Source organism: Onychostoma macrolepis, chromosome 08 (genome assembly GCF_012432095.1).
Source record: "Onychostoma macrolepis isolate SWU-2019 chromosome 08, ASM1243209v1, whole genome shotgun sequence".
In the NCBI taxonomy this organism is placed as follows: domain Eukaryota; kingdom Metazoa; phylum Chordata; class Actinopteri; order Cypriniformes; family Cyprinidae; genus Onychostoma; species Onychostoma macrolepis.
In genome coordinates, this window is record NC_081162.1 from 4,075,056 (window position 1) to 4,147,144 (window position 72,089).

The 72,089-nt window shown below is 36.9% G+C and overlaps 3 protein-coding genes and 4 long non-coding RNA genes across 10 annotated transcripts in view; 5 read left to right on the plus strand and 2 right to left on the minus strand.

The window, feature by feature from the left end:
- Positions 1-25,868: 25,868 nt before the first annotated feature.
- Positions 25,869-31,346, plus strand: LOC131545240 (neurotensin receptor type 1-like). Its single transcript, XM_058783881.1, has 4 exons — positions 25,869-26,500; positions 29,587-29,767; positions 30,884-30,968; positions 31,060-31,346. The coding sequence occupies exons 1-4, from the start codon at positions 25,880-25,882 to the stop codon at positions 31,340-31,342; spliced, it is 1,170 nt and encodes a 389-aa protein (XP_058639864.1). The 5' UTR covers positions 25,869-25,879; the 3' UTR covers positions 31,343-31,346.
- Positions 31,347-36,088: 4,742 nt separating this feature from the next.
- Positions 36,089-37,496, plus strand: LOC131545242 (uncharacterized). Its single transcript, XR_009272371.1, has 3 exons — positions 36,089-36,380; positions 36,460-36,628; positions 37,361-37,496. It is a non-coding gene; the product is annotated as an uncharacterized LOC131545242 (long non-coding RNA).
- Positions 37,497-37,715: 219 nt separating this feature from the next.
- LOC131545241 (uncharacterized) lies at positions 37,716-39,528 on the minus strand. The gene is made up of 3 exons (XR_009272370.1): positions 39,223-39,528; positions 38,570-38,675; positions 37,716-37,847 (listed from the first exon to the last, which is right to left on the minus strand). It is a non-coding gene; the product is annotated as an uncharacterized LOC131545241 (long non-coding RNA).
- Positions 39,529-40,032: 504 nt separating this feature from the next.
- On the plus strand, positions 40,033-48,692 carry LOC131545239 (galectin-9-like). 4 transcript variants are annotated; one of them, XM_058783880.1, is made up of 9 exons: positions 40,033-40,095; positions 42,613-42,664; positions 42,742-42,830; positions 43,060-43,252; positions 43,355-43,474; positions 46,412-46,441; positions 47,155-47,243; positions 47,348-47,504; positions 47,621-48,692. In XM_058783880.1, exons 2-9 carry the CDS (start codon positions 42,629-42,631, stop codon positions 47,765-47,767), a joined length of 861 nt encoding a protein of 286 aa, XP_058639863.1. In that variant the 5' UTR covers positions 40,033-40,095; positions 42,613-42,628; the 3' UTR covers positions 47,768-48,692. The 4 variants fall into 4 exon arrangements, with proteins under 4 accessions (XP_058639863.1, XP_058639861.1, XP_058639862.1 ...); XM_058783878.1 differs by lacking the exon at positions 40,033-40,095 and adding an exon at positions 41,396-41,630; XM_058783879.1 differs by lacking the exon at positions 40,033-40,095 and adding an exon at positions 41,396-41,616.
- Positions 48,693-57,197: 8,505 nt separating this feature from the next.
- LOC131545977 (uncharacterized) lies at positions 57,198-60,405 on the plus strand. The gene is made up of 5 exons (XR_009272556.1): positions 57,198-57,511; positions 57,750-57,854; positions 58,127-58,196; positions 58,886-58,979; positions 60,068-60,405. It is a non-coding gene; the product is annotated as an uncharacterized LOC131545977 (long non-coding RNA).
- Positions 60,406-63,739: 3,334 nt separating this feature from the next.
- LOC131546210 (uncharacterized) overlaps positions 63,740-72,089 on the minus strand; it is a 15,074-nt gene continuing 6,724 nt past the window's right edge. The window contains exons 2-3 of the long non-coding RNA XR_009272626.1: positions 64,943-65,050; positions 63,740-63,874 (exon numbers count right to left, since the gene is read on the minus strand). This is a non-coding gene — a long non-coding RNA (uncharacterized LOC131546210). The remainder of the gene's footprint in view (positions 63,875-64,942; positions 65,051-72,089) is intronic.
- Positions 65,939-72,089, plus strand: part of LOC131546207 (taste receptor type 1 member 1-like) — a 9,141-nt gene continuing 2,990 nt past the window's right edge. Inside the window, exons 1-4 of the mRNA XM_058785602.1 lie at positions 65,939-66,120; positions 66,242-66,539; positions 66,654-67,397; positions 67,713-67,925. Of these exons, the coding sequence (XP_058641585.1) occupies positions 65,939-66,120; positions 66,242-66,539; positions 66,654-67,397; positions 67,713-67,925 (1,437 nt within the window). The remainder of the gene's footprint in view (positions 66,121-66,241; positions 66,540-66,653; positions 67,398-67,712; positions 67,926-72,089) is intronic.

Sequence of the window (72,089 nt, forward strand, 5' to 3'; positions counted from 1 at the left end):
GCAATGAAGCTGCAGCCTGATCTGCTGGTGCGTACGCCCTGCCATTCAAACAAGATGCATGTTGAAGGGGTTTGGATGGCAAGGAGGGAGCCTTAAGTGAAGATGTCTCGCCCATAGAGAGATAGCAGGTTAGCGTCTCAATGCCCACTGCCCCCGTGAGACTCTCCATTGGAAATGAGCGACTTTAGGTCTGTAGTCTATCATTTGTTGTAAGAAAAAACATGAAAACATGCTGAGCGACTAATTCGGTACAATTCTCACATGAGTAGATAACAGTAGCGTACCGTGGGGTTTCAGTCAGGGCCTTCAGTAAGCAACTGTAAACTACATGTACACATCTTACACATCTCTGTTACAGCTAACGCAGCCATATGCATATAATGCACATATTATGCCGCACACAGGCTCTCAACAACAATGACAGCTGATCAACAATTTCAACAGTAGGCTAGATTAGAGTGGGTTAAATTTCTCTCCATGGATCAGTAAAAGTAATCCGCCATGCACATTCACGTCACTCTAATGATGACGCGTCCAAAACAGCAAAACTGTACAAACGCTGGACATCCACACACCACACCACAATATTATCAACGCACCACATACACCTCCATAACAATGTGCATGATACAATACTCATCAAATAATAAAGCACTCACCTGTCACTTGTAAATAAAGTGCATGGGTCTGTCATTCCATGTCCCTTTACTCGTATTAAAAAATAACTTGTGCTCGGTGCTAGCTGTTAGCCACTCATAGTTGCAATCTTTGAAATGGCGCATAAAAACTTTGCTGGCCTTTGTTAGCGAATTCAGTTTGGGTGTTTGTCTTCCTTTCTCAGTTATTCTGTTTTGTCTGCAAAAGAGTGCCTTGAAAAAGGCGTTTTTAGTAGATTGGCAACAAAATCTGGTGTAGGTGCCGATGACTGCGGCTGTCATTTTCTCTTCGTTGAATTTCACTTTCGTTCCTTGGAAATCCCTGAAGGGGCGGTCTAACGCTGGGGGTATCACTGGGCACGTCGCTAGACCCAGAGGGCGGGCTGTCATTGAATGTCAAAACTTGTTTGGCTGATGATTCTGTCACTAATGCTTGCAACAAATCAGATGTGACGTCTTTCAACAAAAGGGTAGCACTATCTGCAGTGCTGGCCTCAGACTTTTTTATGTAGGATATTCCAGTTCCAAATGAAAATGATACCTAAATAATCAATAAAAACATTTTTCACACAATTTTATTTTTTTATAGGGCCAGCAGAGAAGGCCCTGCTTCCCCTGACGGCCCACCACTGGTAGATAACTCTTTGGATGTGTTTGTGACAAACACATCATTTTTACTTCAGAAACGTTTTTGAAATGTATGACTGAACTTTTCTCATTTGACAGACCTAAGTTTCAAATTATTTACCCGTGGTTTTCTAATGTTCGTGAAACCTTTATTGATGTAAATTTCTCACCTAGAACACAAAACTTGTACATATTGACTATTTGACTATTTTCTAGGTATGATATCCGTTTAAAAGATTTAGTAAGAGATTAAATACACCAGAATCTGTGCTTTCAACATGAAAGAGATGTACAAGCTAAGGATGTTTCAACTAGTATCATCATTTCTTTTTTGACCCTAATCAACTGGTAATGAATTTTCTATGGCAAGGGATACAATGTACAGTTCTCATACTATGTGTGTAAATACCTGTGCTAAAACATTGTATTTTTGCATGCCAACAGATTTTGTTAGGGATGTGTCACATCTAAGAATCACAATCTTTTGTAAATTAAATCTTTCTTACACCACTAGTTTTAGTCATATTATCAAGATTTCAGATGGCCGTTCACAATTTGTTTGTTGGACAGTGTATTTTTTTAGGTGAAGAAATGAAAATTAAGAAATTAAGTAACAGTCTTTTCTCTTTGAGATATTTCTTTTAGTGCAACTTTGTGTCTGTCCACGATGTGCGAACACATGAAGCATCAACACGAAAATTAAGAACTATTTTACTATTTTACTCTTAAAACTATTACAACGGAAACAAATCAAACTATTGCACTGAAAGCTGCACATTCATTCAAGTTTGAGCATGTTAAAATTTCCACACTCTTGTAAAGAGTATTGATAAATTTCATCCATAACCGTTCGTACATCCATGAGACAAAATGACTAAAGAGAGTATAGCAAGACAAGAAAGTGTTTCTGATGCATATATAATTCAGAAAATCTGTTTTATAAACAATTGTAAAAGTTTATTAAACGCGGATTTGTAAATGTTATTTTTATTACTCTACTGGACTCTGTGCCCAAGATTACTGTTACAAACATGAACCGCATCCAAAAGGTAAAGGGGGAGGTGTTGCTACAATTTATAGAAATATTTTCAGTATCTCTCAGAGGTCGGGTTTCAAGTATAATTCGTTCGAAGTAATGGTGCTTCATATAACGTTATCCAAAGAAACAAGTGTTAATGATAAATCCCCTGTGATGTTTGTACTGGCTACTGTATACAGGCCACCAGGGCACCATACAGACTTTATTAAAGAATTTTCTGATCTTCTATCGGAGTTAGTACTGACTGCAGATAAAGTCCTAATCGTTGGTGATTTTAATATCCATGTTGATAATGACAGAGATTCGTTGGGATCAGCATTTATAGACATTCTAAACTCAACTGGTGTTAAACAACACGTGTCAGGACCTACTCATTGTCAAAATCATACTCTAGATTTAATACTGTCACATGGAATTGATGTCAGTGGCGTTGAAATTTTGCAGCAGAGCGATGATATCTCAGATCATTATCTAGTCTCCTGTATATTCCATATAGCTAAAGCTGTAAAGCCAACTTCTTGTTACAAATATGGTAGAACCATTACCTCTACCACAAAAGACTGCTTTATAAATAATCTTCCTGACTTATCTCAGTTCCTCAGCATATCCAATAGCTCAGAACAACTTGATGATGTAACAGGAACTATGGACTCTCTCTTTTCTAGCACTTTAGATGCGGTTGCTCCTTTACGCTTAAGGAAGATTAAGGATAAGAGTCCAACACCGTGGTATAATGAGCACACTCGCACCCTAAAGAGAGCAGCCCGGAAAATGGAGCGCAGCTGGAGGAAAACTAAATTAGAGGTATTTCGTTTAGCTTGGCGGAAAGTACCCTATCCTACAGAAAAGCATTAAAAACTGCTAGATCTGATTACTTTTCGTCTCTTCTAGAAGAAAACAAACATAACCCCCGGTATTTATTCAATACAGTAACTAAATTAACGAAAAATCAAGCATTTCCCAAGAGCATAGCAGTAATGACTTTATGAACTACTTCACTTCCAAGATCGATACTATCAGAGATAAAATTGTATCCCTGCAGCCGTCAGCTACAGTATCGCATCAGATAGCGCACTATAGACCCCCTGAGGAACAATTCCACTCATTCTCTACTGTGGGAGAGGAAGAATTGTATAAACTTGTTAAATCATCTAAACCAACAACATGTATGTTAGACCCGATTCCATCTAAACTACTAAAAGAGCTGCTTCCAGAAGTCATAGATCCTCTTTTGGCTATTATTAATTCATCATTGTCATTAGGATATGTCCCCAAAACCTTCAAATTGGCTGTTATTAAGCCTCTCATTAAAAAACCACAACTTGACCCCAAAGATCTAGTTAATTACAGACCGATCTCAAATCTCCCTTTTCTGTCAAAGATACTAGAAAAGGTAGTATCCTCACAATTATATTCCTTCCTAGAGAAAAATGATATCTGTGAGGAATTCCAGTCAGGATTTAGATCGTATCATAGTACTGAGACTGCTCTCATTAGAGTTACAAATGACCTGCTTCTATCATCTGATCGTGGTTGTATCTCTTTATTAGTTCTACTGGATCTTAGCGCTGCGTTCGACACTATCGACCACAACATTCTTTTGAATAGACTACAAAACTTTGTTGGCATTAGTGGAAGTGCCTTAGCATGGTTCAAATCGTACTTATCTGACCGCCATCAGTTCGTAGCAATGAATGAAGAGGTATCATATCGATCACAAGTGCAGTATGGAGTACCTCAAGGCTCAGTACTAGGGCCGTTACTTTTCACGCTCTATATGTTACCCTTGGGAGATATTATCAGGAGACATGGTGTTAGCTTTCACTGTTATGCTGATGATACTCAGCTCTATATTTCTTCGCGGCCCGGTGAAACACACCAAATTGAGAAACTAACGGAATGCATAGTCGATATAAAAACTGGATGACGAGTAATTTTTACTGCTAAATTCTGAAAAACAGAGGTGTTAATTATCGGACCTAAAACCCCACATGTAACCTAGAACATTATCTAACACTTGACGGCTGCTCTGTCAATTCTTCTTCATCAGTCAGGAACCTAGGTGTGCTGTTCGATAGCAATCTGTCATTTGAAAGCCATGTTTCTAGCATCTGTAAAACTGCATTTTTCATCTCAAAAGCATATCTAAATTGCGACCAATGCTCTCAACGTCAAATGCAGAAATGTTAATTCATGCGTTTATGACCTCAAGGTTAGACTATTGTAATGCTTTATTGGGTGGTTGTTCTGCACGCTTGATCAACAAACTACAGTTAGTCCAAAATGCAGCAGCTAGAGTCCTTACTAGAACCAGGAAATATGACCATATTAGCCCGGTTCTGTCAAAACTGCACTGGCTCCCTATCAAGCATCGGATAGATTTTAAAATCTTGTTAATTACTTATAAAGCCCTGAATGGTTTAGCTCCTCAGTACTTGAGCGAGCTCTTATCGCATTATAGTCCTCCACGTCCGCTGCGTTCTCAAAACTCCGGCCGTTTGATAATACCTAGAATATCAAAATCGACTGCGGGCGGCAGATCCTATTCCTATTTAGCACCCAAACTCTGGAACAGTCTACCTAACACTGTTCGGGAGGCAGACACACTCTGTCAGTTTAAATCTAGATTAAAGACCCATCTCTTTAGCCTGGCTTACACATAACACATTAATACGCTTCTATTATTCAAATCCGTTAAAGGATTGTTAGGCTGCATTAATTAGATCAACCGGAACCGGGAACACTCCCCATAACACACGATGTACTCGTTACATCGTAAGTTGAATGGCATCTACGCTAATATTTGTCTGTTTCTTTCCTAGTCTGTTTCTCAGTCCGTATCCGATCAGATGGTGGATCAGCACCAAGAGATGATGTCTACAGCCCTGATCGTCAGCGGAGACCAGGACACCCAGATGACCCCCAGAGATATATCCCCAGATATATCAACCAAAAATAACAAAATAACTAAAATATAATAAAATACCTAACTACATAATACTACTATTGTTAGAAATTGCAACAAAATTAAAATAGAAATATAAACTTTTGAACTGCGGGTTTCGTCTGGTCAGAGGAGAACTGGCCCCGACTGAGCCTGGTTTCTCCCAAGGTTTTTCTCCATTCTGTCACAGAGGGAGTTTTGGTTCCTTGCCGCTGTCGCCTCTGGCTTGCTCAGTTGGGGACACTTAATTTCTAGCGATTATCGCCGATTTGATTGCACAGATACTATTTAAACTAAACTGAGCTAGACAATGACATCTCTGAATTCAATAATGAAATGCCTTTAACTGAAAATTGAGTGTTTAATCTTATCATTATACATTACTGACACTCTATCCTCCAATTTGATACTGTTAAGTGCTTTGACACAATCTGTATTGTAAAAGCGCTATATAAATAAAGGTGACTTGACTTGACTTGTCATCTTGCTCAGATAGCAGATGACAATTCACATTTTGTTTGTTTGGCTGTATTTGTTTTAAGACTCCTCCGCAAGTTCATGCTAATCCTTGCATGGGAAAGCGAGCATGACGAGTACATACTTATTAATTTAAGAAAATTATTGAACATTTGACTGAACTTTTTATTATTTTGACAAACCTCCATTTCAAATTATTTCCCTTGAGGTGTTTGTCCACAGAATCTTTTTCAACACAACGACATTAAACATTAAAGAATGTTATCAGTCACTATCGCCATCTTCTTTGACTCAAATAAAGCAACATCTCTGGTGTACGTAAGCATCTACAAACATCTTTGTTTCTCCACTTCTGTCATATTTATTTGATGTAATGCAAACATGTTTTGAGAACTATGATGTTCCACACTTTTGTAAAGGTTATAGAAAGAATTCAAACATAATCTTTACATAGGAATTATCTTTGTGCAAAGCGAATTGACTAAAAATCATTGAATTACGAAATGCAAAAGTGTATACATAATTTAAGAAAAATTGCTATAATGCATACAGAATATAGAAATCCTCCTCTTGATCTATTGTGACTGACATTTTACTAAGTCAGACGATCAGGATTATGGATGACGCGGCTCACATTTTGTTTGTTGGACTGTATATGTCTTTACTATGACTGTACTGTAGGTGAGGCCTTCTCTCTGAGAGCCATCAGCATTCAGTGTTTATAAAAATAAATGAAAATTAAGAGAAATTTCTTGAGAGTGTTTGACTAAGTCGGTATTTACAAGTCGGTAGGTATATTTAGGACAATTATCCATCTATTTGATGTGAGACCCCATTAAGTATCGACACGAAAATTAAGGCGTGCTGTTTTACACTTACAACTGAAACATATCGAACCATTGTGCTCAAAGCTACACATTCAGTAAAGTTTGAGGTTGTACACAGTCTTGAAAAGGCTACAGACACAAAATATCAAGGAATCTTTTTAGTGCTCTCTATGTAACTCAAGAATCCAAGTCACTATGAAAATTATCATATGAATACAGAAAACCCACTCATGATCATCTGGGTATATTTTTGTAAATGTTATTTTAAATTACTTTTTCTTACGCCACTACATCTAGAGCTCTTGTTCAGATGTGCACATTTTATTTGTCGTACTTGTTTCTTTCAACATTTCCGCTTGAGATTAAAGTGTAGGTAATGTGACCGCAATTAAGAACCATAACATTATACTACATTCCCTTTGAAAAGGTTATAGACATAGTCGTTTATACAGGAAATATTTTTGCACAACAGAAATATGTATCAGTATAACACAAACCTAATACTGAAATCTTCTCTTCTAAATATACTGTTAAAGTTTTAATACGATTTACGATTTTGATGACCTACCCCACTAGCTGATACCACTCTATACTTTTTCATTGTTTTTTTAGATGAAGACTATTCTCAGAATCTGGTCAATCATGTCGTGAGTGTTTGCAGGAAAACATGAACAAATACATTAAAAGATAATAAAAGGATAGTCCTTCTATAAGAGATTGTTTAAACTGAGATTGTGACGTACTGTAGAGTTTTTTCTGGTCTGTCTACAAAGCGGCCACGAGACACAAGCCCCCCGATCTTACTGTTTCTCTGTTACATGTACATCTATTTAATTTAGAACACAAAGTTACACATTACAAGTTGAAGATAGTGTGGAAACACTATTTTCTTTGTACTCTAAACATGACTTTAATAAATAAATCACAGATGTCATATAGTTAATTCATTGAAAGGTGCATGTTTTTGACCATTTTAGACGGTCTGCACCAGCACACAGACACATGTTTTAGGTATTCATCTGACCAAAAAGTTTGATCCTGGGGAAACACGCACAACAGCAGCTGTGTGTTGTCATGATTGTCTTCATAATTGATCCACTTTTATTAAAACAATGTGGCATGAAGTTACTGTATTCAAGTCCCTTGAAATATTGTAGTATATCTTTTTTTTCCCTTCTAAATATCTCAGTTTACAGTGCCAACCAAGTAATAATTAAAAAAAAAAATGTAACAGTATGGATTATAAATTCAATATCTCTGTTACCTACTTAGTGGAGAAGAGGAGAGAAGTATCCTCAGCTTAAAAGAGCTGCTCACACTTACATGTGACCAAAAAACTAAAAAGAGAAAACAACATGTTTGTTTGGAAACCAGTTAAAATTTTAATCTTAAATTTGTATTTAAATTTAGGAATGAAATCATTTACCTGTTGAGAGTGTGTTGACAGTCTGTGTAGTTGTATCACTGAACTCCAAAAAAAAATCAGTAATGAGGTGCTTTGACAGTTACAGGTTTGAAAAACAGAAGAACGGGTATAAACTCTATAAACCCTGAACTCTAACACAAAGAACCATTTCAGCATAAAAGGGTTCTTCAGGATGCTATGCTTCTAAATATAACCGTTACTACATGTAAAGAACCTTTAAAGAACCATCTTTTTTTTAGAGTGTAGGGTTGAAACAGGGTAAACAGTCCAGCATCATACACAGAACAAAACCAATAAACAGGAGAAACACTCAGAAATGTCAGCCACAGCAAAACAAGACTTCATAACGAGAGTGTGCTGGTGCTGTTCAAACAGTAAGGGGAATGAGTATGAGGTGTGCGGATAATCAGTGCCAGGCATAGGCTTATGGGAAATGTCCGGGGAAAAGAGTCAGTACTTGGGTGATAGAGCCATAGAGGCTTGATTTGTGACAGCGTGTAATAAAATGTAAAGATGTAACAAGTATTGATGTGATTTTTGAATACTGTGACCTGGTCAGGTCAGATTGCACACCAGAGGAGAACAGGTTTTATCCTGCCATTTGAATTGCAAATTAGAAAGAGAGGCCGCTGACATCATTTTCTGCCTCTTCCTCTTTCTTGTCTGATGTTTTCAGATATGCATATCATATAGCAGCAACAAGTTTAGCAGAAAAAAGCATGTGTTTCTGGCACATTAGGGTAAGCAATTTATGCCTAGCTGTATACGTTCATTCCTTTATTCAACTTAAACTCAGTATTTAACGTCATGAAAGCCTGTAAATTTGATCCTTCCAATTTCAAAATTTCATCCAACTTCACCTTCAGCAAAACAAACTGAAACTTAGTAAGTAGTTTATTGAGTTTTAATTAACCTATTTTTATTTAGTGTTATGGTTTAGTAGACTTGTGAAAAACATTTTCAGTTGTGGGACATTTTACAAATCAAAGATGTAACACAGGTCTCACTAGCGCTCCACAGCCTGTCGTTCTCCGTCTTTCTTCTGACAGTTAGGGAGAGAGAGGACGGGGTTTTGCATGACGTTGACCTGTGAATGCAGACACGATGGCTGGATTGTGTTTACATTACACTGAGATCCGATCACAATGCGTCCTCGACTACCTCTGGACCAGGACACGCTGATCAGATAACATTCCGATCAGAAGTGTGTTTACACTTGTCTTTTCAATGTGTATGTGAACAACATCCGGATACAGGTTGCATGTTAATGCCAAGTGTAAACGCAGTCAGGGTTGTCATAACTCATGTCGTAACTCATTGGTCCTTTTGTTCTCCTGTGTATTTATAGCCTATGTTTTCCTCTTGTGTTGTGTCAGTTGTTAGAAGTAATAGTCTACCACATGCTATTTGTGAGCACAGCACAGCGCAGAGAGTTCAGGACAGTGAGCACAGGCAGCAGTGAAATTATCCTGGGGAATAACAGTTGGAACAGTGGACACTGAAGTGTCAAACTCTGGCTCTACATCCGATGTGAGAGGAAGTGGCAGGTGAGACAAACAATCTGCCATGTGGTTCTCAGATCCAGCACATAACAATATTTAAAAACACAGTCATGTTTTTAAATATGATGGTTTCATTCTAAACACGGTGATTATCTCTAATATGGACACCCAACATAATATATGATATTTACCATCTGAATCTAATCATGTCATGCCAACAATGGAAAAGGCATCGCTATCTACTATAACTGCCTTGTTTGGGCCCTTGCAGATCCACACACATTCAGTTCCTGCCTGTTTTCTTTTGGACCACAACAATCGGCAAAACCCGTAGAGAAGAAGTCAATCTAATTCTGCTGAGACAGCATCTCTGACAGCGAAAGGTACCTGTAAGCAATGCATTGTGTCTAACTGGAGGTACAGAATCAGAAATGTTCACTTTGTGTGTAAAATTAGTTATGCAGCCCAATGCAGCATGCTGTGACCGAGTGGAGAGAGCGCAAACTGAAGCAAAGTGTGCCGGTGGCAGCACAGTGTGTCCATCGAATCTGAGCTGGAGTCCTTTAATTAAATCCATGCCTAGCATAGCTGTACACTGGTCAAGGATGAAGAAGCGTGTAGAGCAAGTATGGCTGTATTTAGACAATGTTGCAGGTAAACATCCTAGTACCGGAAACTGGCCCTTATGATGAATATGTAACTAGATGGACAACAGGAGCTTGTAATGGCCCAGTACGGAAATGCTGTTCATACCATCGTTTTGGAAGTATCGACACTGGATGAACCGGAGGCCACTGTGAGTAATAGAGACACAGGTGACGCAGCAAGTGTAGCATCTTTAGTCACATCACATATCAAGCGGTCAGTCGGTACAAGCAGGTTGAGAACACAGACCTCAGGTAAGTCAACTGAATGTACTGAACAAGTAGGGGCAGAACACCAAACAAAATGTCCAGTCTTATTTAGGGATATGCAACAATGATCGAGTAATCGAGTACTCGGCCATGACTGCGTCGATCGTGAAAACGATGGTCGTGGAATTTTTTTTCCCTTTTCTGATTGATTATAGCAGCATTTTGGGCAGCACCCTGAGTCAAGTCAAGTCACCTTTATTTATATAGCGCTTTTACAATACAGATTGTGTCAAAGCACTTAACAGTATCAAATTGGAGGATAGAGTGTCAGTAATGTATAATGATAAGATTAAACACTCAATTTTCAATTTTCAGTTAAAAGGCATTTCATTATTGAATTCAGAGATGTCATTGTCTAGCTCAGTTTAGTTTAAATAGTATCTGTGCAATCAAATCGGCGATAATCGCTAAAAATTAAGTGTCCCCAACTGAGCAAGCCAGAGGCGACAGCGGCAAGGAACCAAAACTCCTTCTGTGACAGAATGGAGAAACAAAAACCTTGGGAGAAACCAGGCTCAGTCGGGGGGCCAGTTCTCCTCTGACCAGACGAAACCCGCAGTTCAAAAGTTTATATTTCTATTTTAATTTGTTGCAATTTCTAACAATAGTAGTATTATGTAGTTAGGTATTTTATTATATGTAAATATAATATCTACTACTGAGCTTTGATTGTTTAGCTGGCCTCGGCATGCGGTCCAAAGTAGGGTAGACTGAGTACAGTAGAGACACTTTCTGCTTTTTTTCATCAGTACACAAAAACTAGACGCTGAAATGAAGTGATTTTTCACATGATATTTCTTTTGCTTGTGCACTAAAATATCATAAATTGATAATAGCCATAAGTAATTTATATTATCCACAATTAGCTCATAAACATGAGGTGCATTTTTGTCTCAACTGTACCCATATGGTGTACAGTTGAAACATGGTACAGTTGAGACACCCATTCTTAATGCTCTAAAGCTGGCTAACCATTTATAGCAAATGTAATAAATTACAAAATTACAGTTTTAAATAATTACAGTTTATTTAATTCAGATTCAGTTAAACAAAACAGGAACAAATATTTAACACTAAAAAAATATTTGGCAAACAGTACAAATGTAAACATAAAAATAATAAGTAAAAATAATATACATACCTGTATATTCTATAACACAATATCAGAAAATCCCCAAACCATCATAAGACAACACCCAAACAGTCTCCCATCCTTTTTCATAATTTACAATTACTTGTCCTAGAATTAATCAATGCATAACTATATAACACATATATTTAGGTACAAACGAGACTGTATCAACAACATTCACCTTTCAATACAAAAGATATCAATTAGAAACATGAGTTAAAATCAAGTTTTAAATTCAAAACCTTAGGGGAAAGAGATACTCAGCTACTCATCCGCGGATAGCTATCCGATCAGAAAAAATGCATGAAGTGACCAGGTGTATACAGCCCCTAGATGTCCATTAGAGCCACAACGGATATACGTATGTTCGAGCTGACGGAGCAGAAGCAGGAATTTTCGATGAGGTACTTACTTTGACTTTGACTTTAGGACGCTGTTGGCCTGATGCAGGAGTAGATTGCACGGCTTGTACTGGAGCGAAGGTGCTTAAAGCCTCTAGTCCTCTAGCTGTGTGGCGATTGTAATCACAGTTTCCATTGTCAGTTTCGATTCCACTAATAGTCTTTCCCAAATGCGAGGGTTAGCGACATTTTCAACTAGTTGGTCATGCAGCATATCATCTGAGGTATCTGCAAATTCACAAGCTGTAGCCAAGGCTCTCAGTGCTGCAATATTGTACTACTGTTTCATCCGTCCCTCGTACTCATTTCCTGAAAGCATGTCTTTGCACGACAAAATTTCTTTTTGGAATGAAGTGTTCTTCCAGAGCTTTAATAGCATCTGCTAGAGTGCCACCAGTATTGGGCAATGTGTAAAACAGTCTATGGCCTTCTGTTACAAGTGCAATGTAGAAGCAAGGACCATTTTCTGGCTTCTGGTCAGGAATCTCCATTCGCATTAATGACTAGCATAGTTCTGGAACATCTTCAGCCATGTAACTAGTGGTATAGCAGGCTCACCGGGACAAGGTAAAAAAGGACTTGGAAATAGAGCACTGCATGACTCCATCTTCAATAAACCTTTGCGCAAAAAAAAAAACAACAAAAAAAACTCTTCATCGCCAATTTGTTATGTCGTCATGAAGGCAGGAAACATAGCAATGGATTCTTCTCAGGAACTTTTAATAACTCATTAAACTAGCATGGTAACTCACATGCACATACACAGCTGTAGTGAATTTTACTTTCGCCAACCTAGGGAGGTGGTGTAGTGATGGGTACTCATGCCACAGATGACGTTATGATTTTGGATCATGTGTCACTTAAGGTGTGGTTAAGGGTACATCACATAAGAAAGATTGGTGGGATATCTAACTTGTAGAACCTTTACTGCATTATCAACACAAGAAAGACACAAGTGTAATAAAATACATTTTATTAACAAAAGATAGACAAGAGTAATCAACAACTACTAAATGAATACCATGAATGGGAAAGGAATAAAGTGCATAAGATGCATAAAATGCAAGTGATTATGTTGGATGTTGCTATGTCAGAGCTACATTATATGGAAAGATAAACTGTCACTACTCTGAAAGGTGAAGAACCTATATATAACATATGGAGGATGCTGATCTCCTGGAGCACCAAAAGGTACTAAAATCTGGAACACGCAGATGTGACCCTGAAGTAGGTGCAGGAGGTCCTTAGCCTGGAACACGCAAGTTAAGGAACCTTGGAGTGAAGGTTTGCTCACCGGAGCTTAACCTTGTTGCAAATGTCTGTGTGTCTTCTGCCTCTCTGGGCTAGAGACCCAGAATTTGGTCGATCCACTTTGTCTCTCTAAGATGGAGACTTGGGACGTGCTGCATCCCTTGTTGTCTCGCTGGACGAAGACTCTGAAGTCTGAACGTAGATTATCTCTTTCTTTGCAGGCTGGAGACTCAGAACATGGTCGTATCTGTCGCTGCCTCAAAGCTGGAGACTCAGGACTTGGTGTCTGTTATTGCCTCTTCCTTCACAGGCCAGAGGATCAGAACGTGTTGATCTGTTATTGTCTCCTGGACGTGCCAGAGACTCAGAACAGAGGTTGATCTGATGCAGTCTCACCTTCACAGGCCGGAGATTCAGAACTTTGTCTCTCCCTTTCGGGACTCAGAACAGGTTGTTTCTGTTGCTGCCTTCCCGGTAACAGGACTCAGACTTAGAACAAGGAGTGTCTTTTGGAAAAGTACCTTTATCCCTTTCCGATGAGGAGGAGATTGCAATCTGGCACTTCTCCATTTCCAGGCTGTGATTGGCTATTTCCATCAGAGTGGGGGGACACGGTGTGGTCCACCCTTCTTTCCTCCTGTGGAACTTATTTGCATAGTCCAAACACACATTTAGAAAAGTGTCACTAAAGTTTTACCAATGCATCATTCACTTACCAAACCACAACATTAACACACATTAAGAAGATTGAACTGTCATGCATGCATTCATTTGTCCATCAACAGCTGAGTTTGTGTAAGATGTTGCACTACACGTCTCTGTCACTGAGAATACTTATTTCTCTGAATAAGTATGAGATGTGTGTGTTGTAGTTTGCATCAGTTTAAGGTTTGAGAACATAGTTATGAATGGATTTGGATGGAACTTTGTGATCTCTCTTTGTTTCACCCACTGCTGCTGCATCCAGAGGTTCTAAGGAATTTTTATGGCGGTCACAGGCCAAAACCTTAGGAATCAGTCTGTTGGTGGGTGAAGGGCAGAAACTGCATTTTTACCAATGAGAAGTCCTGTCCTTCCCGTGCTTTGTACCAAAGGTCTTCTTCTTGCCTTCTAAGAGGTGTCTGGCTGTTGTCCTGGCATCTTTAGCTGATGGCGTTGGACAGTTTGTTTATGTTAGTCCACCAAGATCCAATCAAAATGTAGCAAACCCTTGTCCACTGTAGTGGTCAGAGAGGGGCCCTGCCATAAACTGGGCCCTGGAATGTGTTGTCCACTACACAACATTCTCCGTAAACAACTCCATCACACTCCATTGCAGTCAAGCGCAGTTGCTCTACCCCAGCTGCACTGTCCAACAGCATGATGGGAAACGACACAGCTTATTGCTCATTGGTTCAAACAACTGTTATGTTGCATTCTCTTCTAAAATGTTTGATTTTTATATCTAATATCATGTGATTATGTGTTTAAATTATGCATGAATATTCCCAAACACTGTGACAGTACGATCTCTGTGTGAGATATGTGATTGTCATATTCCTAAAAAAAACAAATTGTATTACAGTAAAAATTTATGATAAAATTATTTAATTTCTATTAGCAACAGCGCATGTGAATAACATGATATCTGCCTTTGATCTCGTAAGTGTCTGTTCCACTTCGAGAGGTCAGAACTGTCCGACTTGACTGCACTTATTTAACTCCTCTCCTCACTGCAGCCGTCAACTCTCTGTGGGAAGCAGCTTTATTATGTTGGCCAATCAAATTTGATCTGATTGGCAGGGGACTCCACCCCTTAGATTGAGAACATGGAAATGATTTAAGCAGTTCACGCAAGAGTGCAGTTAATGCAACCTGTTAAATAAATGCAACCTGTTGAACGATTATATGGTTTCCTCTCAATACACTCTCATCTAAATTTCAGGCAAGGCTATGTGCATCTCAAACGAGCATAATGTGAGAAACCATTTTGAAAGGCATTACTTTTCTCTCAGTGTGTAACGGAAGAGGACTAGACACAACAGGTTAGTAAAAGCAGGGATGTTTATTTGCAGCACAGAGAGTTCGTGAGAGGAATCCGGGTGACTTTATGGTGAGTGGTGATGGTGAGTAGAAGTACTTCAGCTAAGATGAGTGGTAACTGTAATCTCCGTATGATACAGGAGCTGGAACGAACAATGGAGGAAGCAGACACCACAGCCTTCTTGCGTCTGGGAGAGACGGGAGAACTGGAGACACAGGAGGGACGAGGAGACACTAGGAGGAACACAGGAGGTAAGTATAGCAGGTAAGCTTTTCAAAGTACGTATAGCAATACAGAGAGTCCTCAACGTGTGAACGAGATCGGACAGTGAAGGTGTCTGAGGTGTGTGCTTATATGCCGCTGGTTATGAGGTGCTTGATTGAAGACAGGTGCTCAGCATTCAGGTGATAGTGATCGTTGTGATTGGGTGGTGATGTAGCCTGGCTGATCCGTTACACAGTGTGAACACTACTGCCTCCTTTTAAAATGATAACAGATTAGAACTAAACAAAGTTAATTATTTGTTTTTATAATGTGATTACACTGTGCTAATAAGCTTTGAAAGTAACTGTAACATCAAATCATCCCTGAATTTGTTCAGATACATATGCAATTGTAATTGAAACATTTTGTCTGCATTGCAATTTTTTTTTAATCCACAGCAAAACTACAGCGCTATATTCTGACATACGTTGTCATAGCTAAATGTTGTCCATTACACAGACTACTGGAAGCTGCAAATATGTGTCTTCAGTTGACAGATGCTGCATTTAGTTGAGTTTTTTTTTTAAAAAAAAGCTACATTATTGTCAATGTAAACTTTAAATAAAATCCATTTATTTACAATATCCCTCCCCGGGATTCTGCTACAGCTGCAATCAGCGCTTACTGTCCCACTGGCAGAGAATTTATGGTATACAAGGCTTTCATCAGTACAACAACAGGATGTCAGTAGAACTCAGTGCAACTTTTAAACGGTATCCACCTTTTTCTTGCCGTAAAAATGGGCGCGGCCATTTGTAAATTCTATGGGTCTAGCTTCCGCTCTCATCCGCGTCCAGCTATTTTTAGCTGTACAAAACCGCTCTTTTTGCTGCTTGATATTGAAAATTTGTGTCTTACGATATTATTTTAATGTAATATCTTAATTATGAACACACTGGTTTGTAGTGCAAACAGTTTTACCTTTTACTGCACGTTGTTATTCTTCTCGTTTATTTATCTATAATGGCTATGAACTGGAAGTCTCACCCATAGGCTTACCTCCGCGTTGAAGAAAAAGGTGGAGAGGTTGATCTAAATGTTTACAGTGGAAAAATGGCTTCTTTGTTTTCATGACAGATTATCAGAACAAAACAATAAACTTCTTTAACCAGCTTACTTCATTTAAAAATAAAATTATCACTGAGGAATAACTGACAGAGGTTTTGTTCCAGTTTAAAAAAAATCACTTTTGGTTTGTTCCTGAACCGATTTAAGTCCTATGACTCCCTTGGCATGTTATTCAAAGACTAAATGACCAGGAGCAGAGGGACACTGGGACTGACTGAGGATACTTTCAATGATTTGTAAATTAGATGAGAAAGGACAGACTGAGCTTTCTTAGTCTAAAAAAAAAAGATTTTTGTGTTATTACGCTGATGTTGTTCTCTGATTTGATAGAGTTGGATATGATGATTCCCAGAAGCTTAAATGTGACAGCAGACTCATTTATCTGCAGGGTGATTGGTTGTGCTGGCTGTTCCTCATGTTCTTCATTTCCTCATCTTCCTCTGTGTCACAGTGATGGACTGTTGTTTGTGTTTTCATTCCCCATGTGCTCTGTGTGACCTAGTTTCTGCCATTGTCTGATTGTGTCATTATGTCTCCACCGGAGCCCATCAGTCCACTAACTCCGCCAGGTTCCCTCGTCCCTCCGGCTCCGCCTTGGTCAGTCGTCGACCATCCGCCGCCTCGGGACTCCACTCATCTGGCTTTGCCTCGTCACTCCATCCCTCCGGCTCTGTCAGGCTCCTCCTTCCCTCCAGCTTCACCTCAGTCCTCTGTCGCTCCGGCTCCGCCGCGGCCTTCCGGATCTCCGCCTACACCTCAGTCGCCGAAGCCTCCGGCTCCACCTCGGCCCTCCGGATCCTCGGCGTCACCCTGGCTCTTCGGCTCTCTGTCGCCGCCTCGGGCTCTACCACCACCTGCTCCGCCGCCGTTGGTCGGCCCCATGGAGTTGGCGGCCATTCCTCCTCCATGGCTCCTCCCTCCGTCGGCTCCACCTTGGGCCGCCATCATGACTGTAGCCTGGGTCCCGCCTGGCTCCTCCTGCTCCAAGTCCCTCCTGTCTCCGTCCTGGCTCCTCCCTCCATCTGATCCGCCCTGGCTCCTTCCATCACCACCCTGGACACTGCGGATCTTCCTCCTCCCGGTCATCCGGCCACCTCCTGAACCTCCTCCTGCCTGTCTGTACCTACCCTTCGACATCCCTCCGTCTCCTTCCCTTTCTACAGTGCGGGGACGCGCCTTCCGGGAGGGGGGCGAACTGTCACAGTCATGGACTGTTGTTTGTGTTTTCATTCCCCATGTGCTCTGTGTGACCTAGTTTCTGCCATTGTCTGATTGTGTCATTATGTTCAGGTGTGTCTCGTCAATTAACCTCCATATAAGTTGTATTCAGTTCAGTGTTTCTTTGTCCGGTCTTACGTCTGTATTACCCCAGTGTGTGTGTGTGTGCTTCTTCCTTGCCTTGGATTACCCATATGTGGATTATTAAATACTGTTTATTGTTATCTTCGTCGTATTAGTGCTTCTCTCCCGCACCACACCGTGACACTCTGGTCATCCCAACAGTACACATAGTCCTTAGATTTTCACCTGAATATAACAGGCTTGTTGATGAATTATTCTTCAGTCCTGTTGCCTGGACACTAGAATTAGAGCAGTCAGTCCCAGCAGAAAATCTAATTTTGACAAAAATATGAGTTTGAGTTTATCTCTGAAAAAATTGAAATGACCATACAATTTATTTAAAGTGGATAATTATGCTTAAACTTGTTTTGTTCAGTTTTCCTAAAAACAAATAACATTCCCCATAGGAAAAAACAAAAACAAACCTTTTTGCAAATCTACGACGGCGTTTTAGTGCCACCTTAAAAAATAAAACAAATCTAAGATTACGAGATTAAAGTTTTTTTAATACACTACAAATATATGTGGGATTATTAGCAGAAATCATATCATGTGTCATACTCGCGGGGACAGTATGCTTGGAAATAATATTTCATGTCTTCATTGCATTCGTTATTTGTAGTGCGCCAGCCACCCAATAGCAATAGCTTAAGCTTTGTGTTTTTAGTGCTTTTAATATAAAACAAAGTCTCCAAAAAAGTGAAAATTCCACCACCTACTCTGCAAAATCTGTTGCATCCAGACTTTCATTCCTCACATAGCCTGTTTAATTAAACAGCAATAAAACGTTCTAAAGGTTGAAGTGGACTCAAATTTGTTAACATCTGCTGTAAACGTTAAGTGACTATTCACAAACTGTTTTACTCATGGTATAACGTCTTTAATGTATTTAACGTCTTCCATTCATTATTTGTAGCGCACCAGCCAACCAATAATCACAACAATTTTGTGCTTTGTTGCTTTTACACACAGCTCAGCTTTCAAATTCTGTCAGTTTTATAACAAAATACAAATTATAAATGTGTTTTTGCACTTTATTTCAAGTTTATAGCAAGATATAAAGTGAAGGAACATCATAAGGCATGAAAAAAAAAACAGTTTAGCCTAATTTATAATGAAAATAATGTCTCGTCGTTCGTTATTGTAATCGGAAAGATGATTGACTCACATGGCGCTTGACAAACACATTATCGCAATATAGCCTACATATTTTTTGTATTTCGCTATAAAACTGACAGATTTTGAAAACTAAGATTTGGAATATCTCCCACTGCTCCCAATCCGGGCCATTTGCATGAACAAAAGGCTAGAATAGCCTATCTCAAAATATTATAACTATAATCTTTATTATCTAAACGTTTCGACTTTATTCCCGTAGTTTTAGATTTTTTTTATTTTTTAAGGTGGCACTAAAACTCCTTCGTACAAATCAGAGCACACTTTTCATTTTAAAAACAAAACATTCAAATTTGACACCTGTAACGGAGCCGACCAGACGTGAGGTGTATGGATCCATGTGCATGCTTTTATTTAGAAACATAGTCAAACACAGGCAGGGTCAAACATCAGCAAACAGGTATGGCACAGGCAAGACAAAAGAGCAATCCTAAACGGGCTTGAGTCAGACGACAGCAAACGTAATCCAGAGGGTTTGACAAAAGGGGTAATCCATAAACGTGACCATAAATCCAGGTGAGGAGCAAACACAGTCCGAAACAGCAAGCAAAGGGTTAATCCAAGATACGTGGCAAGAATCAGGAACCAGGAAAACAGGCAAGGCAAGACTATGACTAGACTATGAAAACTAGAGCAGGCTCCCTAAAGTAGCTATCACAGTGATAAACGCTAAACAATACTCGGCAATCTGACTGAGGAAGTCCATGGCTTAAGTAAGGCATGTGATGGGAATCAGCTGTGTGATCAGTGCAATCAACTGTGTGTCATCAGTGCAATGGATGATGGGAATTGCAGTCCGGGGTGACGTGCAACAGTTAGTGTAGTGCAAGAGTCAATGTGGTGAGCGAGTGAACTCTGTTGGTGAGTGAACGGAAGTCCACAGACCGCACTCACGACAACACCAATACCTAAGAAATACCCAATACATACCTAAAACATATCAGTGGCTCTCTTAGCATTTTATTTTGCAATATGCATTATGAAGTCTCTCTGTTACACTTGAAACTTTCTGACAGATTTGTCATTACTGGTTTACTAGCAGCCAAATAGGTTACAAAATCATCGATGCTTGCAATGCATACAGCTACACTTGTTGTGACAAAGATTCCGTCCATGACAGGAAACCTCATACTCAAATGTTTTCCTATGTCTTAGCTTTTTCTCATCAAGTTTATGTCTTTCATTAATTGTATTTATCCGTGAGGAGCCATGAAAGACCAAATAATATGAAATAATAAATATATCTTTTTTTTTTCTCCATATGATGGAGCTCAGTGTTCACCAAAACTGTGTGGATACCAACACTTTTCAAAATATCATCTTTTTTGTTCCAAATTCATACAGGTTTGAATGATTTTTGAAAATGGTTGTCCATTAAAAAAAAAGCCACTTCCTCTAACATGAAATCTGCTATGCACTTACTATATAAATAACGTTTTCAAGCAAAAGAAGAATCTTTGCAACTGTGAATGAGTTTCTGTTGTGTGAAATCTAGACTGATTTTGCACAAGGCTGAGCTAGAGGCAACTGAGCACATTGAAGGCTAGGAATCTGTCCTCACATGCTTCTGTGTCTATTAACCATCTATATCAATTCATGCAGCAACACTGATCTGAACTGAATACAGTGCAGAGCTGTTTGTGACTCAGTGAGTCACAAAAAATAATGTTTTTGGATTTAAACAGTCTTTGATCTAATGAACCACACTTCTGACAACAGTGTTAAATGAATAGTTCACCCAAAAATGAGAATTCTGACATAATTTACCTAATCGCATGTCGTTCTAAGCCTGCATGACTTACTTATATATATATATATATATATATATATATGCTTAAGTCTACAGCATATATTCATCATACTACATGGTAAGAGCAAAAACAAACAATGGTTATTTGCCAACCAAACTGAAATTGTCTTTGGCAAGCCCAGAAGTAAAGCAACAGCATGAATGTTAAATAAATTAAACTTAGTTTGGTGTGAAAATGCTGTTGAATAAAATCTCAAAGAAACTCTTTTATAGCATCAGCACATGGTTTGTCTAGTCAAGCACACTGTTTCAGACGGTTTAGTGCCAGAGGTGCAGCCCTGACAATATCTCTATGCAGAAGAATCATATGACACATATGTATAGATCAGGAGGAGGCGGCTAGACAGGATGCCCCACATACATAGATCGCTGTTCGCTGAATGTGTTTTATGTGTATATTGTCAATGCCTGTGAACTTTAAGTAGGGGAAACGGGCTAGTTTTCACACTTTTTAGTAACATTTTTGCTTGGGTTATTTTTTGAAAGCATCTTACTATAAAATATTAGCTACAAAACAAACAAACAAACAAACAAACAAAAAAAAAACTAATTACTGTTGTTCTGTAAAATTATTATTATTAAATACTTGATATTTTACAGAACAGTGGTATTACTACTACAATAATATAGTTCTTGTTTATGGTTATCAATTTGTTTACTTTTAAAATGTACAATTATAATAATATTTATTAAAGTTTTTAATAATTATTTTTACTAATATTTCATAAAACATTAAATATTTCATTTAATGAATAACCATTTCATAAATAACCATTTAATTATTTAATAATGTATTATTATTATTAGTAGTAGTAGTAGTATTGTGTAGTCATATTGAATGGGTTCCAATAAAAACAATACTGTTCATGAGGCAAATCTAAAATCTTTGTCAACCTTTTTTATCCTGACAGTTTAACTTTTGTTTTATCATTGAAAACTGTGTGTGTGTGTGTGTGTGTGTGTGTACCTGGTATTCATCACGTTATGGGGACCAAATGTCCCCACAAGTATATAGCAATACCAGTAAATTTTGACCTTGTGGGGATATTTTTTGGTCCCCATGAGGAAACAAGTATGGAGTCAATTTAATGCCGCATATATATGCAAAAGAAAATAAAGTTTTGCAAAAGAAAATCAGTTTTGCAAAGAAAAATAAAGAATTGCAAAAGAAAATGAAGTATTGCAAAAAGAAAATAAGTTTTGCAAATAAAAATAAAGAATTGCAAAATAGATAAATGAAACAGAGCAAAAGCAATGATTTTGCAATACATATTTTCCATGGCCATATCTACTAATTTATTTGCAATGCAGCTTTTATTTTGCGTTTCAGTCAAGTTTGAGCTTGCCATACCGTTTTCCCTTTGCGCTTCACGTTTCTGCGCGTCTCACTTTGTGGCGCTGTTTTGACATGGGGGTGGAGTCAGGGGACGGGGGCGTGTCCAACAGGCCTGGGCATGCCTCCCTGGACGTCATCGGCCCGAGACGCAGATCACAGCTGATCCAGGCACCGTCATTGAGCAGAGGCATGCGGGCGGATCGTTTCCTTTTATTCACTAGCTTTAAAACATGCATGTTTTCATTTTATTAACAAATGTATATGTGTATTAGCAGCGTTTGCTCAAGTTAAAGAAGTTGTTAATATGAACATCTGCTGTTTATTTCTCTCAATGTGTGCACACTTTTATAGCATGTGTATTGTTTCATCTGGTTAACTAAATGTGCATTAATAGTGCTTGATTAAAATCTATTAACCTGTGCACAGCGCTCTTTGTTTATATTAGTTCAGAGTTACTGCTAGTTTTAATGTAAAAGAATGCAATTAACTTCATAAACTATACATCATTAAAAAGGTCTAAAACTCAAGCTTCATATCCATCTCGACTTCGTTTTCATTTACATAACTCCTGGCATAAATTAAGAAATGACTGGCACTGGAAGTTTAAAAAGATTAAAAGTCTTTTGGTTTAGTTTTGTCGTGGCCACGAGATATTAAGTCGTGGGAACATGATAATACTGTATGTCGTGGCCATGAGTTTAATCATGCATAAACAAACCCGCGTGAGCATAGCAACCTGGGATTATCAGAGACTGATCAAATATATTTATCCATCCCACAGTCCGTTGATCGTGTCTTTTATGTAATATATGTGTATATTAGGCTATTATTATTATTATTATTATTATTATTATTATACAGCCCTGAACGTTAAGAGATCGAAATGAAGGGAAAATAAATCAAATACATAACAACGAATATAAAAATATTACCAATACTAATACAATACATGGACTTACAAGTCTTGTGGGATGGATAAAAATGTTTTCTTGTCGGCCTATTTTATTATACTTTATGTAACATTTATTCATAATAAACTTAATTCGAATGTTGTCTACATCGCGATACAGTCCAGTACGTAGCCTATGGTTAACACTTCAACCACCAGAGGTCGCTGTATATCTAAAAGCGCCAGCGGGTCAAATTCACCCGTGCCATGACTACTGTTTTGATATGGCTAAAAACGTAGTATGTCACTGTATTATGCCACTGTCTTCACAATGTCTAGAGTCATAAAATTATTATTTTTAGTCATCAGCTATGTTTTTGTCCTGTTGTTTTAAGTGCACAGCTTTTTTTAAGCAGGTTACACTAATCACTTTTCTTAATGATGAATATAAACCAGCCTGCAATGACAACGAGAATTACGAGGAATTAAATATATATTTGGATGTTGTAATATTATAGCTAATAAAATGTTTCAAGATAACCCATGTTATTTAAATGACTAAAACACCCTAAATAGACTAGTATAAGCAATACTAATTCACCACATTGCAAAGGATGTACAATGACAAATTCAAGTGCACAGTTTCACCTAATTAATTAATTTGTTTAGTTATATAATTTATCATTTGAATAAGAGAACAACACCAATAAACTTGGGGTAATCATAAAAATTGTTTTATTCATTACATCATAATTCAGATTTTTTTCAGGAATAAATAAGCAACTCAGTAGCGAACCATAAACGATAAAAAATTGCAAACACAAATTAATATTTAATCCAAAGTTTGAACATTTATGAGTAGAGGAATAAACATCTAAAACATCTTCATTTGAACGTGATGACAGGAATTATGCGTAAATTTGTCCTGATGGCGCTTATAGGTATAAATGCCCCATTTTTGTTCTGGTTTTATCTAAACAATTTTTTTAACAATAAACAGGGGATTGTAAATAACACAATTTTAGTAAAAGTCAATGACTGTAAGACTTGGATATTTTTAATTGAAAATATATTATGTAGCCTATTTGAAAAACAGCCATGGGTAAAATTACCCCGTGGTGGTGTTAATATAATAATTTAATAATGTATTTTTTTTGTATAATTTCTTAATTAAAAATAAAATATTAATAAATACATCTCTGATAATCCCAGGTTGCTATGGTCACGCTGGTTTGTTTACCCATTAATATCTCTTGGCCACGAGAAATTTAAACCAAAAAGACTCAAGCTTCATTTTTTTTTTTAACTTCCAGTGCCAGTCATTTCTTAATTTATGCCAGGAGTTATGTAAATGAAAAACGAAGTCGAGATGGATATGAAGCTAGAGTTTTAGACCTTTTTAATGATGTATAGTTTGTGAAGTTAATTGCATTCTTTTACATTAAAACTAGCAGTAACTCTGAACTAATGTAAACAAAGAGCGCTGTGCACAGGTTAAGAGATTTTAAACAAGCACTATTACTGCACATTTAGTTAACCAGATGAAACGATACACATTTTAATGCTAAAATGTGCACACATTGAGAGAAATAAACAGCAGATGTTCATATTAACAACTTCTTTAACTTCTTTAAAATGAAAACATGCATGTTTTAAAGCTAGTGAATAAAAGGAAACGATCCGCCGGCATGCCTCTGCTCAATGACGGTGCCTGGATCAGCTGTGATCTGCGTCTCGGGCCGATGACGTCACTTCCAGGGAGGCATGCCCAGGCCTGTTGGACACGCCCCCGTCCCCTGACTCCACCCCCATGTCAAAACAACGCCACAAAGTGAGACGCGCAGAAACGTGAAGCGCAAAGGGAAAACGGTATCGCAAGCTCAAACTTGACTGAAACGCAAAATAAAAGCTGCATTGCAAATAAATTAGTAGATATGGCCATGGAAAATATGTATTGCAAAATCATTGCTTTTGCTCTGTTTCATTTATCTATTTTGCAATTCTTTATTTTTATTTGAAAAACTTATTTTCTTTTTGCAATACTTCATTTGCTTTTGCAATTCTTTATTTTTCTTTGCAAAACTGATTTTCTTTTGCAAAACTTTATTTTCTTTTGCATATATATGCGGCATTAAATTGACTCCATAAACAAGCTTATAAATCACACAAAACGGAGTGTATTGAAAATCTGAAATAGCGGAATGTTTCCTGTAAGGGATAGGTTTAGGTGTAGGGCGATAGAAAATATGGTTTGTACAGTATAAAAACCATTACACCTATGGAGTGTCCCCACCAAAAATGGAAACCAGTGTGTGTGTGTGTGTGTGGTATACTGGCTTTCACTACAAAATGTCTGCACAAGTATAGTAATACTAATAAATTGACCTTTTGGGGACATTTTTTTTTTAGGTCCCTATGAGGAAACTGACATTTGGTTTAATATTGATGCATTGATGCATATGATGCATTGCCATTACTACATTTTAAATGTGAGTTATGTCATCGTATGTCATCATATGTAGTTATAAGGCCATAATATGGCATAATATGAGGTATGTCTTAATATTCTGTTATAATTAATAAGTCCTTGTTTTTTGCCTTTACGCGTTAGCAGTCCCGCGCGCCCCTGCATGAAATAAATCAGTGATGTCATATTCACGCACAGATGCTTGTCACAGCTGCACAAAAGGACGCAAATCATCAGTGGTTTGTGTCGAGCATTTGGAGGTTTTAAAGAGAAATGACGTCAAAAGAAACTTCGTGGGCTCTGAATCTAATGACAAAGCTTTGGAACCGTGTTCTGGAGAACAGGACCCAGCAGTCCGCGCTCAACAGCACAGACTCCCCGCCGCTGGATGATTTGGATGTGAACACGGATATTTATTCCAAAGTTCTCGTGACGCTGATTTACGCTGTGCTGTTTGCAGTCGGTTTGATCGGTAACTCCATGACCCTGTACATATCTCTCCACTGGAGATCCATCAGACATCTCCAAAGCACCGTCCATTATCACCTCGCCAGTCTCGCGGTGTCCGACCTGCTCATTCTGCTGCTGTGTATGCCGGTGGAGCTGTACAACTTCATCTGGATTCATCACCCGTGGGCTTTCGGTGAGGTGGTCTGCAGAGGCTATTACTTTCTGCGAGACGGCTGCTCGTACGCCACGGCGTTTAACATCGTGAGTCTGAGCGTGGAGCGCTACATGGCGCTCTGCCACCCGTTCAAAGCCAAGAGTCGGATGTCTCGCGGACGCACCAGGAGACTCATCTGCGCGCTCTGGTGCGCGTCGCTTATTCTCGCCTCTCCGATGCTTCTGACTATGGGGCAACTTTACGTGGGTGAAGAAAGCATCTGTACCATCGTGGCATCGTCCAACACCGCCAGAACTGTTCTACAGGTGGGCATGAAGTCATATTGTCAGCGAATTTCTCTCTCTCTCTCTCTCTCTCTCTCTCTCTTTCTTTCTTTCTTTCTTTCTTTGTGCATCTTTTGCATTGTTTGGCATTTCAACTGTTTTTTTCTTCTTCTTTGTTTTGGGGTGGGGGGTTAAGTGACAGACATAGGCCTATGCAATTTATTTTCATTTTAACCTGGAAATAAACTGAAATTTTCACAATTTTCAGAATGTAAAAACGTTGCAATGTACAGCAAAGAACATTAATCAAATAAATTTGTGTTGATCAGTAAACTTGACAGTCAGATGTTATTGATTCTATTGAAGCACAAGATACTCTATTTGTCATTCTCAAATCGTGCTGGAGAATGTGATCAGGTTTTGTTCAGTTATGTCCGATTGAATGCTGATGTCATATATAATGAAAAATGGCAACATAGGAAATAAGAAATAATGCAACATTTTTGAGTTTGCATTTAATCTTTTCATTGAAAAACACATCACACCAGTGGCCTAGCCACGAGGGGGCCTGGGGGTCTAGGCCCATTCATTTACATGTCCGGACCCCTCAGAATTCTGACTGCAGTCACGCCATCTGCGCTTCGGAACAGCGCGGTCACGCCATCTACTCCGAAAATTGTGTTGCGCGTCTACGTGGCGTTGCGTGGTAGTGATAGCCGTGAAGCTTCCAAACCTTTGCAAATCATTATTATTATTTTTTTTTTTTTCTTTCTAAAGAGTATCAAAATAATTAGCTGATTAAAAACACGTTATACAGGTACTTCTTATATAATGGTATTTTTTTTATTGTTGTTTAATTGTATTAATAATGTATTAAATGTTCAATAAAACATTTCAAATGGGTTTGTAAAATGTTTTTGTTTTGAGTAAATTCATAAAGAAAAAATGAAATAAAATAGTTTTCTGCAAATTCTTGTTCTGCATCTCCCCACCTACCACAGTGATGATTTCCATGTTGTTTTACTGTATAATTTTTTAAAAATTGCATACCAAAATCATGAGAAATGCTATTTATTACCTCACTATATCACATATTTTAAAATATGTGATATACGCGGAAGTTTCAGCAAAGGATAAATGGATTTCCAGCACTAAAAATCGCTTGCGCTATGCTACTAAATAGATTTAAAATGGCTATCCCTGTACAGCTATACAGGTTCCAACATGCTCAAGGAAGGGTAACCAAATTTTTGAGAACTGGAGCCACGAAGACTGTTTAATGTTTTTTTCCAATTTAATAAAAAATAAAGCATCTTTTATCCACCGAGTGTGAGATGAGAGGGGCGTTAGGACCTTTCCAATGCATCAGAATACAAGGTCTTGCTAGTAAAGTGAGAAAAGCTACCAGCTCAATGAAATGAGATGGCAATGAGTAAGTTTGATCATCTTAATCGAGTTGTATTCTCCGTGATTGCGTGCAACGATTGAACAAGAACGGGAGGTTAATCACCAGTGTTGGGCTAGTTACTCAAAGAATGTAATATATTACTCATTACTAGTTACTCCTTTCAAAAGTAATATTGTTACTTTACTTATTACTTTCTGGCAACAGTAATTAGTTACACTACTAGTTACATTACTTTCTCTTCACGCCCCACAGCAGTTGTAACTGTGTATCTTCCAGATACAATTCTTCTAGAATGTTACTAACAACATATTTCTGTCTCATCATTTGACCAAAATCCACATTTGATCGCAGTCAGAAGTTATGACAAATACTCAATAGTGATTGATGGCATTCAAGTAGAAGTGTTGTATTCATCTCATTAATTGTCATGTGTAGCTTGAAGTCATTTTTCCGTTACCCATATGCGATTAAATTTCGTTATGTATTTTATCAAATCACACGAGTTTGTAAGAAACTGTTTAATTTTCCAAAACTATTTTTAATTATATTAATATAACGTACCACATGCTGATCAGAGGGATGTAATGCCACAGTAAAGTAAAGCCACAACTTACACAACAGATCTTTTTTCCTGACAAAATCAATATAATGCAATATTTCTATCTGCTGAATGTAAGCTTTTCCATATTCCAAGCTCGCCTGCTGCACTGGAGACATCACATGCATGTGCGAGTCGCGAGGCATCAAAAGTAACTAAGTAACTAAGCTGTTTTATGGAAAGTAACTGTAATATTATTACTGAAATCTTATTAATAATTAGTTACACCACTAGTTACTGCAAAAAGTAATATTATTACAGTAACTAAATTACTAGTAACTAGTTACTGCCCAACACTGTTAATCACAATAAATATAATGAAAACAATAAACAATATAATATTAAAAATAAAATTAAATCAGTCCGAGTATTACTCTGGCAGTAACTTGAGCTGCGTGCTCGTGTGGACGCGAGTATAAACCAGGCTTTAACTGTCATGCAGTATTTAAATTCTGGCTACGCCACTGCATCACACACTGTTTAAAAAGCATAAAAAAAACACACAACACACATCATGTCAACAGAACTCATAAAAATAATGCTTGCAACTTAAAAGGTTTCATTAAATCAATCATTTAGAACTTTTAACTTGCATCTTGCGGTAAAGTTTTGGTAATAGGTCTCCTAAATTTCATTTTAGAGAGCATTGCGGCAGATATAATGCATTTGAATTTAGCTCTTTGGTATTTTTTCTGTGTCCGTCTGACCCGTTTACTACAATGAGAGGTGATGCAGAAAGAGTATAAAGTAGTAAACATGACTAATGTCTGAGAGAGTTAGTGATACATAGATAGCTGATGGCATAGAGACAGTCCCATGAGCCCTCAGAACTGTCACTTGCGATTTAACTTAAAACCGTTTTAAATTGTATCTACTGGACAGAAAAGAGCTCTGTTACAATTGCGTATGCTGAACATGACCTTATATGGAGTGATGTGAGGTGGTGGGAAAAAAGAGAAAATATATGTGTTGAAGAGCTGCAAAGTTATTTACTGTTAGTAGAATGTCTAAAGTGGACTATCGAAATAAAGTGTTACCTATAATCATTACACATACCATAATGTGTCCCATTCCCACTTTTTGAATAGTTTCTATTTCAGTGCTAAATGTTTTTCCTTACAGGTAAATGCCCTTCTCTCTTTTGTTGTGCCAATGCTGGTGATTACAATGATGAACGGTCTGATAGGACACCAACTCCAGAGAATGACCCATCGTGACTTATACTGTTCAGTAGCTTCAGATCACAGTGTCACAACAGAGACAAACCGTGAGCGATCCCTACGCCACGGTGTCAAAGTCCTACGTGAGTGAAAGAAATTCAATATGTTCAGTTTCTGATGACAGTATAAATTGGAAGTTCAGTTGAAACCCAACAGAATAGACATACAGTATATTTAATCACTCCACAATTGAAAGTGTCTGATAAGAGGATATCAAGGTTTAGTGTCTGGTTATCATGGTTAGCTCATGCTGGCAGATGCCGAACTACATTTTAAACCAACAAGCATTTGAATTAATTCACAGCTATTCAAAAATAGTATTGAATTTGCAGCAAGCAATATATAAATTGCGAATATTAAAGCAATGTCACACATGAAAGAGTAGGCCTATGGTATAGTCACATACAACTAGTAGCTTATAACTAGCACATTTAGAAATTACATTCTTGGTATATGTTTGAGAAGTTACTGAAGTGAAGAGGCAGCATGATTGTGCATGATTATATTGTTACAATTCAATAAAAAAAAATAAAAAAAAGTAACATATTTTAGACACAACATTTAAAGTTTCTTTATCCAATTTTGCTCCGTCAATGAAATTAGTAGTGCCAACATTCAGTGGTTTTGAACAAATCGATTGAGTAAATGATTCAGTGATTCATTATAATCACTTCTTTCATTCCTAAATGAAGTTTTTGAACAAATCGATTCAGTGATTCAAATGAATAGCTTTTGTGCAGTTCCACTTTATATTAGGTGGACTTAACTACTATGTTAAATTAATCATTTAATACAATGCACATTTGCATACATACATGTTTTTACAGTTGTACTTATATTTTTAAAAATACCTGAATGTAAATACATCTGTAACTAATTTCTGTAATTACATTTATAATTACACTGTTGACCAATCCCTTACACCTAAACCCACCACCAAACCTGCCCCTAACCTTACCCGTATCCCACCTCAATAGCAGCAAAAGTGTTTTGCAATACAATATGAACACAATAAGTACATTGTACTTATTTTTTGATGTAAGTACATAGTAGTTAAGGCCACCTAATATAAAGTGGGACCTATTGTGCCTTAGGGTACTGCCCAAGTGACAGATGTTTACCTTTTTAATCATATTTGTCAAAAGTACTAATAATTACTTCAAATTACTAGTAAAACCTTTAATTTTCTCTATTATCAGGTGGTGTTGTTTTTGCCTTTGTTTTATGTTGGTTTCCTTATCACTGTCGTCGACTGATGTACTGCTATGTAACTGGGTGGACAAAGTGAGTTTGCATATGCATATAACTAAAAATTGCTTTTCAAATAATATGCAGATTTTATAACCTTGGTTTTGTTTTGTTTTTTCCTCCACAGTGCACTTTACGATTTCTACCATTACTTTTACATGGTGACAAATGTGCTTTTCTATGTGAGTTCTGTGATCAATCCCATCCTATACAACCTGGTTTCGTCCAATTACCGCCAAGTCTTTTTCTCCACTGTCACTTACTTTTTCCATATGCACTCTAAAAGACAGAGGACTAACCAGAGCAAGAGGAGCTTACAGCTACCGCAGCAACTCCAGTCGTCCCTGGTCACACCCCGTAACAGTCAGCAGACCCTTTGTCCCATGGTGATCATGGAGACTATGTACTGATGTTAATTCATTCTGGATTACAATATGTATGTGTTGCTGCTCTTCCATCAGTGCAGAGAGAAGAGCAAAGGGCGTGTAGAAAAGTCATGTACAAACTGCAAAAGTTTTGACAGCTGTACTGCTGAATCTTAAACATCATACACTTTCTACTCACTTTTAAGTTCAGTGTTTTATCAAATGTGCTGTTTCAAGTGCATATAATATGTGGGCTACTGCAGAAAAAGCAAGAGTGTGTTATTCTGAACATGAAGCATGTTGTCAGGCAAGATATGCCATGTTCCAATAAGGATTTTTTTTTTTTTTTCAAAAGTATTACAATTTCTATCCAATAAAATATTTTAGAGCATGTTGTCAATGTATATTCATTAGACATGCTCCATCAAATTAAACGATTTTATTAATTTACATGACATTTCTAGTTCTTGAAATCACACTTATAAAAACAGGCTACCTCATATATCTAGTTTTTCCAAGACAGTGGGAAGCCTGGTCCTTCATAGAAAGAAAAGGGTGTTGGGGGTGTGAAATATCCTGATTTTTAGTTAATATTTGTTTTGTCACTGGATGTCATCTTAAGACCCACTTGAAAGTTTGCTGAAACCCTGTAGTTGAGAACCACTGCTGTCTCCAGTTAAGTTCTACTATGAAGAAAAATAACAATAAAACATGTCATTTATTTTGCGTAGCCTGTGAAATACATTTAACAAATATTTTCTCTAGACCTCAAAAGGGGTGTAGCACTTTAAGAAGTAGCTGGATGTAAGTGGGCACATTCGTTGGACTGCTTTCATTAATTATGTTTAGTAGTCAAATCACATACAATGCATAGGTAAGGGACGAAAATAAATAAAACAGTCCATAACACACTTTGACATACACACGTTAAAAAACAAATAAGATTTTTATAGCCAGCAAAGTACAGAAGTACATGAATTGCAAGTGAAATGGGTGGGAAATTGTTGAGCAGCAACGGATAGGCCTATGTTAGAAAAATAAAAGATGTCTAGACTTATATAATAATTCATTTATAAACAAATAAAGCTAATTTCCATGATACTGAAATTATGAAGGCGTATTTAATTGGCTTTCCTTACACAAGATGGTCTTTCAAAAACTAGTGAGCTCTCTACCTAGACAACATTCTTGAGCATCATATGTGCATTCCAAACGCACAAGAAGTTTTAGGTCCCACTTTATATTAGGTGGCCTTAACTACTATGTACTTACATCAAAAAATAAGTACAATGTACTTATTGTGTTCATACTGTATTGCAAAACACTTTTGCTGCTATTGAGGTGGGATACGGGTAAGTTTAGGGACAGGTTTGGTGGTATGGGTAGGTTTAAGGGTGGGTTAAGGTGTAAGGGATTGGTCAACAGTGTAATTATAAATGTAATTACAGAAATTAATTACAGATGTAATTATATATAGGTATTTTTAAAAATACAAGTACAATGTAAAAACATGAATGTACACAATAAGTGCATTGTATCAAATGATTCATTTAAATGTAAGTACATAGTAGTTAAGGCCACCTAATATTAAGTGGGACCAAGTTTGGTGTCCATCTAGATCAGGGGTGCCCAGCCCTGATCAAACACAACTGAACCAATTAATTAGCATCTGAAGGAGCACTTGATAATTACAGACAGGTGTGTTTGATCAGGGTTGGAACTGAACTACGAAAAATAGTTTTACCAACTATTAAAAATAGCGAAAAAACTAAACCTTATGATTTTAAATTTTGAGATCCATTTGACTCAGCATGGGCCAAGGAATCGGAGGAAAAAAGAATTTTCCTTCTAGATCAGGGTGTCAAACTCAATTCTTGGAGGGCCGCAGCCCTGCAGAGTTTAGCTCCAACCCTAATTAAACACACGTGATCCAGCTCATCAAGTCCTTCCGGCTCAGTTGAAAACTACATGGTTTGTGAGTTGGAGCAGGGTTGGAACTAAACTCTGCAGAGCTGCGGCCCTCCAGGAGTTGAGTTTGACACCCCTGTTCTAGACCTTAGGGTTATTAAAAAAGTTATTAGCATAGACACGAGTGAAACTTTGGACAAGTGGTGGCTCTAGAGAGTTTGAGTTAGAGATTTGAGATAGAAATTTGCTGTTATTAATGATGAAACCATCTAGCATGAGAGATTAAATAAATGTTTAGTGCAAATGCTTGAATTCTACGGTGGCCGAGAGAGCTCATGCAAATAGAAAAAACACCAGCAAATTAAGAAAACATCTTCATCAGTTTGACAACACACGTGTTGCAAATCCTCACAACGCAAACACAAATACAGAAACGCGCTGCAAATCCTCACAACACAACCAATAAGGAACGTGCTGCAAATAGCACAGGCCACAATGGAAATGTTTCAAGGGGACCCAAAAAAGTGACGGTCCCGGCTGGGATTTGCTTATTGTGCAGTGGCTATTGGTCAGTGGAGCTGTCGGTGAACTGAAAGGTGAGTTTTTAAAATTTATTTTAAAACCCTGATTGCACGATTCCTTTGTCTTTTGGATATTATTAGCCTAAATAATCGGACGAATTACATGATTAACTGTGCAACGTTATTATATAAAACTTAATATCCTCAACTAAATATAATTTCAAGGTTAATGAAAATAAATTCGCAATGCTCCATTAATTGTTAAAACCAGGTCTAAATAAACAGCAGATTGACAGTAAGAATAATATTTTTAAAAAAATTATTCAGGCCCTTTTTGTAGGCTAATGAAAGAAAGGACAATGGAATACAAATACAACATGCTAACTTCAGTCAACTTGTTTTTGTTTTTCAGATCAAAATGTAATACCCATGGTAATATCCCTATATACTGTTCTGTCCATTAAATTATAAGAACTACATTTAGTTAATCCTTTTCTCTCTGTTTCTGATTGTGTGTGTGTGTGTGTGTGTGTGTGTGTTTTAGTGACTGATGCATGAGCCATTCCAGCAAAGTCAGCATCAGCTGTTCTCCAGTTCATGAAATACAGAGAGCTAAAAGAAACTGAAAGGAACACATTCTCAAAAATTAATAAGAAACCAAATAAAACAGTAAGCTAATCATTATTTAAGTTAATGAAGTTGTCAGACAGAACAGAATTATCATTTGTATTCCATCATTTTTGCCTGATGGTCTAGATTTCTGTTGGGATCACGCGCAAGACCAAGAATGGAAAAAAACCTACCTCTACATGTTGACCCCCAGTGGTCATCTGAGCAACTTTTGGAAGCTGCTGCGAAAAAACTAAAAGGTTTTGTTGTTTTGGCTGTAGTCCAGTACTTTAGTCCAATAGGTTTATTTCAAATCCAGTGAAAAATTATGTAAAATCATTTCTTATGACTGACCTGTAAGTCAATTGAACCCACTGAGGTGGTCATCTGTTTGGGTCTTGTTGCACTCTTGGCCTGTAGCACCGACAACACCACACAGCACAATAAGAACTTAGAATAATAATCACAGAAATACATAGAAAATAAACTAATTCTGGTTTATTATATTACAGAATATGACATACTTGCCCATTAGATGACTGGGATGTTGATGGTGCAGATGTTGTGGCTGACCTTGAACATACAAACTATTTAATAGAAATTGTATTATAAATAACACAAAATGCTTCCTACAGTATATAGCAATTTTAAAAAGAAACGCATTAAAACATACTGACATTCAGCTTGCACAGCAACAAAAAAATGTGTCAGGAGAAATTTAACTTACTGATGTCTATGCTCTGGTGTACTGCTTTCGGGACTTGACCAAAGCTGGCAAGTGTAAACATGTAAGACCCTAAACTCATTCATAGCCTTAACACTGTATATGCTTTTCTACTTCTAATGGTTGGCAAGTCCAGGAGATTTTATTGCATTATAGTTGTACTGTAAGCACAGACGTGCTGAATACCTAAATTCCTGAGATGTACCTACCACTGTGTCAGAAAGAGGTGACAGATTGGGTTGCGCCCTAACAACTTCATCCTCATCTTCTGAAACTGAGTCATCTTCTTGACCTCACAAAAGACTTTGTGATCAATCTCTATTTCCAATTACATGTCCAATATTGTTAAATATGTAGGCTGTAACTAGTTGGAATCCCACAATGCACTTAAAGTACTTAGTTTTTAGTTTAAATGCACATAAATTACATAAAAACATACTATTTCAATACTTACTCTTTGAAAACAAATCCTCGAGGGTACAGATGTCAGTCCCAGGGATATTTTTTATCTGAGAGCCATCTGGATAAAGCAAGACATATTCTCCATCTTCCATGTCTTGACTGAAATTTCTTTTTTCAGAATACTTTATGGATTAATTGTGTTATTGTTGTTCTTGTACCTCCCTTCCACAGTACATATACCCATTTCTATGCACCTATCACCATCGACAGCAGTTCCTCGGATCTTGAGGAAGCAGAGAAACTGCCAGAGAAAGACAGGTACCATCACATAAGAAGTACAATCAGCACCTTGTTCTTTACCAGAAAAATGTGACTTTGTGGGAGGACTCTCAAAATCTGTTACTAAAGTTGTGATGTCCAAATTAATTATGCTTATTATTTTTGAGCAATGTTGTATAGCTTAGTCATTATAAAGGGCCCATAAAATACTAAAAAAAATATATATATATATCATGGTTTAAAGTGTTATTAATGGCTGCAGTGTTACTAGTTTCTTGCTGTTTGTGGACTGTTTTTTTTTTTTAATTTTATTATTATTACAGTGATGGACATGATGGGCTGACAGCTGCAGACATAGTGTCAAAACTGGCACATAATCTAAACAAAACGTCCTGTAGCAGATTTAACATTAACCGGGCAAATGTCTGGGATGGTGCCTTAAGAGGTTTCAGGTGATCCTCATTTGATCCCACCTGCAGCTTGATGATGAAATTCATAGATGACGCTGGGCTGATGGAAGAGGCTTTGGACAGCGGGGGGCCTACTCGAGAATTTCTGACTCTGTTGATGGACACCATCAAAACAAGGAGAGTATTTGAAGGCAAAGACCATGCCAAATACCTCTCATTTGATAGTAAAGGTAATACTTTTTGTGAGGTTTTTACAATGTTATAAATCAGTATGTCCTAACATTGCAATATTGGCATTTTTAACTGCAGAAAACAATGAATATTTCCACATTGGAAGAATGAATGCAGTGCCCATTGTGGTCCAGGGCCTTGTTGTCTTTGCCCGAACTTCTTCCTTTACCTGATTGGTAAAGTAAAGAAGATTGAGGCCCCAACTGAGGACATACCTGATGATGAGGCCAAGAAGGCCCTTCTTGAGGTAATTTGTTAGGCTGGGATTACAAAAGATTTCAAGATATTACTTTCATCAACTGACAAAAACTATATTTTAATTGCTGTATAAACAGTATGTTTGACAATAATGTAATGACGTATGCTCTCATATGAGCAGTGAGTATAAATTCAAAACAATAGTTCTAAACCCCTAGTCTTCGAATGAAATATTTTAAACAAATATTATTATTGTTCATTTTTAACCTGATATCATTATTAATATCCAGTAAGGGTTAAAATTTTTGTTTGTGTCTAACTTAATCTCTCAAAAACCATTCAATTTATTCAACATCAGAAGCAGATGTTTTGGTGGCCATTACGAACCAAGGTCAATGAAATATATTAATTTGTGCTTGAAATCAAATTCTTATCAGATCCTTTGATAATGATGTGCTACACCCAAAAAAGCCTTTATTTCATGTGCACAGGTACTGAAAGGTAGACCATAAATGATGAATATGCAACATATGTCTAAATATGTACAATACAGAAATGAATCACAGTATTTCATTCTTTTGACATTACAGTTCAATGTTGCTCTTTTTGTATCTGTGCTATCTGTATAAATAATCACATGTCCTTTGTGTCATAAACCATTTTTGAAACAAGTTACAAATAGTCCAAGCCTTAATAATTTGTATGAATGTAATGTGGCCTGTTAAATAGTCAATTAATAATAATAATGAAAACACTTAATTGCTTTTTCATTTTCCCCTAGATAAAGAATGCTACATCACTGAGTGACCTCCAGGCACTTATGCTTATGGCTGCCATTGAAAAGGTGCCTCTCTCTCTCAGGTCACTGAAGAGGTCAATCCAAAACTGAGTCCTAATGATGGAATGACACTATGCACAATGTTTTACTTAAGTGCTGAATAAAAGTTAAGTGGAAATGATTTCTAAAACAAATATTTCCAACAAAAGGTATTATTTAAACTGCATTCCTATTTTTAATTTTTTTTAAATAATTTTAAATATCAATGTAAAGGAAACTTTATAGCATCAGGAAAAAAAAAATTTGCATTACATTTTAGTCTAGTGTTATTTTAGTGTTATAGTCTTCTCTTTAAGGTGCTCACACTCAGGTTACAAAATGTTATGCTTTGTTCCAAGAAAATCGAGGATCATTTCATATGTGTGGCCCTCTGAGATACATTTATGGATTAGGCCTGCCTCTGTGATTTCATCTAATACGGTTCCTGAGTCTGAAGGGAAAAGAGAACAAATGTCATTAGGAATGCAGGAATCCACAAATATAATCTTAAACATAAAAATGTATCAGCATTAACAAAGAAATAAACAAGTTAACTGTTTGATACAGTTTGAAAAGTGTATACATTTAATCTCAATTTGTGCACAAATCTAGTTAGTAAAAGAACAAGAACAACTGGCATTGGACAGGCATTTAAGTACACCGATTTTAACAGTTAGGTCGTATTGGGAGGTCTATGTTGATGTTGAAAAAAAATAATAGTATAATATATTATAAATAAATTAGTATACATGTGATTATGTGTTGCAGCACTGAGAAGAAATGTGGGAAAGCTCCCTTTCACCTTCACAGTGCAGCAAGAACAAGACAATGTACATCAAATAAATGTTTTATATTTCAAATAAATGTGCAACTATCTATGAATTTGAAAGTGTTAGGGTCAGAATGACTCCTAACATAATAGTTGCATACAAAATGTGTTCAGACTTTTCATAACACATTGCATCCATACAAGTTAATGACCCTAAATGAAGTGAAAGAATTTCGAGAAAAAAAAAAAAAAAAGACATTAACCAGTATTTCAGACAACTCAAAACTGAAAATGGGTCAAATAGACCCATGACATTATAGGAGGGTTAATCAGCCAAAATAATCACAATCACTTGTGTGGGTTTATCATGGTGTCTTCGTGTTGTTGTTTAGAGCAGAGCTTACCATTCTGTAGAAAAGGTGCCAAAAATTGAATATTGCTACCACAGGAACCACAAAAGCAACCCATATGTCCAGCCAGTTCGAGTCCACAATATGGACAATACATAACCTGGGATTAGAACAATGTGACTGCTTAGGGCTAAAAAGAAAAAAAAAGTAATTTGTAACTAAGCAAATACCTGTGATATAGACCTTTTCAGCAGCAGTTTCATAGCAGAGGAAAAACGCAGATGTAAAAAAAGGCCTTATGATTGCCCAAACATGTATTGAACGTATGCACTAAATTTATTCACACGTATTCTCACTGCTTAGCTCAAGACTGTCAATGGGGCAGAGAAATAGATTTCTCTAATTGTAGCTTCATAAATAAAGTTATCTAACAGTATCATCCAATCAGGATTTGTTTTAAGCATCGCCTTTAAGGTAATTTATTTGTTAACTGATTAAAAAAATATATTACTCATGTCAGCAAAATCTACGGGTAATTTTACTTGCTTGTTCCCTACAGTTTTTCTGAGAGTAACTCCAACTAACATAGCATTAAAACAACGTTTCACAGTTAATCGTGCAACTCGTCAGATTATTTAGGCTAATAATATCCAAAAGGCAAAGGAATCATGCAATCAGGGTGTTAAAATAAACAAAAAACCCCTCACCTTTCAGTTCACCGACAACTCCACTGACCAATAGCCACTGCACAATACGCAAATCCCAGCCAGGTCCGTCACTTTTTTGGGTCCCCTTGAAACATTTCCATTGTGGTCCCTGCTATTTGCAGCGCGTTCCTTATTGGTTGTGTTGTGAGGATTTGCAACACACGTGTTGTCAAACTGACGAAGATGTTTTCTTAATTTGCTGGTGTTTTTTTCTATTTGCATGTGTTTTCTTAAGTTGCAGCGCGTTGAGCTCTCCGTTGAATTCAGGGATGTTGATCAAAATTATATTTTGCTTTGGTTTTTCAGGTCATTGAGTTTCCCTCTCATTTTCTTATTTCCTTTAACAGCACTGAATTCTACACCTACATTTAGGATATATTTTAAATCCAATGTGATTTTTTTTTTAGAATTGACCTCTACAGAGATGCCATTTGTCATATAAATGAGAGACTCCCCTACATCTTGCATGTGTTCATGCTGCTGTAAAGACAGTAGAAGTGAAAAAGAGGATCTGATACCTTTGAGATGTCTTCTAATGTCCTCTGGATGGCCCAGCGTCACGTCATCTGCTGCCTCTATAAATGTTATCAGATGATGGCTCACTTGCTTTTTTGCATTGTTTGAGATGATATGATTTTGTGGCACAAAGCATCATATTTTCCTGAAAAAACCCCCACCCTGCACAGCTTCCTTCCAGTCTCATGCAAGATGTCATCTGACTAACTACCCACACCTGAAACTCATTACAAGCCAATCCCCTCCCACATTAAATCAAAAATTACAAATTACCTAATAAATAAGCAAACCAATGAGCATTGCATAAAACGGCAACCTTGGGTAGCAATAGCATTTCACAACCAGAACAGAACCAACGTAAGTCTAAAAAGGCTCACACTTTGTATAAAATATCAATACCACTGCAAACACAAACACAAACAATCCTGGGCTCGGCGGCCCAAGGAAATATTCACATAACTTACATATAGTTGCACTCTCAAAGACTTCCTTTTGGCAAATTAATCCACTAACTAACTAACTGACTAGATAGATAGACCATATTCAACATTTTCTTCACTTTAGCCTCAATATTCAATGTGCGCTCACAAGAGCTTCTTCTCCAGCCCACGAGAGTGCCATGACGCATGATGTGTTGCGTTGACTCTCACGATCCAACCCCTACACTAAAGTACGGCGTAAGCCGTGTTCTCGCCTCACATCCCTGGTGATCAGGAGTAGGGATGGGTATTGTTTACATTTTAGCGATACCTATACCGATATCTATACTGCTTATCGATACCGGTACTTATCGATACTGTTATCGATACTATTTGGTGCAAAAAGATATGATGTGAAAAGTTGTTATTTTAAAGTTATTTTATTACTGTTTAACTTTAGCAACTGTATTAAAGTTCTTCGGTCAGGAGCAGGGAGTTATTTTTCTCTTTGTGTTTTATTTTATTAACAATAAAGGAATAGTTCACCCATAAATGAAAATTGTCATCATTTACTCACCCTTTTCTTTCTTCTGTCAAAGTCAGTGGGGACCAGCAACTGTTTGGTTACCCACATTCTTCAAAATATCTTCTTTTGTGTTCAGAACAAGAAAAAAAAAAAAAAAAATGAATACAGGTTTGGCACAACATGATAGTGAGTAAATAATGACAGAATTTAAATTTTTGGGTGAATCCCTTTAATGACAATCAGCAGCATGTTTACCCTGCTGAAAAAAACAATAGAACCCTGCCCAATACACAATAGAAAATGTAATGGTTTTAATGGTTATAATGGGAATTGTATTGGTTTTAATGGAAACTATAATGGAAACTATAATGGTGTCTACTGGTACATGATGGATTCTATTGGTTAAATCCCACCAATAGAAAATGCCCAAAACACACTACAAAAGGAATTTTGTTATGGTTTAACTGGAAAAAGCTAATGGTTTATAATGGTATTTTAATGGAAACCATTGGAATTTCTGTGATGTTTCTATTGGGCTTCTATTGTTTTTTTGTTTTTTTTTAGCAGGGTAGTTATGTCCCTTTAAGACCTGCACGCATCTGTTTCTCTCGGTTTACTTTCACTTTAGACATAACTAACTGTGTTTATATGTAAACCTTGTGTGTTTTTTACAGTAATCGTGTGTTGTTTGTTTGACCGGCCTTCAGGTGTAAGCACTCTGAACACGCGCATGTCAGAACAGCACGCGAATGAAATGTTTTACCGGCAAGGATTTAAACTAAAGCACACTCAAATAATCTACTTTTCTGATTGCGAATAAGTGCAGTGTCTCGTGAGTGTAACTCTACCGCTGAATCAACATTTGATGTGACTGTTTCTCGCGAGTTGCAGTTGCAGCTGGAGCCAGGAGACATAGTAAACGCATTGCTTGAGGTAGATGTTGTTTTGTAAGTAAATGTTTCATTATATTACTGGTGTTGCCTCCTTTGTTCACTATTACACTACTGCGTCTGACACTGGTATGGCTTAGTTTTGTAACGTGAGCCCACACTTTTGAACGTTTCACTCTTGCCGCGATGACTGATTGCGCGCAAACACACACCGCTCACGCGCACGCGCACGGATATCACACGCACGTCGAGCAAACGACGGCCACATCATTCAGAGAAGGAAAATGACAAGCAGCAGCTTCTGGTTCGTCATTAACATTGAAGTATACAGAGATAAAACAATACAAGTATCGATAACAGTATCGTTTGTCCTGAAGCTTACCGGTGGTCCGGTATTGACCCAATTATACCGGTCCAAACAAATACCGGTTCTCGGTACCCATCTCTAAATTCAGGAGCATTTTACCTTCATAAATGAAGAGGAGAATGTCCTTATTTATACAGGCCAGTTTACTGTTAATATAATCACTGTCCTGTCTTGTGTAAGTAGTGTTGGGAGAAACGAACCTTTCAGAAGCTTTGAATCAATTGCTTCGCAGAATGAGTCAAAGTATTGGAAACGCCACACGCTGATGACTCCTGCTGGTCAAAACTTGTGTAAATGCAACAAAAACTTTGATATTCTGGTCTACATTTATTTAACTCTGGCAAACAACACATTATCATTGAAGTCAATCAAACAGTGCCAAAGTCTATTTGAATTCATTTGGACCATTAAAGACCAATGATCCTGGAGTGTGAGAAAAGATATAGCCTACATTGTGCAGGAATCTTTCATTCACTTAGCCAGATTTTTTTTTTTTTTTTTTTTTGTGAGCCATCTACACTCATTTACGTAAATCAATTCAGAAATGATGCACAGTACCGGTTGTGTAATTAAAACACAGAGGTTAAACATTAACTCAGAAAGAGAAACTGTCATCTGTAGACTCATGGTGGTGAACAGTCATGAAAATGAGATTAACATTAAGATTTGTAGGTCCAAATCAGATGAAATGGCTCTGCATCAGCAACTGCCGTTTTTCAACCCGGTAAGTGGTCAAATATTTTGAAATAATGATTCATTTTCATTCAAGTCAGCCGACAGACATGAAATCCTTCCACACAGAATGTCCCATTCGCAATTCCGATCCAGGGAGGATTGCTGGAGGGAATGAGTATTACTGTATGTGGACGAGTTTTGCCAAATGCTGACAGGTGAGTAATATTCTCTCTGTAAAAGGAGATGAATGTGCTTAATCTCGTCAACCATTTTACCAGAAAAAAAAAAAAAGATGTTGTGTTGCTTTCTACAGTTCTTTATGCAATAGATGTTTAAAAACAGCACATGCAAGTTATAACTCACTTTGAGAGTTGTGTATTTTGAAAATACACTCACCATAAAATTCCCTTCATTATTTTTCTCTTTCTAATCCGTCGTCTTCAGATTCGAGGTCGACCTCTTCTATGGGCCTGATATTATTCTGCATTTTAGCCCTCGCTATGATGGAGGATCTGGGTACATCAGGCACAACACCTTTAAGAATGGTGCCTGGGGTGATGAAGTCAAGTACGAAACTCCCTTCCCGAGAGGCCATTTGTTTGCTCTGCAGATCCTCGTCACCCAGGGCTCATACAAGGTATGAATGTGTTTTAGTTCTGCTTTTCCATCATCCACCACTACAGCCCTTTTTGATGAATCAGAACATTAGACACTTTTTTTTTTTTTTGGCTTTTCCTAGATAAGTACCAACGGGAAACCCTTCTCAGAGTATGAGCACCGAATGCCGTTCTCCTGGGTGGACAAAGTCTGCGTGGTTGGAAAGGTGGAACTGAGTTTAGTTGCCTTCCAGCATCTTGCGGTGAGAAACAAAATTACCACTCAAGCATTATCTATATATCATATTTTCCTATAGATGAAACTAGGAAAAAAATAAGGAAAATAAACATTGTAGATACTAAATTAATGCATTATATAACAATATTCGCAGTGTTTGCAAAAAAATGTTGCAGATGAAATGGTAAACAGAACCAGAAAATAATTAATTGTGCACATTCTCATTGGAACTGGAATATTGTGAAAGACAGATTCATATGTAATGAAGTTGCACAGAGCCTCAGTTGCTCAGGTATAATCATTAAACAACAATTGTAGTAGTGTAACTGAAATATTTGCCGTTACAGAAAGAGATTGAAAGAGAAATAGATCAGCTGAAGTTAAATGATTATGACTTTTATCTGATTGCTATAAAGAGATTTAAATCTTAAGATGTTTTGGAATAAATATTATTGCAATGCATCAAAACTATAATAAGGTAAAAACAGATGGGTCATTCAGTGTCAAATCAAGCAGTGGTCCCCGGCTCAAATTTTTGATTTCGCTAATATTTTTTTTCTGAAGAAAGATAAACATGTATAGCGATGAAAATCAAAATATTAAATGTCATGGTATATATTTATGGAGTAATCCACTATTTTGTAGAGGGGGGTCAAAATGGCAATTTTCACCTGAGATTGAGGGCCAAATTACAGGGGGTTAAAAATGACTTCAGGAAGATGGCAGCATCATTATGTTACTTTTACACAGAGATTGGTTGCTCTATTAGTAAAATCTATTAACTTTAGCAGTCTTTGTTGCATTATGGTGACCATTCAAAAATGGGGAAAAAACACTTGTCAAGTTTTTTTTTTTTTCTCAAGTTTGCAGGCCTGTTACTCAAAAAGTATTAAAGATATCTTAATGCACTTTTAGATATTGGGTCTTAACAAACTTCCCTTTTGGCTCTACATGGTTCAGTTCCAGAGATATTGGAATTTCAATATGGCTCCAGGAGTAAATCGTCAAATTGTACACATTTTCAGTGGTCAAAAACCAAATGTGGGTCACTTTGAAAAAAAATATATATATTATATATATATATATATATATATATATATATATATATATATATATACGTATATATATATGATACTACTTTCTTTTAAGAGGAAAGTCTGAAGAACTAAAGTCCGATTAATTTCCGTGAACTGGTTCTTTTCGGACAGTTCGGCTCATTGAACCGGTTCAAAAAGCCGATTCATCGGTTCCTGGCATCATCAAGCAATGTCACTACACATTTTATTTTCTAACAGCTCAGTGCTATGTTGCATCAATGAAACATTCAAATAAATTCATTTGCGTAAACACAAATTGAAACATTCAAATTAAAAGTTATTTGTGTAAATGCATATTGCTGATTATTGCCTTTCATTCACTTAAGTTAATGGTGTTTGTGGTCAAAGTTCCTTTTGCAGATCCTTTATGTCAGATATGACTGACCAGTATTGACTAGCCTACAACTTGGATAAGATTCCTAAATATTTTGCACCTACAGCACACATTACAGACACTGATGCACAAACGCGGATATGTTCTACAGAATCGCACATCACTACTATCAGTGTTCAGGATTATTTGATCATTTTCATACTGGCATAGAGTATGAAACACAAAGCAACCCATTCTGGCAAAATTACAAGGCCAATGCTCTAGAACAGTGTTGAGTTAAAATGATAGATTTATAAATAGAACAATATATTAAAAGTACCAAAGACTGTCTGTTTGATTTACCCCAAAAGAATTATAGCTTATGTTTACCAGCAATTCCAGAAGATTTGGCTGAGGTAAGGTTGCTCCAAAAAAAAATCTCCAAAAAAGAGCGAAGCAAATTTTTCAAATAGATGTTATCTTTATCAATTAACTGCATATTGAGGTTTAAACAATAGCATTCTCACCTAAAAAAACAAAACTCTTAAAATTGCATTAGGCCTATGTGACACAACAACAGTAGTAGAAAATAATGCAGGATTTCTTGTATCCTCTACAAGAGTAGTTGTTAAACTCTGGGTTGCGAGACTTAAAAAAAAAAAAAAAAAGGGTCGCGAGGATGATTTAAGGAAAATGTCTATATGTATACAATAAAGTTCAAGACTCAGGGTAGAAGTAAATGGGAATCAGCATACATAACTTTAATAACAAAATAACGTGAACAACAAAACGAAAGTAATTTGGCAGCCGCCTTATGGCAGAATCCGATGTGTAGGCCAATTTGTGTTTGCACTCTGTTTTGCAGCTGTTGAACATTGTAGCCAATCACAGACACATCTGTTGATTTCTGAAACACAATGGCCTATCAGTTAGTCAGATTTCATTCACTGCTCAAAACGCCAGTTTTTCTTCTGTCTTGACTTCTGGAAGCTCACGAATCCTCTCATTATAATGAACAAAGAGTAGATGTGATGTAAATAGGAGATTAATTGTACAGTGTAGAGAAGTTTATTGATTATAACGTAATTTTCTAAGATAACGATAAATTAGTGACAGCTTTTCAGTGAGTATTAAGGGAGTGTTCTTTGCATGCTCTCTTAGCTATATATAGTCCATTCAGAATTTGAATAAAAGTTTTGTTTTTCATACTGCTTTATGCTTTGCAGTGTGTAAGCCTACACCATGAAAAACAAAGTTTCAGGTGTGGCATCCACATGTAAATGAAAGTTCCCTCTTGAAATTGCCATCATAATGGAATCTATCTGTCTGTATGTCTGTCTATCTATCTATCTAGTCAGCCTATGTACAGGCAATTAAAAAAAAAAAAAAAATAGGGTTACTCTTAAAGTTTGAAAACCATTGCTCTAGAAATGCAGAGTAATACAAATACACAACATCAGCATAAACCAAGACACTTTAAACTTAAACAGACAAAAACAAAAAAACTACATGTTCTTGTCCTAAACATCTTCATTTATCTTTTCATTTACAGCCCCATTATGCTGCAGCTCCAGGATCTTTTGTAAGTCTTCTGAAATGTTTGGCAGACAAATCTACATCAGTCTCTCATAATAATTCAAGGTCATGTGAATCATAAGACAACAGGATGGTCAATTTTATTTTTATTTTATTTATTTATTAATTTATTTATTTTTTTGCAGGGTTGAATCTCTGCTATTATCAGCATGTTTATTGTAGGAATGATATTTCCTAATGCATGGATAGTGTAGTTTGGACTTTTTTTTTTTTTAAATAAATAAATCAAAACTAAGGGACTAAAATAATATGCTGTAAGGTATCACATTTCAGTATATTATAAAAAAGTATATCTTTCAAACTATTAAAAATAGCGAAAAAACGAAACCTTTACGATTTTTACATTTTGGTGTTCGTTCAACTCGTCATGAGCCAAAGAAGGAAAAAAATTATTCTAGATCTTATTGTTCAAAAGTTATTAGCATAAACATGAGTGAAACTTTGGACAAGTGGTGGCACTAGAGCGTTTGAGTTAGAGACACTTAATTTGCTGTGGTTAATGTTGAGACTGTCCTCTATCTGTGTGCCAAATTTCATAACATTCCCGCAAGTGGTTCTATAGGCTGCCATATACTCAAAAGTGGAAGATTTGACTAAATTTGACAAAAAAAACAAAAAACTAAGGGACTAAAATATTATGCCATAAGGTATCACATTTCAGTGTATTATACATATTTAATTACTGTGACCCACAATCAGATGGTCCCATACAAAAGCATCATCTATGGTGGAGTACAGCCTGGCAAAGTCATCATCATCCAAGGAGTCATAAGCCCACAAGCAAAAAGGTTTCTCTCTGACAAAGATCACACATCTCTTTTCAAATGGTTTCAATGATCAGTGAAACAATTTTTTAAACATAAAATGTCCTCTGCTTTCCTTTCTCCAACAGTGTAGAGATTTGCCTACGGTACAAAACTGGAATTGCGTTTGACATCCATATTTATTTTGATTTGAATGTGGTTATGAACAACACTTATATGGATGGAAAGTGGGGTAATGAGGAACCATCAGATCTAACGCTGTTTAAAACAGGGGAACCGCTGCAGGTATGTGCACATACATTTTTATGATGCCCATTAAAGTGGAAAATGTAGAGATATAAGTAGTTTTTAATATTATTTTCTGATATTGAATGATCTTTGATCTTTGTTTTGCATTTCAGGTCACCATTTTCTGCAGTCGTGAAAATTATGAGGTGTTCATTAATGGTGAAAAAGCTCACACTTACAGACATCGCTACAGTATTCTGGACGAGATTGATGTTTTAGACATTCGTGGAGATGTGCATTTGACCTTTGTGCAGCACTAACAAGGATTTTATCCAGGTCTATGAGAAATACATGGTCGAATGCTGATGATTTGATGATGATTATTGAAATGAAGTAAAAAAAAAGAAGATAAACACAGACTGTTCCACTTGGATGTATCCAACTCAGTCCTGTTATTTGTGTGAATGTTTTTAGTGAAAAACAATTTGCTACATTTGCATGAGCAAATTAATATACCTGTGAGAAACCGAGATGTTCGATAATATATCTACACTTACTGTACAATGTAAAGGATGTGAAGTAAAGGAAATATCTGGTTTACTTTACATATTAGGCCTTCAACAAAACTTAATATCACAGAGCTAATGGGATTCTAGTTTGTGTGAGATGGTCATGAGGTGTGTTTACAGTTTTACAGTAAGTTGCATTTTGAAATATAGCTGCAAGCAGCAGTTAAGGGGCCAAGCACAACAGAAGCAAGCAAGCATCAGACCAACTGTAGCAATGAGTAATTTAATCCATTTTAAGGTCATTTTAGTCAAAATGGCTGAAAAATCATAAATACAACCACTAGTAATATGATTTAACGGTTTATCACTGTCGACCAGTAGGTGGCCCTGTTATCAAATTGATGTGGTATTTTCTGTGTGAGATGATAATGGCACACACAAAGTTTGGTGTCAATATGTCAAAACTTTGCAGAGATACACCATCAGATGCAGTTTGGCATCATGCCTCAAATTTGTTGTGGCGCTATACAAAAACGATTTTGTCTATCAACACAAAATTCAACTTTTTGTCAGCACAGTCTGAAGATGATCTGCCTAGATTTTGGTGAAAATTGTAGCAACGATCGAGGAGGAGTTAAAAAAAGTAGATTTTCAACATAAATAAAAATGGCGGACAGGAAGTTCGACCGACTATGGCAAAATAGGTATCTATTTTTTCGGCATGACCCAAGGAATATTTTGAGACCAAATCAAAAGTTATTAACATTTTTGTAAGTTTCATTTACAATGGTTAATGAATGGTTTATAGCTTTTGACCAATAGGTGGCACACTGGTTACCAAATTGATGTGGTGTGGTCAGTGTTAGGTGACAATGGTGTAAATATGTCAAAGCTTTGCAGAGATACAGCCTCAGATGCAGTTTGGCATCTTTCCAGCAAATTTGTTGATGCGTTAAATGATAACCGTTTTGTATATCAATGCGATATCTGTAACATTTTGCCAGCATGGTCTGAGGATAATCCGAGTCAAATTTTGGTGAAAATTGGAGCAGTGGTCTAGGAGAAGGTCGAAAAAGTAGGTTTTCAACATAAATCAAAATGGAGGACAGGAAGTTCGGCTGACTATGGTATAATTGGTATCTATGTTCTTGGCATTACCCAAGGATCACTTTCATTACAATAGGCCAATTTAATCAAATGTTATTAGCATGTTTGAATATTTCTATATAACTTTTGGCCACAAGGTAGCGCTTCCCCCAAACATTTTGAGTACTGTCAGAGCTTGGTGCTGAAGACACATACAGAGTTCCCGTAATGATATGGCAATGTGTTCGTAAAATATAGCATTTTATGACAAAATTGAAAATGGCTGACGCTCAAAATGGCTGACATGGGAAAATTGGGCATGGTTCGACTCGGCATGCTCTACTGAATCTAAAGAGACCAGTTTTGATTTTTGGCCAAACCAGAAAATCAGAAGTTATAAGCAAAACTGTTTCATATCTCCTCAACACTAGGTGGCACTGCACCGAAACTATGCAGGTAGCCTCAGATCATGGTTGTTATAACACACACCAAGGACTCAATACGCCAAACCGTTGCGGAGATATAGGTTCATATCCATTTTTGCATGCTTGAATTCATTCACGCATTATTCAAGACAAATCAAATCAATTTCTTTCAATAACATTTTGCCAGCATGGTCTGAAGATGATTTGAGCTAAACTTGGTGAAAATTAGACAAACCGCCTTGAATGAGTTTGAAAAAGTAGGTCTTTCAAACTATTAAAAATAGCGGAAAAACTAAACCTTTACGATTTTTACATTTTGGAGTTCATTCAACTCGTCATGAGCCAAAGATTCAGAAGAAGAAAAAAATCTTCTAGATCTTATGGTTCAAAAGTTATTAGCATAAAGTGGTGGCACTAGAGAGTTTGAGTTAGAGACACCAAATTTGCTGTGGTTAATGTTGAGACTATCCTCTATCTGTGTGCCAAATTTCATAACTTTCCCGCAAGCGGTGCTATAGGCTGCCACATACTCAAGAGTGGAAGAATTTGGAAGAAGAAGAAGAAGAAGAAATCAAACGGATACAAGACGTGCCTACGCACCTTCAGTGCTTGGCCCCTAATAATACAACCCGAATTCCGGAAATGTTGGGACGTTTTTTTTCAATTTGAATAAAATGAGAACTAAAAGACTTTAAAGTCACATGAGCCAATATTTTATTCACAATAGAACATAGAGAACATAACAAATGTTTAAACTGAGAAATTTTACACTTTTATCCACTAAATGAACTCATTTCAAATTTGATGCCTGCTACAGGTCTCAAAAAAGTTGGCATGGGGCAACAAAGGGCTGAAAAAGCAAGACATTTTGAAAAGATTCAGCTGGGAGAACACCTAGCAATTAATTAAGTTGATTGACATCAGGTCTGTAACATGATTAGCTACAAAAGGGATGTCTTAGAGAGGCAGAGTCTCTCAGAAGTAAAGATGGGTAGATGCTCTCCAATCTGTGAAAGAGCACGTAAAAAGATTGAGGAATACTTTATAAACAACGTTCCTCAACGTCAAATTGCAAATGCTTTGCAAATCCCATCATCTACAGTGCATAACATCATCAAAAGATTCAGAGAAACAGGATAAATCTCTGTGCATAAGGGACAAGGCCGAAGACCTTTGTTGGATGCCCGTGGTCTTCGGGCCCTCAGACGACACTGCATCACTCATCTGCATGATTCTGTCATTGACATTACTAAATGGGCCCAGGAATACTTCCAGAAACCACTGTTGGTAAACACAATCTGCCGTGCCATCTGCAGATGCCAACTAAAGCTCTATCATGCAAAAAGGAAGCCATATGTGAACATGGTCCAGAAGCGCCCTTGTGTGCTGTGGGCCAAGGCTAATTTAAAATGGACTGTTTCAAAGTGGAAAAGTGCTCTATGGTCAGACGAATCCAAATTTGACATTCTTGTTGGCTAAAGAGGAGGGAGACCTTCCAGCGTGTTATCAGCGTTCAGTTCAAAAGCCAGCATCTCTGATGGTATTGGGGTGCATAAGTGCATACGGTATGGGCGGCTTGTTTTGGAAGGCATTATGAATGCTGAAAGGTATATAAAGGTTTTAAAGCAACATATGCTCCCCTCCAGATGACGTCTATTTCAGGGAAGGCCTTGTGTATTTCATCAGGACAATGCAAAACCACATACTGCAGCTATTACAACAGCATGGCTTTGTAGTAGAAGAGTCTGTGTGCTGAATTAGCCTTCCTGCAGTGCAGATCTTTCACCTATAGAGAACATTTGGCACATCATTAAACAAAAAATACGTCAAAGACGACCACAAACTCTTCAGAAGCTGGAAACCTATATCAGGCAAGAATGGGACCAAATTCCAACACCAAAACTCCAGAAACTCATAACCTCGATGCCCAGATGTCTTCAAACTGTTTTGAAAAGAACAGGAGATGCTACACCATGGTAAACATGACCCAGTCCCAACTATTTTGAGACCTGTAGCAGGCATCAAATTTGAAACGAGCTCATTTTGTGCATAAAATTGTCAAATTTCTCAGTTTAAACATTTGTTATGTTATCTATGTTCTATTGTGAATAAAATATTGGCTCATTTGATTTGAAATTCTTTTAGTTTTCATTTTATTAACATAAAAAACGTCCCAACTTTTCTGGAATTCGGGTTGTAATAATAATGGTAAGGGAAAGACAAAAATCTACACAATGATTTGTTTTAATCTAAAACATGGCTGCAAAATGTATTGCACATCTTACAGTTGGCTCTAAATGTGAATCAAGTTTTTGAATATATTTTCAAAGGGAAAATGCTCAATTGTAATGCATATAAAAATAGAATACAACATTTAATAACAAATACAGTTATTTGTGTATTTTAATAAGCCACTCTAGCACTTTGGACATACAATACACTTGTAAAGTCAATGCTATATGATCTTTAAGCTTATAAAATGATTAATGGTTAATATCTGATTTATTATGTAAATATACAGTAATAATCTTAACATTATCCAGCATTTGAGTATGTGAAACCAGAACTTTCCTGTTTAAAGGGTATATGAGAAGTCTGGACTTTACTGAGACCACTTTCTTAGTAAATGCAGAGGAAGGTTTTGCTCTTATACCTGCGGCTGCCACATGTGACTTTTAGTTGCTCTGGAGAATTATATTAGCAGCAGTTTTTACTGTTAAAGGGACAGTTCGCCAAAAAAAAAAAAAAAGTCTTATTTTTGGTTATCAACAGTCTTGGAAATATCTTCTTTTCTGTTCTGCAGAAGAAATAATGTAATACAGATTTGGAACAACATGAAGCCACTTGAGGGTGCTGTTGACAACCAGGAATAAAAATAGCCACATAGGATTTGTAGGCCAGATCATGGTAATGAATCAGTTGCTGCAGATGTGTCACATGTGCTGTCTTTCACAGAAATTAAATGATCAGTTTCAACTCAGGGTGGCAAGTCTGCAACAGTTTAATAACTGTAATAACTTGAATAACTTCGGCTGTGTTAGACAACGTTGCGGCCTCCTCCATATTTGCAATTACTGTGGTGTAGCTTCTGTGGTGCTACTGTGCCGAGGTACTGTGGTGGAGTTTGAGTCCCGGCTCATGGACCTTTCTCAATCCTGTCTCCCTCTCTCACTTCCCTTTCTATTGTTACTCAGATCAATTTAAGGGGGAAATAAATAAATAAATAAAAAGTTGATTCCATTTTTGATGATCCGTCCTTTCAAATTTCCCCTATAGGAGAGTCCTATAGAAAAAGCCACTAGGAAATTCTCAGACAAAAAAAAAACGCATTCTAATCTACTAAGAAGAATCTTAGAAGAATTCTCTCCGCATTACCATGGCATAGACCAGTCTCATTAAAAATGCCGGCATTGAAACCTGGCTCGCAAAGGTTGATAGCATCAGCTTTTAAAGTAAAGCCTGCGGTATAGTACAAAAACAAAGCTGGGAGGCTTATTCCCAAGATGGAATGGCTGTGTCCAGTATAAGCAGCTGTGTCAACCAAACATTTTTGAACTGTGCAGGACAGGGACAATTCTAGGATTTTCATTTTAGGGGGGCTCAGCCCCCAATGAGTGTATAATAACAAAAAATAAATAAATATTTACAAAAAAATTGATTGAAAATTTGTACAAAAAATTGTAGAACCGTTCTACATAAATTAAATTCAAACAATACATTTTTTTTTTTTTAATTAATACAAAAACACACACACACACACACACACAATGTTTCAATCTCTGTCAATCACTCTGATATGCAATTAAAATGAGTGCACTGACTGAGTGCTGTCGGTCACTGTCTTTAATCATTTCTATGCATAACTGTATGGTAGTTAATGCCACATGCACTGTAATATTATGTTCTATATTGAAAGCTAAATTTCCAAATGAAAATAGCAATAACGTGATCGTTTTATAAAGTATGCGTTCATATGTGTTAAGGGCTTTCGCTGAAGGAAACAGCTGTGGTGTGATGAGTGGTGAATGCAGCGAAAACTTTACAGTAGATTGGAAACCGATTGCTCTCCCATGACTTTTTGTAAACTGTATTTATGACAAAGAACTGCATAGATGTAGATATTATAACAATCTATCGATAAACACACACCTTGTCCTCTCCTCTGCGCCACCGCAGTCTGTGGATTGAAGAATGCGCAGAAAGATGCGGAGGAGCCGAAGTCTGCTGCCGTTTTCATTTTAAATTTAAAGGGAAAGAATTGCAAGATTTTTAGGGGGGCTGAGCAGAAATTTAGGGGTGCTAAAGCCCCCCTAAAATGGCCTAGCGACTCCCATGGTGCAGGACTTTCCCAAATCCTCAAGGCAGATTGCTAAATGTTGCCGTCAAAGCCACAGTTTCACAAGACTGCAAGGGAGGCGAAGTTTAGGATCCAAAGAAGTTTAATGATGTAAAAGGAGTAATCCACAATCTTATGCAGACAGACATGAGGTCATATACAAAATCAGTCTTATGAGACTAAAGAGTGCAGTGTGACACTATGTTAAGACTTCACCATCAATAGCAGAAACAAATAGGCTTATATAGGCCACATCCACATGAAGCCAGAGCTTTCCCTATCCAATCTTTTTTACCCTGGTCTCAAGAAATATCTGCTTACACACAAAACCACGAAATCAACTCAAAATGATGTAGTATCCCAGCTAACAGGGAACGTTCCCAGAACATTCACTAACGTTCTTTAAAAGTTGTGTTAATGTTAGTACAAAACGTTATTAAAATAATGTTTTTGGAACGTTCTTATAACGCTGTTAACGTTCTTGTAACGTTGATAGAAAACGTTCTTAGAACAACGTTCTTGGAACGTCTTTAGGACGTCATTTGTACTTGATGAACGTTCTTGTAACGTTGATAGAAAACGTTCTTAGAACAACGTTCTTGGAACGTCTTTAGGACGTCATTTGTACTTGATGAACGTTCTTGTAACGTTGATAGAAAACGTTCTTAGAACAACGTTCTTGGAACGTCTTTAGGATGTGATTTGTACTTGATGAATGTTCTTATGACGCTGATAGAAAACGTTCTTAGAACAATGTTCTTGGAACGTGTTTAGGACGTTATTTGTACTTAATGAACGTTCTCATAATGCTGATAGAAAACGTTCTAAAATCAGCGTTCTTGGAACGTCTTTAGGACGTTATTTGTACTTGATGAATGTTCTTATAACTCTGATAGAAAACGTTCTTAGAACAATGTTCTTGGAACGTGTTTAGGACGTTATTTGTACTTAATGAACGTTCTCATAATGTTGATAGAAAACGTTCTAAAATCAGCGTTCTTGGAACGTCTTTAGGACGTTATTTGTACTTGATGAATGTTCTTATAACTCTGATAGAAAATGTTCTTAGAACAACGTTCTTGGAACGTCTTTAGGACGTCATTTGTACTTGATGAACGTTCTTGTAACGTTGATAGAAAACGTTCTTAGAACAACGTTCTTGGAACGTCTTTAGGATGTGATTTGTACTTGATGAATGTTCTTATAACTCTGATAGAAAACGTTATAAGAACAACGTTCTTGGAACGTCTTTAGGATGTGATTTGTACTTGATGAATGTTCTTATGACGCTGATAGAAAACGTTCTTAGAACAATGTTCTTGGAACGTGTTTAGGACGTTATTTGTACTTAATGAACGTTCTCATAATGTTGATAGAAAACGTTCTAAAATCAGCGTTCTTGGAACGTCTTTAGGATGTGATTTGTACTTGATGAATGTTCTTATGACGCTGATAGAAAACGTTCTTAGAACAATGTTCTTGGAACGTGTTTAGACGTTATTTGTACTTAATGAACGTTCTCATAATGTTGATAGAAAACGTTCTAAAATCAGCGTTCTTGGAACGTCTTTAGGGGCGTTATTTGTACTTGATGAATGTTCTTATAACTCTGATAGAAAACGTTCTTAGAACAATGTTCTTGGAACGTGTTTAGGACGTTATTTGTACTTAATGAACGTTCTCATAATGTTGATAGAAAACGTTCTAAAATCAGCGTTCTTGGAACGCGTCTTTAGGACGTTATTTGTACTTGATGAATGTTCTTATAACTCTGATAGAAAATGTTCTTAGAACAACGTTCTTGGAACGCGTCTTTAGGACGTCATTTGTACTTGATGAACGTTCTTGTAACGTTGATAGAAAACGTTCTTAGAACAACGTTCTTGGAACGTCTTTAGGATGTGATTTGTACTTGATGAATGTTCTTATGACGCTGATAGAAAACGCGTTCTTAGAACAATGTTCTTGGAACGTGTTTAGGACGTTATTTGTACTTAATGAACGTTCTCATAATGTTGATAGAAAACGTTCTAAAATCAGCGTTCTTGGAACGCCTTTAGGACGTTATTTGTACTTGATGAATGTTCTTATAACTCTGATAGAAAACGTTATTAGAACAACGTTCTTGGAACGCCTCTTTAGGATGTGATTTGTACTTGATGAATGTTCTTATGACGCTGATAGAAAACGTTCTTAGAACAATGTTCTTGGAACGTGTTTAGGACGTTATTTGTACTTAATGAACGTTCTCATAATGTTGATAGAAAACGTTCTAAAATCAGCGTTCTTGGAACGCCTTTAGGACGTTATTTGTACTTGATGAATGTTCTTATAACTCTGATAGAAAACGTTCTTACAACAACGTTCTTGGAACGTGTTTAGGACGTTATTTGTACTTGATGAATGTTCTTATAACTCTGATAGAAAAGCGTTCTTAGAACAACGTTCTTGGAACGTGTTTAGGACGTTATTTGTACTTGATGAATGTTCTTATAACTCTGATAGAAAACGTTCTTAGAACAACGTTCTTGGAACGTGTTTAGGACGTTATTTGTACTTGATGAATGTTCTTATAACTCTGATAGAAAACGTTCTTAGAACAACGTTCTTGGAACGCGTCTTTAGGACGTCATTTGTACTTGATGAATGTTCTTATAACTCTGATAGAAAACGTTCTTAGAACAACGTTCTTGGAACGCCTTTAGACGTCATTTTTACTTGATGAATGTTCTTATAACTCTGATAGAAAAGCGTTCTTAGAACAACGTTCTTGGAACGCCTTTAGGACGTTATTTGTACTTAATGAACGTTCTCATAATGTTGAGAGAAAACATTTTTAGAACAACATTCTTAGAACGTTATTGTAATGTAATATAATTTCTAAATTAATAATTAATTGCTAAATGTTATTATGTTGTTATCAAAACATTCTGAGAACAGTATTCATGTCCTTATGATTTCAGGCTACTTTATTAACATTACCATAATGTTGGGAGAAACATCTTTAGAAAAAAAAAAACACTTATAGGCTATATAAAACAAGAATAGAACAGAATATGATAGAAAAATAAAATGTATTTAAATATGAAACTACAACCTCGATTAGGATGTGGCAAAGTCACTGAATCTTTTATAATTATATACTTTATCATTATTAATTATATATCTTTTATAACTTTTTGAAGTCATAGGCCTATAGTGAAATGTCATACACTGTAAATCAGTGGCATTTGCTAAATTAAATTAGTTAATTTAACAAAAAAAGTTATTTCAACTCAATATATATGTGATGTGAACTCAAAATCTAATTAGGTTAAGGGGAACTCAATCTAAATAAGTATAAATTAATTTAATCTACCATCTGGTTATTATGTCTAAATGGCTGACCACAAAATATTTTAAAGAAAAATTTGCTTAATTCATGATTTCTAACATTGTTTTTCTAGAAATCACGTTTGCTTTATCTCTTTCAATATTAATTAAATAGCCTTCATAACTAAAGATAATACAATAAATACATAAATCTGTTTCATATTAAGCATAGATCAATCCTTTTAAAGAAATTAATTTTACTCGAGACAAAATATTATCCGGTGTTTTTCAAAAACCGCGCGCATTTTTCAGTCAGTCACATCCGCCCCTCCCCCACAGCTCACAGTCACTGGATCACAGCCGGACGGCTCGCGACGCCGTCACGGAAAATAACAGGTAAGCATTCACTTTTTTATTCCTATTTAAAGCACTTTTGAACGTTATTTTGTGTTTTGTCAATTTTATCTGAAGATTAACCAGCTCAGTTATCATTGTAATGTTAGCTAGCAAAGAAGCAAGGACAACCACATCAAAGTTATCAACGGCAAGTGTTAAATATGCAGTGTTATACACAACAGTTTGTCAGTGATAAATTAAGGTGTGTGTGTGTGTGTGTGTGTGTGGTTTCTCACAGCTGGACACAGACAAACGAGTCCCGCGAATTGTATTTTTAAACTGGAGAGACAGCTGACAGGATGTCGTCATCTGTAACCGTCACTCGCCACAGTTCTCAAGAGAGGTAAAGCAAAGACATATTCTCTGTATTACAATGCCTTTAAACTTTTAGTTAATCATTATTATCCGCTTTGTCAGTTTCATCTAGAATATCCATGTGATGCTGATCAAGTTTTCTAAATCCATGAACGCAGTGAACAAAGGGGCTGAGGAGCATTTATAATGACTGTTTTGTTAACTTTAGTTAACATTTTACACAGTTATTTGCTCCTCACTGTCTTTCTTAAAATTCATACTAACAAATTGTTGTCATGCTTTTGAAATCAATCTTTTCAGAAAGGCAGCGAGGGGTGGTGTGATGTCATTTGCAACAAGACGGCTGATACTAATATGAGCCTAAAATAAAGTAAGTAGAATTCACATTAAACAAATTGATGGGCTTTAGTGTTGTACAAGATGTAATTTGTCACCTTATAAACAGTTATTTAAATTCATCGTTCTTCAGTTTTTATATTTTGATGAATTGCTATTAATGCAGATGTAATGATGACCAGAAATGACCAGCAGCACAAATGTTAAGTCTTCTGAAGCAATAGTATACTTTTGTTTTGTGAATATTAGATTGAAATTTAAACCTAAAGATCAAATTGTGAATAACGTTACACAATACAGATGAAAAATAACAAACTAACATCCCACAAGAATGACATCTAAAGACCAGTCATGTTTGATGTAATGTAGGGTGCCACCAGTTTGATGCAGAGTGAATTGGCAGAGTGAATAACATCTTAAATTTCAGTTTGTCATTCCGTTGAAGTCTTTTGGTATTTTGTGTTGCTTCAGAAGAATACCAGTGAAGTCTTAAGTTCTGATTATAGTTATACATTTATATACTTAACTAATATAGATGGGGGAAAAAAAACTTCTACTTTCCCTTATCCTAAAGTTGCTTTGTTTTCTTATAAAGATGTCAGGTAATTGCTAATGCTAAGTTTGTAGTGGTTAAAAATTGTCTTATGATTCATAAAAATAAGCTGTCCATAAATGTTGCTTAATTGTGAGTTAAATTTCTCTAATTTTGTGTTTTGTCTTCAGGGACAATAATGGCATCAGCCATTCAAGTTATGATCCTGGCAGATCTACTACTATCTGAAAAGTAGTCTCTGCAGATTGTTTCAAGATACACAAGGTAGGACACATGTCAGGACAACTTTATATTTACTTGGCAACATTTAAAAATTTTAACTGAGATCAGTATAGTTAAAAAAATAATAATAATCTGTCATGGTTTGCTCACCCTCATGTTGTTCCAAATTCATTTTGAATGAATTTCATTCATCTTCAAACAAATGTTTTTATTTTTGATTTTCATTCATCATTTTGTCTTTCCATTGGAAGTCTTTATTTTCAAGCTTCTAAAAGTTTATAGTTTAGGCTTTGACACATAATAAAAAGCTACTTATACCTTCTGTTATTTATCTTGTTTCTGAATACCTGTAAAATTTAAAGGATTAACTAACAACTTGAGTGTAACTTGTTTTTTGCTCTCAATGCCATTTTGACAATGCAGTTTTTAATCCATGCAGCATTTTTTTTAAAGGAAAACATTACAAATTATTCCTTAACAATTTAACTGATGTGTTAATAGCGAAAATTCTTACTGTCAGTTAATGGGTCAATGCTAGCATCCCTACCCAGAAACACCTACTAGAACCTATTAATCTTACCTGTTTTATCTCTGAGTTTCCTTCCTTAACTGAGTTCATGTAACAGTTTATTAGCTAATAACATGTAACAAGGCAACTTTTGCCATTTAATAACTTTATTGATGACTTCTAAATGTTAAATGTTGAAGGGATTTTTCCTGTTTCAAATTGGTATAAAATGGAAATTGCAGTTGACTTAACTACCCTATTATGATGTATTTCCAGTAGTGTGCATGTGTATACCTATCAAGATGAATAAATTAGGTCAATTTATGTTGACCTAAAAATTGTTTTTCGGAAGTGACATGATGAAAATGTATTATTTGAATGTTTATATTTTTCTTAATCTAATGATGCTTCAGAAGACGTTTTTCTTAATGCTGCTAGTAGCTTGTCATTGAAAGTAACATATGCCAAGTCAAATGAAACTACCTTTGACTCTTGAGTAATGTAATATTTGTAGAACTCGCAGCACAGATCCTAATAATTTTTTTGGCATAGCCACACTAATTATTTTATAGGCATTTTGTAATATCACTTTGTAACATCAGCCAATCTGTTTACTTTATAGATGGAGCGTGGAGAGACGGGACATGGACCACAGTTTTTCAGCACCCACACCCCACACTCAAATTCATATAGAAGTTCTCAATTATTAAATGTTAATTTCATAGTTTATATTTAGCTGTGAAGTTATAGTTCATTGTCATAAATATTAAACTACATATTATTATTATTATTATTATTATTTTACATGATATGCAAATTTCACCAATTTGTTTAATGTGTTAATTAACTTTTTGAAATTGATTATCTTTAATAATTCAGATACCTGTTGAAATGCACATGTAATTATATACTTGCTCGTATCTGGAAGGTTGTGTTAATAAAAATGATGTTGAAAGCGAATGTTGCAATACTGCTAATCTTAAAATAACATTTTATTAAACTAAACTTTGTAATGTTCCAAATGTTTTTAGGGTGTTGTATTTTTAAGAAAATGTAGGTGGAAATAAAGTTGTAGGAACATTATGCTAACCATAAAATAATGTTCTAGCAACGTTAGGCAAACTAGACATTTTGACGTTCTTGGAATGTTCCAAATAAACGTTAATAGAACATTATATTTTTAATGAAAATTAGGTTGCAAGAACATTGCAGGAAAGTTATGCTAACCATAAAATAACGTTCTAGCAACGTTAAGCAAACTGGACATTTTAACGTTTTGGAATGTTTCAAATAAAAGTTCATAGAACGTTATATTTTTAAATTAAATTTAGGTTGCAGGAACGTTATGCTAACCATAAAATGTTCTAAGAACGTTAAGCAAACTGGACATTTTAACGTTTTGAATGTTCCAAATAAACGCTCATAGAACGTTATATTTTTAAATGAAATGTAGGTTGCAAGAACGTTGCAGGAACGTTATGCCAACCATAAAATAACGCTCTAGGAACGTTAAGCAAACTGGACATTTTAACGTTCTTTGAATGTTCCAAATAAACGTTCATAGAACGTTATATTTTTAGTGAAATTTAGGTTGCAAGAACGTTGTAGGAACATTATGCTAACAAAAAAATAACGTTGTAGGAACGTTAAGCAAACTGGACATTTTAACGTTCTTGAATGTTCCAAATAAACATTTATAGAATGTTATATTTTTTGTGAAATTTAGGTTGCAAGAACGTTGTAGGAACGTTATGCTAACCAAAAATAACGTTGTAGGAACGTTAAGCAAACTGGACATTTTAACGTTCTTGGAATGTTCCAAATAAACGTTCATAGAACGTTATATTTTTAAATGAAATTTAGGTTGCAAGAACGTTGTAGGAACGTTATGCTAACCATAAAATAATGTTCTAGCAACGTTAGGCAAACTAGACATTTTGACGTTCTTGGAATGTTCCAAATAAACGTTAATAGAACATTATATTTTTAATGAAAATTAGGTTGCAAGAACATTGCAGGAAAGTTATGCTAACCATAAAATAACGTTCTAGCAACGTTAAGCAAACTGGACATTTTAACGTTTTGGAATGTTTCAAATAAAAGTTCATAGAACGTTATATTTTTAAATTAAATTTAGGTTGCAGGAACGTTATGCTAACCATAAAATGTTCTAAGAACGTTAAGCAAACTGGACATTTTAACGTTTTGAATGTTCCAAATAAACGCTCATAGAACGTTATATTTTTAGTGAAATTTAGGTTGCAAGAACGTTGTAGGAACATTATGCTAACAAAAAAATAACGTTGTAGGAACGTTAAGCAAACTGGACATTTTAACGTTCTTGGAATGTTCCAAATAAACGTTCATATAACGTTATATTTGTAGTGAAATTTAGGTTGCAAGAACGTTGTAGGAACGTTATGCTAACCATCAAATAATGTTCTAGCAACGTTAAACAAACTGGACATTTCCACATTTTTGGAACATTCCAAATAACGTTCCCACAACCAAAACAGAACGTTACAAAAACGTTCTCAGAACATAAATTTGTTAGCTGGGATACATGCCAGATCAGTATGTGGTGCTGTAATTCTGCCACAGAGATACACTAAAAACAGAGAAGAAGACCTGGAGCATGCACATACCTTGCGCGCTATATACAAACTCAACACAACAACAAGAAAACAAACATGGAACAATACATTTATTAATCTTTGTTAATGTTAGTTATTAAAAAGACAGTCGTTCAGTGTTTGTCATGTTGTTGTTGCTGTTACATGACGTAGCGGTGTCTGACTAGGTACGAGACGTGGAGTGATGACATTGTTTCACAAAATATACGGATTGGCTGTACACAGGAAAATGCAAGGGTGTCTTTTACAGATTTATCCACATCAAAACAAACTCAAACCTAATGCAACACAAACAATGTCCCAAGCCCAAGTCCCAAATTCGTTTGATGGTCTCTGAGCCGTTCACTGTATGTTTCAGCAGATCTCTGTCCAGTCTCTGATTGGACTCTAGTGAAACACCCAGCAGAAACCACAGAAATAGATCAAGCTGACCATTTGCATTCTGTAAGGATTTATCAACCGCTGATTTGAATAGCTTTTACAAATTGTTTAAACTTACTGTATGTCCTTTTTTTCAGAATTAACTTGACCCTGCTGAAAAATGCAGCATAAACCATGAATTCTAGTTCATGCTGGTTAGTGATGGTATAGTGCAAGTTAGTGCTGCTATAATGCTGGTCTAGCTGGTGGACTTTTCTGAAGCAAAATGGAGCTGGTGAAGCTGATTCACCAGCATGGTCTTGCAGAGTTGAGTGTGAGTAGGCCAGTTGTATGTATGCAAGCAGTGTTTGGGGACAAGCATCAGTTAAAAAAGAGCTTGTGTACATTGCAAAACTAAAACATTCAGAGACATGAAAACAAAGAAAAATCCCAAATAACAGCATAATCATAAGCAGTTTGTTCAATAACAGGAGTTATGAGAAGTGCTATTGCTAATAAAGAGCTCTTGATAAAGAACTCGTGTCAAAACCCAGCTGTCAGTCACTGATTAATAATAGGTATGTCATTGCAGTCAGAATCATAATGGTGACTTAAAACCACCATAAACAATATGAAAGAAATATTTTTTTTTTTTGTTCGTATTATTCCTCTTATCTTCAGTGATTCTGCTTTTAAACTGCAAGTGTCATCATTAACGTCAATGTTGTTGAGTTAGTCTACTTTATTTCACTAACTGCAACTCTGCTTCAGTGTTGATTCTACTGTATAGATTGGGAACATGTGAAAACTGAGCAGTGTTTGTTTAACACTGAGGGTTCTGCAGTCCCATTAAACATGTAACCTGCATAATTTTTTTTCTCATAATTTCTCAAAATAATTTATTCAAATTGGATAATTGGTCTTTATTCAACTATGAACACACACTCACAAAAACCTATGTAACGGATGCATGAGCTTTGCTGTGGTTTTGATGGGATCATTCTAGCAACCCAAAAGATCCACCAGAATTCCAACCTGTTCTCAGCGTGCAAAACACAGTCCACCAGCACACCTGCTCCCCATGCTGGGGTCCAGCAACCAGCATCCCATACTGGTCCCAGCATGCAAAACCTCATGTTCTTCATTAACCCCTTAACTCTCCCTCCCTCTATGTCGTAGTGATGTGTGTTGATCCTGTTCAGGAGTGTTTTATTCTTTTCTGGTTTGATTCCCTCCAATAAGCTCTCATACCTTTTTCATGCTGGTTTTGTGTCAGCCTTTAATCCTCTGTACAAAATATCCACTGGTTCATGAGAACCGTGCTGCAGGTCTGCAGTTCCCCCATGTATGTGTCTCCTTCAGGTGCGTTTCCTGTGTGTCTGCTCCATGTGTATCTGTTGGGCTGTTTTGTTGTTGTTGCGGTTCCAGATAGGCTTCTGTACGAGATAAGGCCAGTTAGACCTGACTTTATTAATCTGATCACAGTGCCTCTTATTCTGAAACTGTCAGATGAACAGAAAAACTGAAAAAAAGCATAAAAACTGCAGCATTGTGAAGAATTTTCAGTGCTCTTGGATGTCTCTGTTTGTGCATGTGATTGTATATGTGTGCTTCAGTGAAAACTGAAATAAAAAAAAAAACATTAAACTGTAATTAAACTTATTTTTGCATTAAACAGTTTTAACACACACTTCCAGCTAATCAGAATTGAGTATTGATCTCAAATCTTACTGAAGTCCATTTAACTCATCACGGGTATTCACAGATATATGCCACATGTGCTGTTTTTAATTGTTGGCTAATGCCCAGTCGCATCAGAAGGACATTTTAGGAGTTAATAGTCAAGTCAAGTCAAGTCACCTTTATTTATATAGCGCTTTTACAATACAGATTGTGTCAAAGCACTTAACAGTATCAAATTAGAGGATAGAGTGTCAGTACTGTATAATGATAAGATTAAACACTCAATTTTCAATTTTCAGTTAAAGGCATTTCATTATTGAATTCAGAGATGTCACTGTCTAGCTCAGTTTAGTTTAAATATTATCTGTGCAATCAAATCGGCGATAATCGCTAGAAATTAAGTGTCCCCAACTGAGCAAGCCAGAGGCGACAGCGGGAAGGAACCAAAACTCCCTCTGTGACAGAATGGAGAAACAAAACCTTGGGAGAAACCAGGCTCAGTCAGGGGGCCAGTTCTCATCTGACCAGACGAAACCCGCAGTTCAAAAGTTTATATTTCTATTTTAATAATAGAGGATTTTCCCTTCATTCTGAAGACCTACCATTGGCTCTGAGGAGTCATATCATATGCAAGCGTGGCTTTGGTTCCAGGACTACTTTTTGTTCTGGGTGAGATAGCATTGCTTCCCCTGGTCCTAAGGGTTGCATAGAGCCTTCCACTTCCACAACCCCTTTCAACCGGATACTACAACAACCTTGTTTTGTGGGACACCCAAAAGATCCACTAGCATTCCAAGCTGTTCTCAGCGTGCAAAACATACCTTATGCTAGTCCACCAGCACACTTGCTCCCCATGCTGGGGTCCAGCAAACCAGCAACCAGCATCCCATACTGGTCCCAGCATGCAAAACCTCATTCTTCATTCACACCTTAACTCTCAGTCAGAGAGAGAGAGAGAGAGAGATTGAATAAGTGAATAATTTTTGCAACAAACACTCCAGTCAAATATGTCTGCAAGTTAAAATGGCCTGGACTTATTTAATAGGGTTTCAGTATTTTTGGAAAAAGTTGTTTTCCCGTAGCGTAGTGAAGCACTGAGTGAACCAAATCAAACGATTTAAAACTTTTACACTCAGTTTTTTCTTAGTTTTATCCATCATACTTTTATTATGTTTTTTTACAGTTGCTACACAGTCCGGATATAATTACTTGGAAGTATAAATTAGGAAGTGGCATTGGTGGTTTAATGTGACACTTGTGGGGTGACAAATCTAAATTAATGTCAGATATGTAAAACATTAAAATTTATGCAGGAACTGGGTTAAACCCATTAAGTCCTAGTCCATTTGAAATCTATGAATTTTCTATGTCAGCACTGGTTTTCAGCCATCATCAAAAATGATGAAAACATCAGTATTCACCTGAACAGATGCTGCACAAAATATACTATAAATGTACTATATATACACATCACAGTTTATTTTTTTAACCATCTCTAAACTGGAAATCCAACTGTAAACCCTGCAGAGAGTTCAGAAGCTTACAGTTTGTTTCACAAAAGGTTAATTTGTAAATTTAAACATCTGTACAATTTATGTATGAGGAGACATTTATGGTGTAATGCTCTATTTAAAAAATGATTGACATGCTTTGTGAGTTAGATATGGAAATTGACATTTGTATCAGTAAATATAGTGGTTTAAACAAATTGAAATGTGTTTTAAGAAAATTAAGTATAGAATATAAGCCTGTCTTTTCCCAAAAGTTTAGCCACTACGTACGTAGTCTGTTTCATGACCAACAGTCTAGCTTAGACAATGGTTCTCAGTAGCATTTATGTTTTCCTTGTGGGCTTCACTAATTGTTTCTTTTTCAAAATTTCATGGTCAGCATCTGACTTCAGCTTGGAGGGAGATTACTTATTGGGTGGCCTTTTTGCTTTACATGAAATCGAACATGAAACAACCCTATATTCTGCAGAGACCACTGAGTGTTTCAGGTAAGAATGGACCTTTCACCATCTAGTTATCGACAGAGCATTTTAAATAAAATAAGCATTTCACATTTTTAAACTAAATATTCAATTGAATGCTAGTAACTTCCTCGCTGATGTTTTCAAGGCACAGTTCCTCAGAATCAGGCTATCAGATGTTACAAGTAATGAGGTTTGCTGTTGAGGAGATTAATAACTCCACCACTCTTCTGCCCAATGTTTCTCTGGGCTATGAAATGTTTGACCATTGCTCTAATACAAAGAATTTCAATTCAATCTTAAATTTAATCTCAAAGAATGGAGCAATAAAACCTAAAGAAAAACTCAACAACTATCAGCCTAAAGTGATTGCTTTAACAGGACCATATGGAAGCACAAGAACTATGACTATTGCACCACTGTTCACAATGGACCTAATACCAATGGTAAATTATGTCTTTTTAAACAGTATACATAACAAAATACTTTCTTCCTACATTTTGTTCAGGACTACCAAGTTACGATATATTTATACTTGAGTGTTTTCTTCTCTTTCAAAGGTGAATTATGGAGCTTCTGCCTCTGCGTTAAGCAATAAACTTCATTATCCTTCTTTTGTAAGAACAATTCCTAGCAACAAAGACCTGATAGAGATGATTATTCACATCATACAGTGGTTTGGATGGAACTGGGTTGCCTTTATTGGTAGCCAAGATGATTATAGTTCAGATGGACTAAAGCTGTTTAACAAGTACATAAACAATACTGGCATTTGTTTGGCCTATCAAGAGGGTCTAAGTCTAAATGCAAACTACAGTCTAGCACTTAAAAAAATTGACAAGCTTAACATCAATGTCATTGTAGTTTTTGCTTTGCCACAATATGCAACCAAAATTATCAAAGCAGCTATAGCTAACAATATCCGAGACAAAGTATGGATTGCAAGTCAAGCATGGGCTATGAATCAGCAGCTTCCAAGAGAGCCAGGAATCAGGAAAATTGGCACAATAATTGGCATTACAGAGAGACTGTTGTCAGTACCCGGATTTAATGAATTTGTCCATAAAGCCAGAGGAACAACTGATGTTGGCCATAATGATTCTGAGGGTGAAATAAAGAGTAAGATATGTAATCAAGTTTGTGATTACTGCACATTGTTGACCGCAGAGGAGATTATAAATGAGAATCCCACAGTCTCCTTTGCCATCTATGCTGCTATATATACCATAGCTCATGCATTACACAAAGTTTTGCAGTGCGACATGAATGAATGTCACAAAGATACAGTTGCCAAGCCATACATGGTAAGTGAATTCATGTAAATCTATGACAGTTTCAATCATTATTTTTATTACATTATTGAAGTAACAATGTTTTAATTAATTAAATAATGAATAATATTGTATTTTTATGAACTAGCATATTATACATTCTATTGTATTATTGCTCATATTATTTCATTATTATGTAATAATTTATTAAATTAGAAAAACAAAAGTCAGTAATTTTATTATTGGTATAGTAATATAACATTTATATAATATAAAATTGATAATATAGTTATATAATTAAACATTATTTGTCTTTTTTTAAATTTGTTTTTGCACACCTCACTACAGCTTCTGGGAGAAATAAAGAAGTTGGATTTTCTACTCAACGGCCGTCAGGTGAAATACGATGATGATAATGATCCAACTATCAGTTATGCAGTTGTGCTCTGGCGCACTGATGTGAATCCTCCACAGTTTGAGGTCATGGGCTCATATGACAAACTTCCAGAAATTACTTTTACCATCGATAACTCTCTCCTTCCCTGGCATAACAATGGTTCTGTAAGTCTTTTTGTTTGTTTGTGTTTAGACTTTATCGAAGCATTTAGCTTTGTAGATTACAGTTTTCTCAGTCAGTTTTACACATTTTGCCAAATGAAGGTCAACTAACAGACTTCTGCTTTAGCAAAACAATTCAATTTATTGTCATGATGAATGAGAAATGAGGTTTCCTGTTGGGGAGATTAAAGGGGTCATGAAATGAAGAATCAAAATGTTCTTGATATTTACACATATGAGAGTTTACTCTGCAATAATATCATACTGCAAGTATTAAAACTCAGAACTAATTCCCCAGGCTAAAATGTGAATTATTGTTCACATTGTTTTAATTATTGTTTACCATTCTGAGTTGCCAGGATTTGAAATCAGGACAATCATCATGTCACAATTTCTCCTCGACATGTCCCTTGACATGTCATTGTTTTATGTAATCAAGGAGGCATGTTCTGAACAAAACACGTCTGTCAATCAGTTGCAAGAGCTACACTGCTGTTACCCAGATTCTCTGAAACATTGAGTGGTGAGATCCAACTATCCATACCCGACCTCTGCAGAAGTATCCAAATGCACCAAGTCTGGCTTGACAGACAGGAGTGCATGCCCAATGCCAGGTAAGGGACCACCTCTTACCTAACCTAACACATAAAAGGACCTATATGTACTACCTTTCCTCAGTGAGCGTAATCACTTCTTGTGCAGCAAGCTGGACAAACTTGGTGCATCTCCCCACTCTATGTTTCAGAGAACCGGGGGTTACAAACAGTAACTTGTTGTTCTCTTTCATCATCCTGTGTTTGAGATCCACCTATTGAAGATGTGGGCCACTCCTTGTTTGCACAATATACTCACAGTGATGCCTTGAAAGCCAGAGCATGGTCACCTAAGAGGCGGTGCTAGATCACTCCTCTTAAGCCATAGCCATCTAAAGGCCCTTTTTGTAGCGTCCATGGCAGACTTGATGTCTTTCTACTTTGCAGCCCCAGTAATGCCTAGTAGTGTAGACCTTACACAGTGACTGGTCAGTGAAGACTCTATACCCCACTTCGAATGGTTTGCAGTGTGCCTTCCAGCCTGCCTCTCTGCACTCCTCCACCAGCTCCTGATACTTGGACCACTTCCGTTCATTCACCTCTTCAATGTGGTCCTCCCAGGTAACCATGTCCTCTATCAGGAGCACCTGCTTCAAAGTGGCTGTTGTTATCATCACACCTGGTCTCAATGCTTATGATGTGGACCAGGAACTTGAGCTGCCTTCCCAGGTGAGCAGCCCAAGTCCCAGCTTGGGTTGTGAATGTGTCTTCTCCCCAGCCCTAACAAAGGTAATGTTCCTCTGGTACCAACCATGCTTGTTGCTGACCATGGCTTTTGTAGATAGACTCTGCAATGGACTTTAGAATCTGATTGTGCAGCCAGCGATAGAGGCTCTCCCCCAGGGCTGTTGGGCAGCTGCATAAGATGTGCTCTAGGGAACTCCTTCCAGGGCATTGAGGACATGCTGGTGAGCCAGTCTTACCATAGATGTAAAGATTTACTGGGCTAGGAAAGACATTATAGATTGCTCAGATCATGAACTTGTCATAACATGTCTACCTGTCAGATCTTGGTCCAGGAGATGATCTTCTCCAGCGTGCCCTCCCACCTCGTCCATATTACCTCTTACATATCCACCATCCTGCAGGTCATTTTTTTCTCCAGCACCAGCCCTCACCTTCTCCAGGACTAGCTGGCGGCGGTCCCTACCATAGGCCTTGTCATGGCAGGGTTGTTGGTTGTCTCCTAACCCTGCCCAGTCCATGGTTACCATGCCCACCAAATCCCTGTGTCTCAGCCAGGACTCAGCAATCTCCAAGCCTTCCTGTTCTCTCCAGTTCCTGTCTGTCCCCACCATGATGCCTACCGATGCCACCCTCGAGTCCTTACAGCCCAGATAGAGTGGTGCCTTTCTGGTGAGAGAGACCTTGAACTTTTCACTGAGGCTGCTGAACAAGAGCTGGAGTGTGTTTTTCATATTCACTCTGAAGCCGAGCAATGTGATATGAGCAAGCACACAAGTGGTGTATTACATCACTTTCTCTCTTGAATTGGCTATGATCTAGCCTGACTACGTCAGACTTCGTACTTCCGCTCAATTTCATTTCTCTTCTGTACTCAGTCTGATATAGCAGACCATCTCCCAGTTTATCTCCGGCTCCGCAGCAGCCGGGCCAATCAACGAACAGAGGGCGGGCTGAGAGCCGTGACGTAGATGCTAAGCGCCGAATTTAAGATTGTAGTTTAGGTGAGGGACATCTAACACGACAGCGGACGGGATGCTATTCGTTCTGTTGTGGAGAATATTCCCGGCATTTGCCAACTGAAGCCCGAACAAGAAGAGTGTTTGGTTCACATTTTGAATGGAGGTGATGTTGTGGCCCTACTCCCGACAGGTTTTGGGAAAAGTTTAATTTATCAACTGTTACCGATCGTCAGCGAGAAACTGGGGAGGCCAAAAGCAAGGCGATAATTGTGGATGCGTAGATTTACTTCACATAATCTGCAAAAGTCATTCACAGCCATCTTCACTCCGGTATTTCGCTCAATGGTTTTGTTTTCGCCGCATACCTGTGTTTACAGTGGAGGTTCAAGGCGGCTGAGCCATAACGTCATAACCAACCGTTATGTGATTGCCTTACGGGTACACCAATGATTTTAAACTTCAGACAAGCGCCCGCCCACGAGAAAGTAAACGCTTGTCAATTATGCCCTTCCAGACTCTGTCTACGAAGCAAAGCGAAGTAGCAGAGTTTGGTATTACCAGGCTAGCTATGATCAGCCAATCATCCAGGTGCATCTCAATAAATTAGAATGTCGTGGAAAAGTTTATTTATTTCAGTAATTCAACTCAAATTGTGAAACTCGTGTATTAAATAAATTCAATGCACACAGACTGAAGTAGTTTAAGTCTTTGGTTCTTTTAATTGTGATGATTTTGGCTCACATTTAACAAAAACCCACCAATTCACTATCTCAACAAATTAGAATACTTCAAGACCAATAAAAAAAAAAACATTTTTAGTGAATTGTTGGCCTTCTGGAAAGTATGTTAATTTACTGCATATGTTCTCAATACTTGGTAGGGGCTCCTTTTGCTTTAATTGCTGCCTCAAATTTGGCGTGGCATGGAGGTGATCAGTTTGTGGCACTGCTGAGGTGGTATGGAAGCCCAGGTTTCTTTGACAGTGGCCTTCAGCTCATCTGCATTTTTTTGGTCTCTTGTTTCTCATTTTCCTCTTGACAATACCCCATAGATTCTCTATGGGGTTCAGGTCTGGTGAGTTTGCTGGCCGGTCAAGCACACCAACACCATGGTCATTTAACCAACTTTTGGTGCTTTTCCAACTTAACACTGGACTTCAAGCAACTTGGGCTTTGAGCTTCTCCACCCTTCCTCCAGACTCTAGGACCTTGGTTTCCAAATGAAATACAAAACTTGCTCTCATCTGAAAAGAGGACTTTGGACCACTGGGCAACAGTCCAGTTCTTCTTCTCCTTAGCCCAGGTAAGACTCCTCTGACGTTGTTTGTGGTTCAGGAGTGGCTTAACAAGAGGAATACGACAACTGTAGCCAAATTCCTCGACACGTCTGTGTGTGGTGGCTCTTGATGCCTTGACCTCAGTCCATTCCTTGTGAAGTTCACCCAAATTCTTGAATCGATTTTGCTTGACAATCCTCATAAGGCTGCGGTTCTCTCGGTTGGTTGTGCATCTTTTTCTTCCACACTTTTTCCTTCCACTCAACTTTCTATTAACATGCTTGGATACAGCACTCTGTGAACAGCCAGCTTCTTTGGCAATGAATGTTTGTGGCTTACCCTCCTTGTGAAGGGTGTCAATGATTATCTTCTGGACAACTGTCAGATCAGCAGTCTTCCCCATGATTGTGTAGCCTAATGAACCAAACTGAGAGACCATTTTGAAGGCTCAGGAAACCTTTGCAGGTGTTTTGAGTTGATTAGCTGATTGGCATGTCACATATTCTAATTTGTTGAGATAGTGAATTGGTGGGTTTTTGTTAAATGTGAGCTAAAATCATCACAATTAAAAGAACCAAAGACTTAAACTACTTCAGTCTGTTTGCATTGAATTTGTTTAATACACGAGTTTCACAATTTGAGTTGAATTACT

What these genes read in the sequence shown, in the direction of transcription:
- LOC131545240 (XM_058783881.1), top strand. Translation starts at nt 25,880, where the DNA reads ATGACAAAGCTTTGGAACCGTGTTCTGGAGAACAGGACCCAGCAGTCC. An exon ending in CCGCCAGAACTGTTCTACAG is followed by an intron (nt 26,501 to 29,586) that starts GTGGGCATGAAG and finishes TTTTCCTTACAG; the next exon opens with GTAAATGCCCTTCTCTCTTT. An exon ending in CCACGGTGTCAAAGTCCTAC is followed by an intron (nt 29,768 to 30,883) that starts GTGAGTGAAAGA and finishes CTCTATTATCAG; the next exon opens with GTGGTGTTGTTTTTGCCTTT.
- LOC131545239 (XM_058783877.1), top strand. Translation starts at nt 41,858, where the DNA reads ATGACAAGCAGCAGCTTCTG. An exon ending in GTTTTGCCAAATGCTGACAG is followed by an intron (nt 42,831 to 43,059) that starts GTGAGTAATATT and finishes CGTCGTCTTCAG; the next exon opens with ATTCGAGGTCGACCTCTTCT. An exon ending in CTGCAGCTCCAGGATCTTTT is followed by an intron (nt 46,442 to 47,154) that starts GTAAGTCTTCTG and finishes ACCCACAATCAG; the next exon opens with ATGGTCCCATACAAAAGCAT.